At 39.3% G+C, this 72089-nt stretch overlaps 1 long non-coding RNA gene across 2 annotated transcripts; it reads left to right on the forward strand.

Annotated features, from left to right (window-relative positions):
- Positions 1-5230: 5230 nt before the first annotated feature.
- Positions 5231-42786, forward strand: LOC116546455. Of its 2 annotated transcripts, XR_004266723.1 has the most exons (3): positions 5231-6612; positions 38667-38790; positions 41266-42786. It is a non-coding gene; the product is annotated as an uncharacterized LOC116546455 (long non-coding RNA). The 2 variants fall into 2 exon arrangements; XR_004266720.1 differs by having other exon boundaries at positions 38667-42786.
- Positions 42787-72089: the final 29303 nt, after the last annotated feature.

The raw sequence follows: 72089 nt of genomic DNA on the forward strand, positions 1-72089 counted from the left end.
TCGGATGTTCCTGGAAGTCTCAAGAACTCAACATTCTGTTTTTATTTCTAAAATGTACATAATTTTCTTTTACCCATTCCTCCCATAAGAATTCCATTTCTTCTTGAAGTGGAATAAGCAGTTTCCTTTTCTTTGTCCTTGCCACAGCCTGTTCAAACCTCTACGTCCTTTTTTCTCTCTCTCTGCTTTGAATGTTTGTGCTTGGAATGCAGAGACGTTCTTCTCTTGATGAAGGCTTCCTCCACCTCCTGCATTTCCCACTCTCCTAGAAGAACCTATAAGGACCTTCATGAGAAACTCTTGAGCAGATGCTCTTCCCCACCTACAAACAACTATATTCTTCAGGACTGGAACCTCAATCACCAGGACCTAAAATGATTTCTTGCACATAGTGGGTGTTTACTTGAAGTAGTCAATGGGGTATGTCTTTGTATAATTGTCAAATTCTTTTATGACTGCAAAGTGACTGGGTCTTGTTGAAACAGCTTTAGACTCAGGGACTCAGGTTTCAGTTTCAGATCTGTTGTCCACTGGCCAAGTGGTGGTGGATGCTTTCCTTAAATGTTCTGAGCCTTACTTTGCTCACTTAAAAAGTGAGGTCAATAACACCTGCCTCACAGTTGTTTTGTTTGTTTTGTGTTTTTTTGCATTAGATTTTTTTTTTCCTTAACAAAAACATGTTCAGAGGAAATAAGGAGCACATTTTGGAAGATACTCCTAGAAACTGTATTTATTTGTGTAAGTTCTAAGACTGGCCCCGGTCTTTAGTTCGTTTGAAGTTTCAAAGAAGAGACTTCAGAGTGGTTGAGTGTTATTCCCAGAGGCTGGGCAGCAGTTAGCAAAATGACCTCGCGGTGTTGGTCTTGCACCGGGCAGAATCAGATCCTGGTTTGTCTGCATGCTGAGTGAGGTCAGTGAAGGGTACATGAGATTTCAGTTCTTTTGTAGCAGGTGTAAAGGTCTCTAAATTCTCATGATGCTTATGTCACCAACCATTTTTGATCTTTAAATTATTAGAATTGACTACAGCTTCTCCCTCTGGTTGCTTTTTCTTATCCAGTTCCCTGTTCAGACTCTTATGGTTCTTTAAAGAAGGATAGCTTTGTAACCCTATGCCAAGTTTGGCCACATGTGTCCTGGACTTTGGCTCCTAAGCCTCTGGCTCTCAGAGGGCCATTCTCCAAAATCTCACTCCTCTAAAGGCACCATGCTGGCACAGGGACTGCCCTTTTCTTTCACTGGGTCACAAGAGATCCTCTAGAAACCCAACCGCATATATTCCCTCACTTCTGGCTTAACAAAGAAAATTCTGGAACAGCAACACACACACACACACACACACACACACACACACACTACATGCTTCACGTTTCTCCCACGTTAGCACCAGATAGTTATTACGAAGGGCCTAGAAGTTGGTAACCTAAAAGCCCTTATCTTGTTCTCTCTTTTCATTCTGGAGGGTTTTGCCCATTTTTTATGGAGTTGTTTTTGTTTCTCATAAATTTGTTTAAGTTCCTTACAGATACAGCACTGTTCACAATAACAAAGACATGGATGGAATTAAGCTAAATGTCCGTCAATGACATACTGAATAAAGAAAAGGTGGTACGTAGACACCATGGAATACTATGTATGCATAAAAAATGAGATCATGTCTTTTTCAGGGACATGGATGGTGCTAGAGGCCTTGATCCTTAGCAAACTAACAGAGGAACAGAAAACCAAATACCACATGTTCTCACTTATAAGTGAGAGCTAAATGATGAGAATATGTAGCTGTTCTGTGTTCACATAGAACACAATGATGGACACATAGGGGGGAACAACATACACTGGGGCCTATTGAAGGGTGGGGAGGTGGGAGGAGAGAGAGGATCTGGAAAAATAACTAATGGATACTAGGCTTAATACCTGGGTAATGAAATAATCTGTACAACTAAGTCCCATGACACAAGTTTACTTTACCTATGTAACAAATCTGTACTTGTATTCCTGAACTTAAAACAAAAGTTTTAAAAAAAGACCTAGACACTTTTCCCTCCCAGTTCCATGAAGTCCCTCAAGGAAGCCTCTTGCTGCAGTACTAAAGACACACACATACAGGAAAGCTCAAGTTAATAGTCATTCGTGCTATGTATCGGTGAACAGCAAGACATGCAATTGACACAGGGAGACAGAAAGTTCAGGTTCATATTTCTAGTTCTTTTTTTTTCCTAGCCAAATTATAATCAGAACCTTGCCTGGTGGGAATAAAATCAGAGCAATGGCTGTTTATTGGATTTGGGAGTATAGTGACATCATGGGACAGTCTGATGTCTCCATCTTCCATTTGGGATGCTTTTGCCAAATGAGAATTAAACAGTGTTATTGCTTTCCTTCCTTAAAGATCTATGATTTCATAAACCTCAATTGGTAAGATCAAAGTCTCAGAATAGAAAGGGTCAGGGGAAAAACAACTTAAAAATTTTACCAAATACGCTTAAAAGACAGAATAGATAAGTATTCTAAAAGTATTCACTTGCTTTACAAGCCAGATTCATGGCTATGAAACCCTGCTCCAATAAATAAGCTTCTCCTGGATGGCTTTCTTCCTTGTTCAGGAAATATTACTGCAGCATTGCAATCTGCCGAGACCAAATATTTCACCAGCTTTATGTTGTGCAGAGTGTACCTCTCTTTCAGCTTTTTAAACCAGCTTTTTCTGGCATGGTATTTGTTGGCTTTTGCGTGCGTGTGTGTGTGTGTGTGTGTGTGTGTGTGTGTGTGTGTGATTTTTTTCATAGATCTCAGAAAAATGTCCAGCTGTTTCACAAGGTGCAAACACATTGCCTGGCTCTGACTCTCTGTTGGATGGATTTTAGATAAGGTGGTTAGGGAAGACTGAATTAAATTTAAACAACGAAATAAGGGAAGGAGTCATTCAAAATTTGGGAAAAGAGAATCCCAGGCCAAGAGACTAGTCATTGTAAAAATGGAAAGGAGGCCAGGACTAGAGTGGAATTGCATGAGTTGGAGAGAGGTGGGCGATAAAACTGTTGGGGCTTAATCACATACGGTTTCATGGGTCATGTGAGGAGTGGTGGCGGGGAGTTGTCATCAAGGTGATAGGCAGCTTGTACAGATTCCAGAGTATTTGATCATTTGCATGACCTTGGAGAGGGCTTGGATCACACCGTACCCAGCAGTTGTGTGGTTCTCTTTTTTATATTTTCATGCTGGTCAGCTTCCTTCGGGCCAAGGTTTTTTTTTTTTTCTAGATACCTTAATGTCTTCATTGAGGTTAGCCTTCATCCTGCTGGCCTGGGGCCCCCTCTTTTTCTGGGAGGTGACTTTGCATATCTCATTCTAACTATACTAATTTTCTAGTTTAACTCTTTGTGGTACAATTTCTTACTTCTTGGAGTGAATATCACTATCACCTTCCTACCCGTGTACCAAAAACATTATTTCATACACACAGTTGCTTTAGGAATCCAGGCCAACAACAGGTTTTTTAAAAATGCTGTTTGGAGTCCAGGTGTGTTGGGAGCTCTAAAAGCAAAAGCCAGACTGAAAACACTCAGCATTCTGAGAGAGAGAGTTAGAAATAAACACTTACGTCATCCCTTTATTCCCCGCATTGATGCAGTCCAGACGGATGATGGCCTAGCATTTTGGATTTGTCTGCTTTCCTCATTAATTCTCCTCTCAATTCTGCTTTTATTATCTACAATGACAATGACACACTATCCCTAGGCTGCTTCTAAAGTCATCTAACTGTCACCAGAGCAGTAAAGACTTGCATCTTTTTGCACAGTAAATAAATTAAAGTGCTTCTGGTATCTGAACGTCTTGATTAAAGCATCATTGTCATTCTTATGATTACTACTATTCTTTGCAAACCTACTGTGTGCAAAGCATAGCTTGTGGCTTTACATAAAATATTTCACTTACTTGTTGCAACAGTGCTTTAAAGCGGAGGGTTATTCGTCTAACACACAGAAGAGGAAAGCAGTCTGAGCATGCTAAAACACATGTCCATAATCAAAGTCTGTTTCTCACCCAGACCTGTACATGCATCCCAAGCTTCACCCACCTGATTCTGTGTGTCTCTTCATTTCCAGACTGTTTTCAACTACTTCCCTTTCAAAGGCTTTTTCTTCTCCCCGAGATTTCTGTCTACCTTTGCTTTCTCTACTCAGAGCATGTCTTCAAAATTTTTCAAGGAAACCATCACTCTTTGTTTTTTGTCTTTCTAATCTCTAAAGTCACAGACCCTCTTTGCTGCAGGAGGCCTTGGAGATTATTTTCTCTGGATGTTTCCAATCTTGAGTCCCCAAATAGTCGACTTCCAGCTGTTTTCAATATTCAGAAATATCTAGTTAAATCACAGCACTGTTTGGTTTGTACAACTCAAATATAAAGTTAAACAATTATTATTTGATGAGTATAATTTGTCTAGTAGAGAGAAATCTTCACAAGATTTGGCTCATGGTGGGGTAAGTGTAGAAGAAAAAAGAATGACAAAGAAAAGTTTTTAGTGAAAACTCTCAGAAATAACACCAATTTGGGCTTGTGTGCTCTTTTATTGACGACTCAACTAATGTCCACTGGGAGGAAAAGTGAACATCGATTAAGGTTTACCGTGAATACAAATTAAGTTTAAGCTGTCCAACTATTCTTTCTAGAGAGTGGCAGAACAGTTATTCATGGAAAATTCATTGTTGCTTCCAATTGAATAGCACTGGCTATTATAAGTTTCTGTTTTTTTTGTAGTTTTTACCCTTTTGTTCAAGTTCTCTGGAGCTTCACACAATGGTTCTCATTGCTATTACAAGTGATGCCTTTCAGGGATGGGGATCTGAGAGTGATGGGCTCACTGTCAGGTATGCTAGCATCGGGAAAGAGGTTATGACTGTCTTCACACAGACAATAGCTGATAAGTCCATTGTTTTCCTTAACAAGGCCTATGAGGCATGTGCAGTGGCTCATGCCTCCCTGCTCTTTGGGAGGTTGAGATGGGAGGATTGCTTGAGCGCAGAAGTAGACCCCATCTCTAAAAAAGAAAAATTTAGTCAGGTGCGATGGTGTGTGCTAGTGGTCCCAGCTGCTTTGGAGGATGAGGCTGGGGGGAATTCCTCGAGCTCAGAAGGTTGAGGCTGTTGTAAGCCGTGTTTGTGCCTCTGCACTCCAGCCTGAATGATAGAGTGAGATCCTGTCTCAGAAAACTGAAAACAAACACACATACACACACAAACAACTCTCATGAGTTTCTCTGTCATTTGACGCTGTTTGCTGCTTCTGCCACATGTCTTAGAGCTTTGAATTACAGATATACTTAACTACTTGAACTTCTGCCTGTGTCCCGGGTTCCTCCTTTCTAGAATGTTCTCTGTCCTACTCTCTTCCCCAGATTCACTTCCTTTTGGAAGCTTTCTACCACATAAAATGACTGGATAAATTCCTCTAATACCTGCTTCCATTATACCTTGAGTATTTTCTGGTATATAATATTCAGTTATTATTAACCATTTATTTCTCTCTCTTCTTACTAGCACTATGTGTTCCTAGTGACCAGGGATGATATTTTACTCTCTTAGCTTCAAAGTCTAGTGCTTGACTGAGATACATGATGAGTTTCTAGTGAAATGAATGACTGGATAAATGAATGAATACATTTGCAATAACAAAATTTTAACCTCCTTGTCTTTTCCTTCATTCACATGGAGCTCTGCGTCACATTGCAAAAGCCCTTCCAGTGTCTTGTCCAAGCCCATGCATCAACTCGACTTGTATTCCTTCATTATCATGGCAATAAAAAGTAGGGAGTTTAGAAGGAAGAGAAATGGGATGAGGGAGGGAGGAACAGAGAGGAAGCAGCCAGGAAGAGATAGTCACATCAGAATAAAAAGGTTTATTTCATTGATGAGGAAACTGAGACTGAGAAAGGAATGTGACTTGTGTAAGTCACACAGGAGAGACCAGAACCTGGTTTTATGGCTGCCAACCCTGCGCCTTTCCACTGTGTCATGAATATTTCAGCAAAAGCATCTGCCACACGCAGATGAAAACATACTGGTTCATTTCCAAAGACAACAACCTCATTGTCAGGGTCATGGGTTGAAATATAAAGAATTATTCCTGATTTAAACACAGCCTCTCACTTGGAGCAATGACTTAGGCTAATTTTGCAGGCGGCATGTTTTCCTTTGAGATTTCTCACCGGATCTGTTCCCCATCTCCTAGATTGCATAAGGGTAATGATGAATTCCGTGACTAGATCCCAACTTCCTGAGACTCAAAATAATCACTGTTCTGTTTTCCACGGGAGATGAAGATATATATTAGGATTTTAACATGCTTTGAATATCCACTTTCAGAACAGGAGACATCCGCAGCAGGTGGGGCTTGCAAATGATATTTCTAATCAGATGTTCATCCAGAAAGTAATTAACTTTAGGAAAGTAAAGGCCCTAGAGGCTTCTGAAAAGATTTCCTTACTCTCAACTCTCCCTGAGCATTTCTTGATCTTTGCCTCCCCCCCCTGAGCTGCAGAGCCCAGAGGGAAGATGAGAAGCAAGTCCTGCTGATAAGGATGCAGATCACATTTGGGTGACTCAGAGCTGTGCGGTAAGAAGCCTTCCTTCCACCTGTCCTCTCACCACCCCAACCCCAGAGCCCTCAAGGTTGTATTTTCTCATGTTTGTGAATTGCTCAGAGCTCTGCCAGGCTTTTCAGTTTTATCTGGCCTTCTGCCTTGGCTGCCTTGCCTCTCCTTTTAGGAAATTCAAGGGAGGAGAAATGAATAATCTGTTTCTGAAGTCAGAGAGACAGGAGTCTCAGCCCTGGGTCGCCCCTTCCTACCTGGGTAGCTGTGGATGAGCTGCAGCCTCTTTCCGAGTCTCCATTTCTTACGGATGACCTGGGTTATGAGAGGACCATGGAGACGCCCCACCGAAAAAGTCCGAAGAAAGCACTCAGCTTGCTGCCTGCTTCCTAGAGGTTTCTCAGCAGAGTGTTCATATTATGCTCTAGCTCTATCCTGTCTCTTTGTGATGAAACCAAGTCTGGATAGAGTTTGGCTAGTGTGTTAGTTTCCTGGGGCAGCTGTAACAAAGTACTATAAAGTGGGCATCTTAAGACAACAAAAATGAAATGTCTCACAGTGCTCAAGACCAGAGGTCCTAAATCAAGGCATTGGCAGGGCCACGCTCCCTCTGAAACTTGTAGAAGAGCTTTTCCTTACCTCTTTTTAGCTTCTGGTGGTTTGCCAGCAATCTTTGGCATTCCTGGGCTTGCAGCTGCTTAACTCCAATCTCTGCTCTCGCTGTCACATGGAGATCTCCCCGTGTGTCTCTGTCTTCACATGGCCATCTTCTTATAAGGGCACTAGGCATGACCTTATCTTAACTTATTGTATCTGCAACAGCCCAATTTCCAAAAATGATTGCATCTGAGGTACTGGGGATTAGGACCGCATATTTTTATTGTGGGTGATGGGTACAGACACAATTTAACTTATACGAGGTAGATACTAAACTATATGCTAATATATTTCAGTCTATTTAGTCAGTGTAAAATACAAACTTCTATCTTGATTAGATGTCAGTTGGGAAATGTATAATTCATTTTACTTCATTCTTCTTTAGTCTACTTTTTAAGTCTTTCTCCTCCATTCCAAGCCTCCCAGCCATTATTTTCATTATCTAATCCACTATTTGCCCAGCAGTCAGTGTTCTCTCCCTAACATCTTCTCCTTTCTAGAACGATTGTCTGTCTAGAGCAGTCGTCTTTTTCTTCCTAGAGTGAAGGTCAAACTTACCTTCACACAAATTATCTTTCAGGACCTACCCCTCATTCACCTGTGGGGTGACTAACTGTCCCAGTTTGTCCTGGAATGCCCTGGTATTAGCATTAAAATGTTTGCACCCTGAGAAATCCTTCCGTCCTGGACAAGCTGGTTTTCACCCTGTTACTTTTCTACATGTTTTAGCTAAAGATACTCTCTGGCTACTACAGATTTAGCTTTGTTTTGCCACATGTGTGTTGTATTGGCATTAGCTGTTCGCTCATTGTGCTCTGCTGCTCAATTACATGTTTCTTAAGGGATTTAAATCCAGACAAATCTGGGTTTGAATTTCAACTCTTGTGGCCTTAATCAACGTATACATTATTGATGTCCATCAAAGTCAAAAGATGCAAAAGGGACATAAAACTATATATCCTTTGGTTGTAGTGAGGTTAAATTAGATATGATGAATAAACCACCTGGCAGAGTGCCTGACAGATACTAAGGTATTGCAGAAATGGTAGATGGTTTTTCACTGGTGAGTATGTGTGTATACTCTAGCACACCTGTGTTCAGTAAGTGCTTTTGAATGAAACTCAAAGCTCCAGAGCTCAAATCTCTTGAGCAATGATCTTTCTATCCTGTCATTTTCTTTCTCTGACTTAAAAATAAATCTATTCTTTCAGAGGCTAGTTTTACTAAAAATTTGGTTCAAAGCCTTGCCAAATAACGTAGGATATGACAGATGTATTTCCTATAGATATTTTACTACTGGAATTTTCCATGTGTCAATAATTTCCTACCCTCCAGTAGATTTTGATCTTGCCAGATTCCTTGCCTGGTCCATGAAGGGAAAACAGAAAATGGAAAGACCTTGAACTCCTTCTTGTACTCCAGCTCTCATGCACTCAAAATACAAACTCATTTAAAGTGAGCGTGGCATCGTCAGCTAAAAGTTGAGAGTAATTTAAAGGCTTTTCTTCTCTATCAGCTCCCCGAGCCCCTCCAAACAGAAACATTTTAAACTGATGCCTCTTGAGAGTTCTGTGTATGGGGTGTAGAGAATGAATGAGATTTCCTTCCACCCCAGAGGGGAACAGGAAAAATTCTGATTGTGGTCAACTGTCTTCAGCCTCTGGTTTTCCCTAAGATCCTCATTGTGGGGCCACTTGTTCTTTGTATCTAGTGGGTATTTGATGTCATGGTGAGATTAATAATTCACAGAGTCTGGGCAGTATTTTTCCACTGAGGGCTATGTGCAGACAAAAGCTGAGTGCTGGCAAAAGCCCGAGGGCTCCTGACAAGGTCGGATGCCTTGTGCTTCGGCAAGTGCTCAGGATGCCCAGTAACCCCTTCCTTGCTGAAAATGACACACAGAAAGGCAGGAATTTTTGAAGGACTTTTAGCTTTATTGGCTGGGATTAAAATAAGTTCAATTAAATAGACCTCTAGAGATGGCAAATGAACAACAACAACAGAGATAAAATGTAAATAAAATTTTAATTATCAGTTCCAAATAATAATTTAAGAGGGGTTATCAAATCATGCATCATTAATTGTTATAGATGATGAGAAGGTTAGTTAGGGGAATAGGAGGTGTGATCTATGACTCTTATTATTACTAGTGCTTATTTTGATTATTTCTAGCTACCACTTCTTTGAGTTCCAGGAATTCTGCATTGCATCTGATATCACCTCTGATTTTTACACTAATTCTTTGAAACAGACAACCTTATTCCCATCTAGAAAATACAAAAAACTGGCTGATACAGTCAACAAGGCATTTCAAAGGCCACAAAGGTGGCAAGAGGTGGAGCCAGTGTTTGATCCTAGAGTGATATAATCTTTGGATATATATCCCCACTTTCTATATGTGCTATATCACCTTCCAGTAATAATTAAAAATTAATGGTCATGAAAAAGGTTCTTAGCATTTTGCAGGGATATAAGAGTTTTGAAGCCACCTATATCCCTTTCTGCTTGCTTCTCATAGCAGCCCTGGGAGGAACAGGTTGGGGATGACTGCCTCCAACTGGCAAATGCAGAACTTGGAAGGAAGTTAAGTGATTCCCAACCCCACTAATTAGTGAGCAAGGTGCTCCTCGAACTCAAGACTTCTGACTCCACCACTAGAGCGTTGTATTTTGTGTTTCAGAGAACAGAAGCGCTTACATCAATGGTAGCTGCCATTTTTGGTTCCAAACTGAGCCAAAGGAGATGAGGCTGGAGACAGGTCTGAACTCAGTATTCTGTCTTTGCTGATCTCTAAATCTACTTTGCTAAGCCCATGTGGTTTCCTGGGCAAAAGGGCTCTTATCAAACTTCTAATGGCCATGATGAGGTCTGCCATCTTTTGTTCCTGTCCATTTTCAAACTCTGGTTATCCAGCCTCCTAGTGATACTATGATCTCAAAAACCTTTTTATAAATTCATTTTCTACTTTAATCCCCCAGAATCAGGTTCTGCTCTTCGTAGCTGAGAATTCTGACTGACACAACATTTCACCAGCACTGTATGCAAAGCAGCCACAGTGCTGCTGTGTAGACTGTCTTCAAGTAACCCTGGCTCCTACCCATTCCCTTTTCTTAAAACCATAGATTATGTGCACCGTACGTTCATACTTTTGCTAACCCATCATCTCCACTATGTTTTATTGAACAATTTCATGCAATTGCCTGATACATGATTCTTAGAACTCTTAAGGGGCTGGTTTTAGGTTCACTCCAGGAAGGAGAGGAAAGCCTAATGAATATGGAGAAGGAGAATGACAGTTGTAAAAGAACTTCAGCTGGTTGGGATTTCCCTAGCCAGTACACTGACTTTTTCTCCTTCCTTTTCTCTTGCTATTTTCCCCACCATCTACTGTCTCCTTCTTTTCTTTTTATTATCATTTTCTTTTTAACTTTCTCCAGTAGAAGAAAAATGAGGAATATTTGGATCTCCTGGAGTCCAAACATCAATTTGAGCCTCTTTTGCTATGAATGTGTTCTACATTATTTACCATGCTAATGCAAAATTACCTTGTTTAATCTTTGCAAGCCTTTAGAGGGCAAGATTATTATGTTCTTGTTACTGAGCAAGGAGAGGGAGTCTAAACTGAAGTTTGAGGCATAATGGGACTTGTTCTTAGCAGGGTGGCTCCTAAGCAACCCTCCCTTCTTTTCCATGAGGTTGCCAGCTTCAGTTAAGGGGCAGCACAACACAGGCATTAGGACAACAGACAAGGAAATACAAAGCTTTTGGGGTACTTGCTCTGCTACTTACCTACCAACCGTGTATCCTGAACAAGTTGCTCAAACTCTTCACATCATAGGCAACACCATGTGAGTGCAGGAATGGGAGTGTGGGAGTGTGCATGTTGGATACTCAGTGGAGGATAAATAGAATTAAGGCATTTTGTTTGAAATGTTTCTTTTGCCTTACATTCAGTTTGCTTCCCTACATCGTGCCTCTTGACATATCTCTGGAAGGCATGTGATCTAGCTTTCTTTACCAGCAAGCAAATGTCTGAGTCTGTGAGGGCTACTGCCACCAGATATATTCTCCTGGTCTCTTCACTTGGGAAAGATGTGCTGCCAGAGCACAGAGTCTTGTCTTTTTTTTTTTTTTTAAAGCTCAGTAAACTGATCACATTTACTACTTACTTATAATAAAATCAGATGGGGACTGGAGTAGAGCACATGTAATAGTAATTCTTAATTTTGCCTATAATTGATGAGGTCTGGGAAGTTAAGAGTCACATTTCTGCCCCAGGAAAATGATTGACTACATTGTCGGGCTTTCAAATAGATTGCTTGTGGCTCTAATGCATTGGGCACAGTCGGGATAAATTCTTGGTTCGGCTACTTACTTCTAGGCCAGATTATTTAATCATTCTACGTCTCAGCTTCTTCTTCCAATTTGAGGATAATAATTCTAGAACCTTATTCTTGGAAATGGAATGGTTGTAAAGATTAAACAAGAAGATCTCTGTTAAGCAGTTAGCTCTGTGTCCGACTCAGAGAAAACCTTCAGTTAATGTTCACCATTATTATGTTCAGTACCTAAGACACAGTAGTTGATGATAAATAGCAGTCATATGTCCCACTGTTTGGTTGTAAGGTGGCATAAGTCATATAGGTACAGTGACCTAGTACTTTTTCATTAGAGAAAAATTGGCAAATCTGCTCCTTGGAGTCAGGCTTCTATTTTAAGGGACTCAACTGGCAAAAATAAGAGTTTTATATGCTACCTTCGCTGAAAAATATAAAATCTACCTTTGTGTTCTCAACCTAAAAAATATTGAGAAGTAGACAAAGCTTTTTTTTTTCTTTTTACTTTTTCAAAATGACTTGGCTAGTGCTATAGAAGTGGAAGAGAGTGGATAAAGGACAGGAGGAGGTGAGCTGCTTGAAAAGCATTTTATAGTGTACCAAGAGATGAGTTCTGCTATTCTTTTTTTTTTTTTTAAACAGAGTCTCACTCTGTGTCCCAGCCTGGAATGCAGTGGTGTGATCTCAGCTCACTGCAACTTCCACCTCCCAGGTTCAAGTGATTCTCGTGCCTCAGCCTCCCGAGTAGCTGCAATTACAGATGCCCAGCACTACACCCAGATAATTTTTGTATTTTTGGTAGAGACGGGGTTTCACCATGTTGGCCAGTCTGGTCTCGAACTCCTCACCTTAAATGAGTCTCCCGCCTCGACCTCTCAAAGTGCTAGAATTACAGGTGTGAGCCACCACACCTGGCTTTCTAATCATTTCAAAACTCAACACCTTTGTGTGTGTAAGATTCCTTGGCTAAATTGCATACTGTATAGAGGTACAAATTGTGATTAGAATTTTCTTTGTTTTTCACATGCATATTGTTCCTATGTAGTAAGTAAAGTGTCTTTTTACCTATCCATACTGTGTTTTTTGTTGTTGTTTTGAGACTTGCCATTTTGCCACACTGACCTTGAATTCCTGGGCTCAAGTGACCCTCTCACCTCGGCCTCCCAAAGTGCTGAGATTACATGTGTGAGCTGCCACCTCCAGCTCATACTGTTTTATTTTCAGTTTCTCCCATTTTATGCCTCTGTACTTTTGTCCATGCTGTTTTATCTGCCAGGAAAACATCTGGCTGTTTAAGTCATCTCTCAACACTATGCTGAAATGTCACATCCTCTGGAAGGGGGCTGCTGGCACCCAAGGAAGGCTGGTTGATCCCTTGAGATTTCTCAGACTGGAAGCAAGACTACCCCTGGCACACCAGCTAGAGATTAGCAAGTACTCAGATAATCGGGCATAGCCAGGACAAACAACAGGATCGGTACTCTCAGAAAAAAGTCCTTCGGATAGTTTAAGGTGTTCACTTGGCCAAATTGTCTTGATCCTATCTATAAGAATATTAAACTCTTGTTGTTTCGGGCGTCGTATTACAAGGAACAGATGTGTGCTGTTTTCAGAAAGAACAGCCAGGGCTTGGCTTTTGTTTTGCACCACCTGTTAGTCGAAATAAAACTAAATTTCACTTTCTCATTTCCTCTTTTTTGAGACAGTGTCTTGCTCTGCTGCCCAGGCTGGAGTGCAATGGTGCCATCTCAGCTCACTGCAACCTCCGCCTCCCAGGCTCAAGTGATTCTCCTGCCTCAGCCTCCCAAGTAACTGGGATTACAGCACCCACCATCACACCCAGCTAATTTTTGTATTTTTAGTAGAGACAATGTTTCAGCAGGTTGGCCAGGCTGGTCTTGAACTCCCGACCTCAGATGATCCACCTGCCTCAGCCTCCTAAAGTGCTGGGATTACAGGCATGAGCCACTGTGCCCAATCAACTTTCAAATTTTTAAAAATAGATATAATGATAACTATTTGAAGGTCTGACATGAGATCAACTATGATAATGTATTTCAAGTATCAAGCATGCCTCTGGGATCCAGTAGACACTCACTAAACAGTAGTTATCATAAAGTACTCTGTCCTTACAGGACATTCTGGGGTGCCTTTCTAAGAAATGGCAGTTCACTTCCCATTAAACAGACATGAAAACCTCTTTGTACAAAGTGGTCCTTGAGGTATCTCATCATAGAAACAGCCTAACTGCATGAGTTACTCCATCTTTTTGGAAATGATAACTCTGCCAACTACAAGGATCATATTCATGAGAAATATCATTGGTAATTATTGTTGCTAGTGAAATCAAGATATAATAAAATAAGTGGGTTTATGGATAGACAATTAAAATGACATTACAGGTATTTTTAAAAAGCAAATAAATCTTATAAAGGACACTTAATTTCAAAACACAGCTGATTCATCAAGATTAAAATCTTGCTTTTTTTTCACTATAGAAAGTGCTGTTATCACAATTATACTGATGAGGAACCAGGCTTAGAGAGGTAAAGTGTAAACTGCATTTCTTATTTCATTTCCCTTCATGACATTTTATTTCATTTATTTATTATCTTTAGAGAGACATAGTCTTGTTCTGTTGCCCAGGCTGGAGTACAGTAGCATGGTCATAACTCATGGATACCTCGAACTTACGGGCGTAAGCTCCCTATCTGCCTCAGCCTCCTGAGTAGCTGGGAATACAGGCTAATCCCTGGCTAATTTTTTATGTGTCATCATCCCTGGCTAATTTTTTAGTTTTGTAGAGATGGAGCCTCACTATGTTGCATGGCATTTATTAATAGTAGTTTGCGTGAAAAATTTGAATGATTCTTTTGACATTCTTTACTGTTTATTTTTGTTATGAATTCTCCAAGAAATCAGGCTTGCTTTTGGTTGTTATTTTATTAGTACCGTGACCAGGTACATCATACTTCTGGAAAACACAGGCAAGGTACAAGAGTGGGAGAGAAATCATAGTAGCACTTTCTTTCTTTCTTTCTTTCTTTTTTTTTTTTTTAAATGACTGTTCTATTTTAAACTAATTTAGGACTTAGAGAAAAATTATAAAAAGAGTATAAACTGTTATTTTATATCCCACGTCCCATTTCCTCTAAAGTCAACAATATTAATATCTTACTGACTATAGTGCAGTTATCAAAACCAGGAAATTTACATTGGTACATACTATTAACTAAATTATAGCTTTTTCAAAATTCACCCGTTCTTCTCATTAACCTCCTCCTCCTCGTCCTCCTCCTTCTCCTTCTTCTTCCTTTTCCTCTTCAAGACAAGCTCTTGTTCTGTTGAATAGGCTGTAGTGTAGTGGCATGATTATAGCTCACTTTAGTTTCAAACTCCTGGGCTCAGTCAATCTTCTTGCTTCAGCCACTGGAGTAACTGGGATTAGAGGTACGAGCCACTGCTCCTAGTAATTTTTTTTTTTTTTTTTTTTACTATTCCAATTCAAGATCCTACATTGCATTTCATTGTTATTTCTCCCTAGTCACCTTCAGTCTATAACAGTTCCTCAATCTTTCTTTGTCTTTCATGACTTTGACACTTCTAAAGAGTAATGATCAGTTATTTTGTAGAATGCCCCAAGATTTCGGTTTGGGTAATATTTTCTTATTTTTGAAATAAGGCTATGTATTTTTTTTTCCAAGAATGCCACAGAAATAACGTGGTTGCATCCTCCTCAGTGTATGATATCTAGGGCTTCATAATGTTGACATTTCTTATGTGATGCTTACCTCGGTCATTTGATTACGCTTGTGTCTTCCTAGTTTCTCCATTGTAAACTTAGTGTCTTTTCCTTTGATGTTGATAAATATCTTAGGTGAGATACTTAGAGATTATGCAAATATCATTTCTTTTCTAACTCCCATACTTTAATTTATGGATCATGTCTGTATCATTTGTGGCATTTGCCTACTGAGATTCTAGATTCCTTCTTTTCCTTCTGTATCTATTAATTGGAGTTCTACGGCCTCTTCTTCTTGATTTGCATATTTATTTTATTTCATTTAATCATATCTGTAGAGTGTATTTGTGAAATTGTATGGGTTAAAATCCAACACACTACCATTATTTATTATGTACAAGTAGCATTCACACTCCACAGTGGCCTTGGCTGGATTTGAAATTGCGCTGGGAAAGAGGAGTGGAGATGCAGATTAAGCTCAAGGCCTCAGCCTTCCCCTCCAACATGAATTGAAATAATTATATTTATATCAGCATGTTGAGTTCTCATGTGGATATGGAGGTAGAGCATAAAAATGTAAGAGAGAGAAAGAGAAGGAGAGAGAGAGAGAAAGAAAAAAAGGGCTGCATGAAACCAGGTAGGAGAGAGAACAGAGTAGCTCTTTCTAGAACTGCTTCCTGAGTAGACGCAGGCACCAGCAACCTGTTATGCTATTCTTGAGTAAGCAGAACGAGAAGTTACCTATTTATCTTGAGAAAAAGTACCTATACTTTTAGGAAACTTGGTTACATTTTAAAAAATGCAATAATCAAGCATTCTTCTGTAATGAAATTTATCTCTGACCAAATAGAACTCTTAGATATTTTGTCTTATTTCAAAATATCTAATTACATTTTAACATAGGGCTAGTCAGCAACATTGACTGAATCTTTTGTGAGACTTCAAGGGAGGGATTGAAAGAAGTAGGAGACATGCAATGTTCTGGAAAGACTTCTGTGTTATCTGGAATAATGAGCAGGGAAAGCTCTCCAAATAACTCAAATGCTGAATTAGAAACCAGAAATTCAAATTCTAGTCTTGAGTTATTATCCTGGGGGCTTAATATCCATATCTGAAAAATGAGGCTGTTGTATTTGATGGTCTCTGAAATCCCTCTCTTTCAGTACTCATATTCTGCGCTGTTCTCTGTAATATGTTTGTTTAATGTTGGTTTAGTGGGTATGTTGTATTTATTTATAAGGAATGCCTAGAGAGTTTAAAGCATTTTAGCCTCAGGGTCTATGAACTAGAAGTGCCCGAAAGAGGACGAATGCAAGCTGCCAGGATTTGCAAAGCTTTGAAAGGCTCTGGGAATTCCTGAAGACAAATACACCAAGCCCTTCTGCACTTGATGTTTCAGTGTAATTGTTCGAATTCAGTTCTGCTGGGCACATATGTTAGAGAGTTTGGTTTTAAGCCTAGCATATGGTGGCTTTGGAATAAAGTTTGAATTCTTTTTAAAATCCTTGGCTTGTGCATCTTCCTAGTTCTAGCAAATGACAGAAAAGAGAGTGAGAAGACCAGTCTAGTTAGAGGTATTATGTAAGTGAAGGCTGCTTTTCTCCACTGAGGAAGCTGACATTTAGCATTTGGAAGCTCGAGTCGTGTTTTGTTTGTTTGTTTGTTTTGTTTTGTTGTTTTCTTTCTTTGTGTTTGTCTTTGTGTCTGTCTATCTTGGTTTGAATCTGTTCTCCTACCTTCTCTCTCTTCCTCCTTCCCTTCCTCTCTCTCTCCCCTTCTTCCCTCCCTCCTTTCCTTTTTTGCTAATGAGTTCCGTGGGGGGTAATTTATGACCCCTAAGATGAATAGAGATTTTTCTATGAGACAAATGTCTATTTATTGCAAAGCTATGTAAAGAAGAGAGGCCGCAGGCAACATGGTTTCTCTATGTAACCAGGCCAGAGCCTGCTCTCAGCTGAGGGATAGCCCCTCCTGGGATGCCGTCCAGGTAAAGAGGAGAACTAATTCATTTTTCTCAGCAGATCCTAAGTCCTCTGAGTTCTGCATTTGTGATTTTTTTTTCATGTGGAAATTAGAGTCAGAAGGAAGCTTGCAGTCCCTTTTGGTCAGTGTGCTCCAAGGTGAGTTGAAGTTTTGGAGGTACCACAAGGTTGTTAAGGTTAAGTGAGGGAGTCTCTGAGTCCTCCAGTCAGTCCTACTTTAGGTGATATTATAGGCAGTTCAGAGCATGGAGAGTAGAGCTAGGCTCACTGCTATAAGCTGATTATTAGCTGTCAGAGCCAGGTCATGTTACTTAAACTGCCTGTGTCCAAGGTCCTCATTTATATAATGGGAATAATAATTACGCTACTTACCTCACAAGGATGTGAGAGAATTAAATGAGTTAGTACATTTAAATTACTTAGAACAATTAAAGGCATATAGTAAGTGCCATATACATTTTTTTCTGCTATGACTAATAGTATGTATAGCATCATCACTAAAATTTCATACATCAGTTCACTTGATGAGAGGGTTTTGCTGTTAAGAGCCTACTTAAACAATCTCTCTCACACACACTGGTATTTTTCTAATTTTATCCAGAACAAAAAAACCAAAAAACCTTTTTATATAGTCAGCTAAGCTCTGCTTGAACGTGCCTGGTGATAAAGGGCTATTTCGCCAACTTATGTGGCTGCCTGCTTTGTTGACAATAAGCTCATTCTAATGAGCTAAAATCGGTTTACTTGTAGGTTTCATCCATCCAACCTTAGTTTTTCTTTCTGGAATCATATAATATTAGCCACTTTTACTTTCATACAACAGCTAGTCTTCCACCCAGCCAAAAGATTAAACATCATTGATGAGATCAAGTCTCTTTGCTTACTTCCAATGAGTGTGAGCTCACTACTGCTTGAGGCTGCTTCCCTGTTTGTTGGTGAATCTGATAATTAGATATTCTTCCTTCAACCTGAGTAGTTTCCTTGTAACATGCACCCACTGTCTTCCCTACAATTGCTTAACACTTCAACTCTCCTAATCCAAATGGGCTTTGAGATGATAAAAGAGAGTCCCCTTTTGTCTTTTCCAGGACAATGGTTCTTTCAACTGCTCCTTATGTGTAGAATTTCTCTAGGATTCATCATTCTGTCTGGATCTATATAAATGAAGCTGAAGTTCTGATCATGACCATTCCCTGGATCACTCCTACCCCTGCATTCTTGGAGCCTCAGAGTTTTGAACTCCTGAGCTCTTCCTTTCTCATTCACCTGCTGGAGTTCATTCTTTTTGATACCCACTATAGGGAAAGCACCTCATCCTGCTACAGTGGGGTATAGAACTCTGATGTCTTCATACAAACTGCTGCCTCTTCTGAGCTGTGGGCATTGGGAACAGCCAGCAGCTACTTTAGGGCAGGAGAGCTCCCTAAACTCCACCTGAAGGCCTCACCTTCCCACACTATCTCCACTGAGCACCTAAGTGATGATGTTGTGTCCCTAAGTCTCAGGGGTAAACTGAGGCAGTCTGTTTCTTTTCAGGACTGACACAAGTCTATGGGGCTGGAGGATGAATGACAGCAAAGGACAGGCCCTCTTGCAGGAGGACAGTACTTCCTGCCCCTGCCCTCAAATGCATATGCAAAAATAATTTCCTGTTCTGTGCATGAGGTTACTTTCTGTGGTCCCATTGATATGATTTGGCTATGGCCCCACCCAAATCTCATCTTGAATTGTAATAATCCCCATACATCAAGATTGGGGCCAGGTGGAGATCATGGAATCATAGGGGGTGGCTTCCCCTATACTGTTCTCATGATAGTGAAAAAGTCTCATGAAATCTGATGGTTTTGTAAGTGGAAGTTTCCCTGCACAAGCTCTCTTGCCTGTTTAATATATGACTTTGCTCCTCATTCACCTTCCACCATGATTGTGAGCCCTCTTCAGCCATGTGGAACTGTGAGCCAATTAAACCTCTTTCTTTTATAAATTACCCAGTCTTGGGTATGTCTTTATTAGCAGTGCGAGAACAGACTCATACAGTAATTGGTACCACTAGAGTGGGAATCTGCTGTAAAGATACCTAAAAATGTGGAAGCAATTATGGAACTGGGTAACAGGCAGAAGTTGGAACAGTTTGGAGGACTCAGAAAACAGGAAAATTTGGGAAAGTTTGGAACTTTTTACAGACTTGGAGGGCTCAGGAGACAGGAAAATATGGGTAAGTTTGGAATTTCCTAGACACTTGTTGAATGGTTTTGACCAAAATGCTGATAGTGATATGGAAAATCAAGTACAGATTAAAGTGGTCTCAGATAGAAATGAGGAACTTGGGAACTGGAGGAAAGGTGACTCTTGTCATGCTTTAACAAAAAGACTGGCAGCATTATACTCCTGCCCTAGAGATCTGTGGAACTTTGAACTTGAGAGACATGATTTAGGGCATCTAGTGGAAGAAATTTCTAAAGAGCAAAGCATTCAAAAGGTGACTTGGTGCTGTTAAAAGCATTCAGTTTTATGTATTCACAAAGATATGATTTAGAATTGGAACTTATATTCGATAGGGAAGCAGAGCATAAAACTTTAGAAAATTTGCAGCCTGACAATGCAATAGAAAAGGAAAACCCATTATCTGAGGAAAAATTTAAGCCTGCTGCAGAAATTTGCATAAGTAATGAGGAGCCAAACGTTAATCATCAAGAGAATGCAGAAAATGTCTTCAAGGTATGCCAGAGAGATTTGCAGCAGCCCCTCCCATCATAGGCCTGGAGGTCTAGGAGGAAGAAATGGTTTCACGGGCTGGGCCCATGGCCTCCCTGCTCTGTACAGCCTAGGGTCTTGGTGCTCTGTATCCCAGCCACTCTAGCTCTGGCTAAAAGAGAGCAAAGTACAGACCAGGTTTCAGAGGGTGGAAGCCCCAAGCCTTGGCACCTTCCATGTGGTGTTGAGCCTGAGGGTGGACAAAAGTCAAGAATTGAGGTTTCAAAACTGCTGCTTAGATCTCACAAGATGTGTGGAAATACCTGGATGCTCAGGTATAAGTTTGCTATAGGGGTGGGGTCCTTATGGAGAACCTCTGCTAGGGCAGTGTGAAAGGGCAATGTGGGGTGGGATCCCACACACAGTCCCTACTTGGGCACTACCTAGTGGGGCTGTGAGAAGTGGCCCACCATCCCCCAGAGTCCAGGGGATGGGTAGACCCACCAATAGCTTGCACTGTCCACCTGGAAAAGTGGCAGATACTCAATGCCAACCCATGAAAACAGTCAGGAGGGAGGCTGTACCCTGCAAAGCCACAGGAACGTAGCTCCTCAAGACCTTGGGAACCCACCTTTTGCATCAGTGTGACCTGGATGTGAGACATGGAGTCAAAGAAGATCATTCTGGAGATTTAAGATTTGACAGTCCCCTCCCACATACGGGATTTTGAACTTTCATGGGGCCTGTAGCTCCTTTGTTTTGGCCAGTTTTTTCCATTTGGAACAGGTGTATTTACCCAATGCCTGTCTCTTCATTGTATCTAGGAAGTAACTGTCTTTCTTTTGATTTTACAGGCTGGTAGGTGAAAGGAACTTGCCTTGTCTCAGATGAGACTTTGGACTTGGACTTTTGGGTTAATGCTGGAATGAGTTAAGACTTTGGGGGACTGTTGGGAAGGCATGATTGTGTTTTGAAGTGGGAAAGTGACACGAGATTTGGGAGGGGACAGGGGCAGAATGATGTGGTTCGGTGTTTCCTGACCCAGATCTCATCTTGAATTGTAATAATCCCCACATGTTAAGGACAGGGCCAGGTGAAAATAATTGAATCATGGGAATGGCTTCCCTTATACTGTTCTTATGGTAGTAACTAAGTCTCAAGAGATTTGATAGTTTTATAAATGGGAGTTCCCCTGCACAAACTTTCTTTCCTGTCACGTTATTGATGACTTTGCTCTTCATTCACCTTCCACCATGGTTGTGAGGCCTCCCTAACCATGTGGAACTATGAGTAGATTAAACCTCTTTTCTTTATAAATTACCCAGTCTTGTATGTGTGTTTATTCACAGTATGAGAACAGACGAATACACTCAACCACCTGCTCAAACATGTCTTACCCGTCTGAACTCAAGGTGGGACCCCCAGTACACAGGAAAAGCTTTGTAGGCCTTGTCATCTTCACATTATCTCACCTTGACTCTGAATCAGGAATGAATTACCATGAAATAAATGATGATGCAAATGTACATGTTGGGGTGAATCTGTAGTAGTGACAGGAAGTGTTCTTCAAGAACACTTATGTAGGCGTGAACAAAAGGGTGCTTCCATAAGAAGATAGTTTTTGACAGGCACAGTGGCTCACGCCTGTAATCCCAGCACATTGGGAGGTCAAAGCAAGTGGATCCTTTGACCTCAGGAGTTTGACATCAGCCTGGGAAACATGGCAAAATTCCTTCTCTACCAAAGATCCCAGCAACTAGGGAGGCTATTGTGGGAGGATCGCTTGAGCCTGGGAAGAGGAGATTGCAGGGAGCTGTGATCAAACCACTGCACTCCAGCCTGGGTGACAAAGTAAAAGCCTGTCTCAAAAAAAAGATTTAAAAAGATGGGATTTGACCTGAGTAGGGTTCAAACAAATAAAGAGTGATGAGCTGCAAATTTTAACTGGGATTCTAGTGCAATATGTGTATATGTAAGCTCAGTATAATTTCCTGGGATATATGAAGAGAATAAAATGGGATCGCTTTGGGGAATAATTAAAATAATTAGGTTTTAAATTAGAACCATTGACTTGGAAGGCTATTTTCTAATGGTGATTTACTCTAATGCAAACAAACAAACAAAAAATCAATACTATTTGTGTGGTGCAATCTCATTCAAATTGCTATATTTAGTTAGCATTTACACCTTACCAAGGCTGACAGTAATTGTTTATTTGTCTATAATGGTCAAGTTGCAACCAGACAATCTAAAAAGAAAATTAAAGTCCTTGTTTTATCATTTATTATTTGTCAATTGCATTCATTATTCTTTAGGTAGATTAGGTGCAACTTCTAGGCCTTAGCTCTTTTAAAACAACTTTGAAATTGCTTAATTTATGACTTCAAGTTTTCACCCCCAAACAAAACTATTAGGAATGTGGAATATTTTTTCAAACCCACTTATTCGTTTATGAATTTATGAAAAAGATATTTATTAAACCTATAAAATGTGTAAGGCAATATGCTAATCAAAATGGGGAATTCAAAAATGAATGATATTACCTTTGCTCTCAAATAATGGAAGAGAAGAATCTTTTGCATTTTGTCAGGATGAGGGAGAAGCGTCCCTTGCATTTTAATCCGAGATAGAGTAAAATTATTGTTTGCATGGTGTCAAAAGCCAAGTGCAATGGAATTAAGTAGGAGGGAGCTACAACAATTTAACTGTGGAGTCGGGAGGACTTCAAATAGGAGATTTTCTTAGGGAAAAATTTCAGGTAAGAGTCTTCAGGGAATAAAGCAAGGTATGAACCAAGACCTGGAAGCTGGAAGTCTAGAACATATTCAGAGAATAGCAGGTATTTTGATGCTGATGAGGAATATCGTATTTTGAAAGAACTAGGGCTAACAGTGCAGCTTTTCTAGATTGTTCAAGACTCTAGCAGACAGGCTTTAAGGAGTATGTCCTCTGCCTTTACCCAGTGGGAAGACTGAGGAGATTGGAGCAGAGGAATAGCATGACTTGGCTTCTGCAGTTCCCCTTGTCCCCTTTTGTAGGGGGAGGCGTTGTTTTTCTAATCAAATCCATCCCAAAGACCTATGTTACAGGTCTTATTAGAACTCTCACTTTGCAGATGAACAAACTGGCACAGAGGGATAGGGTAGTGAAACTAAGCCTTTTTCCTAATAACAAATGCTTTGGAAAAAATATGGCACTCTCTCTTTAGCACATGCATCTAAGTCTCTGCTTTGGTTGTCTCAAATCTCTTAAGGCAGGGAAAAGAAAAGAAAAGAAGCAAATATTGGCAGGTCTTTTTCATGTGAAGAAAATTTTACATATATATATATATATATATATATATTCATATCTGATACTCACGTAACATTAATACAAATGGAGTTTTCTTGGTTGTGAGGCCAAGAGGGTCCCAGACTTGCGTTGATGAGGGGAAGAAGTTGGAGAAGAGAGGAAAACAAGGAGGTAACAACAAAGTCTCTTTTGAGATGAACTTTGTGCTAAGACCTTTGGCACATATTTTCTCTGAAATTTTCACAGCCCTAGGACGTTGACGTAATGACCACTTTATAGATGAAGAAATTAAGGCTGAATATTGTTATATAACTTAGCACGCACAAAATTCACAATTATTGAATACTTAGTAAACGTCAGGCATTATTCTAAGCATTTTTTGGGTCTAAACCACTCAATTCTCACAGGCAAAGAAGGGGTACAGAAAAGGATAAGAAACTTGCCTAATGTGAAATAAGCAGTAAATGTATGAGCTGGGAATTAGACCTAAATAATTGGGCTTTAGAGTACACTTGTTTAATCACTATATTTGGCATTAATTTAACAGTTGGCATAGATGAACCATGGAATATTCTAAATCCAAAGATCATGACTTTTCCACTATTCCATGAGGTTCAAAATGTTTTCAAGCAATCAGTTCAATTCAAGTCAATTCAAAAAATTTATTGACTGCTTGGTGTATGCTGGACTTTGTGATAGGTGTTGGAGATTGACCAAAAGAAACACCTCTGTCCCCCACCTCACCCCCACACATACTCACATTTACTGCTAAATCTGAGCCATCACTGAGCTGGTGAAAAAAATATCTCTTAAGGTTTATAGTGCCCATTAAATATCTAGTAATTTATGTCATAGCTCAGAAGCACAGTGTTTAAAATATGTATGCACTTGAACAATGCAAGTGTTAGTGGTACCAATTGCCTGTGTAGTTGAAAATTTGCCATGTAACTATCGACTGTCCCCAAATTTAACTAACAGCCTCCTGTTGACCAGAAGCCTTGTGAATAACATAAGCAGTCAATTAAAATATGTTTTGTATATTATATGCATTATATACTGTATTTTTATAATATAGTAAGCTAGAGAAAATACAATGTTATTAAGAAAATTATAAAAAAGGAAAACTATATTTGTTATTTTAAGTGGAAATGGTTTATCATAAAGGTCTTCATCCTTCTCATCTTCATGTTGAGTATGCTGAGGAGAAGGAGGAAGAGGAGGGGATGGGCTTGCTGTCTCAGGGGTGGCAGAGGGAAAGAGGTAGAGGAGTTGGAAGGGGAGGCAGGAAATACAGGTATACTTTAAATGCAGGTACACTTCTTCCCTTTATCAACATAAGCCTGGGAGCCTCTTGGCTTCACAACCAAGGAAAGTCCATTCATATTAATGTTGTGTGAGTATCAGATAAGAATATATATACACATGTGAAATGCGCTTTACATGAAAAAGGCCTGCCAAAATTTGTTTCTCTTGTTTTTCTTTTCCCTGCCCCAGGAGGTTTGAGACAACCAAAGCCGAGACTTAGATGCACGTGCTGAAGAGACAGTGGCATATTCTGTCCAAGGCATTTGTTGTTAGGGAAAAGCCTTAGTTTCACTACCCTGTCCCTCTGTGCTGCAGCCTGTTCATCTGCAAGGTGAGAGTTCTAATAAGACTATGTTGTATTCTCATTGTTCAACACCTGCCTAAAAAAAAAAAAAAAAAAAAAGACTATGATGTAAGCCTTTTAGATAAATTTGGTTGGAAAAACATCAGCAAAAACAAACAAATAAAGAACAACAAAAAGATGTAAAAGGGGAACGGGGAATGCAGAAGCCAAGTTCTGATCATGTCATTCCTCTGTTCCAATCTCCTCAGCCTCACCACTGGGTAAAGGCAGGGGACAAATTCATTAAAACTGTCTGCTAGAGCCTTGAACAATCTAGAAGAGCTGCATTGTTAGCCCTAGTGCTTTCAAAATACTTGATGTAGTTTTTATTGAAATAACGTCTGCATATAAGTGAATTCGCATACTTGTGTTGTCCCAGGGTCAAAGGTATTTAAATATTGATTTTATCTATTTAAAGTATCTATTTGCTAGCATCTGCCGCTATTAAAAACAAGCATATTATTTATCTACTGCTTCATAAAAAGCCATTCCAAAACTTAGTGGTTTCTATATTAAAACAAGGACTATTTTTATTTGCTCTCAATCTCATGGGTTTGCACTCTTACAAGTCATTGTTTTGTTGGCCTCACCTGAGGTCATGCAAGAAAGAACAAACACTGGAAGGTTTAAGATGACCTTAACTATGTGGTAATCAATGCTGACTGTCAGTTGGGCCAGAAACTGTATCTGACCACAAAGAGTTTCACTTAATGTTATTCCAAATCTCTTACAGGTACAACTTTTGGCCAGTTCTAATCTAGTACTGCACAGGAAAGATAATTTAAAGAAACATAGCATTAAAAAGCAAATAATAATAATAATAATAATAATAAAATAAAGACACATAGCTTCCAGCTTGGTTGATGGACCGAAATGTAGCACAGTCTACCTCTTGTCACCTTTGCATTTACACAACTCTATTGTATGTTTTCAATATTGAACTTGGAACTTAAGTAATAGTAAAATCATGTTTCAACTCTGCATAATACAGTTATCTCAATAGAATGCACAAGATCTCATATGTCACTTTATCCTTTTGATGATGCCCATCTTTCTAGCTCAATCACAGTCTCCCTTTGGTATCTGGTAATTTAAATATTATGAAGCTAACAACTCTCAAAACTTTTCGTATTAAATAGGGTAGTAGGATAGGGAAAATACTACATATGCAAGTAAATATATTTATATAAAAGCAAAGATGAAACTGCACAGTCTTCAGACTGTGATCACATGGCTGTAGCTGGTATTTAAAGTTTCTTCTATTACCCTATTTGATATTACTTGTGCCCTCAGTAAGTACCTCAGGTGATCATGTTTTCTGCCTATATGTTCAAACCCTTTTTCCCGAGGGCCTTATACTATTTGCCATTCTGTCTATATTTGATTATTGCAGTTTTCTATTAACTTTTATCACAGGACATGGGAGTACTAGAGAGAAGTTTTTGTATTCTAGGCCCACTCCTTCCGACCCTTGGGTTGTTGTTAGCTAACATTCTTTGATAGAATCCATCACTCTCATCTGTTCAGCAGCCCCATTTTTTGCCTATGGTTTCGGTGGTGTGAGGAATTCAATGGGGTCGGGTGCTGGGCTCAGCTTGCTGTTTAGTGGTGTTATAGTTGTGATCTTTTGTGGAGACATTATCCCTTGAGAACTGAGAGTTCTAAACCAGCTGAGCTCAAAGTGGTGGTACAGAAAGACACAATTTTTACTGGTTCATTATGAGTTAAAGCGAGATAAGCTACTTTCATTTTCACCCATTGAAGACCACAGAGCCAAGAGTTGAAAAGAACAGTAGACTAGGGAATCACTTTTGGATTGCAAAACTCAGTCCCAATCAAGGAAAATTTCCTGATTCAAAAACAAAGAACCTGACATGTGCTCAGCTGGATTTTAGAATTGCTATGGACCAGTGAATGCTATGCACCTCTATTCCTCTCCTTTTGAATATGTCTATTTTAATTATTTTGTACCCATCTCACCATTGCATGTTGGGTGTTTGGGAAACAGATAACTTGTCTTATTAATTTGTAGTTCTTTGGTTCAAGAAGGCCCTCATGCAAAGGAGTGTACTAAAATAACCTCATTTACACCTGGACTTGATATAGATTATGAACCACGGATTTCAAGCCAGATGACCTGACTGGCAGGATTTGGGGTCAGGCTGGAAAAAAGATAAGTGTAGTTTGTACATCAATAAGTGTGAATTACTGGGGCAAAAGGGTAGATTCTGCTTTTCTCTGTACATCTCTCTGCTTTAAGAGGCTGAGCTCTACAGATTGCAGCACCAGGGCTCCTTAGTCCTCTGGCTTTCTTTAAGTTTGTCCGAAGGGCAGTTCCGGTAGGAGATTACAGGGTGGGAAGAGAGCAAGTCTGAGACTTTATTTATTTATTTATTTTGCTCCCTTACTGCTTCAGAGTGGTTTTGGCAGAAGTTGTGTGGCTACCTTTGGTGGACCTTCTGTTTTACCACCCCCACCTTCCAACCCTCTCTCTTTCAGAACTGGGGACTACTATTAAGTTGGTGCAAAAGTTATTGTGATTTTTGCCAGCAAAGGTAGTAGCAAAAACTGCAATTACTTTTGCACCAATTTCTGGATTGCTATTGGTCTCTGGATACCTCGACATTTCTTTCTGGTTTCTTTAACTTGACTGACACTTCTGTAAATAGTTACAGTTTAAAAAAAATCTCCTCTAAAATCCCAGCTGAAGTTTCAGTTTTCTGCTGGGACCTTGACTGATAAGTTTAAAATGATGCTTTTTGTCATTTACTAAGTATGCAACCAAGGAAAAATCATATAACTATTCTGAATTTAATATCTTCACCTATAAAATAGAATTATAGGAAACTATTTAGTGAGCATCTATCATGCTAGGCACTTCTTTTAGATTAACGCATTTAGTCTTTATATTAATTTGTGTGAATATATCTTTTTCGTCATTGTCTTCCCAAACTATACAGGACCTGGAACATGACAGATGCTCAGTAAGTGTCTCTTAAGTGAATGATGCAGACACAAATTGGCATTATTACTACCTTAATTATAAAGAAATTGATGAGGTGGCTGCGGGCCGTGGCTCATGCCTATAATCCTAGCACTTAAGGAGGCTGAGGCAGGAGGATTGATTGTCTGATCCCAGGAGTTTGAGACCAGCCTGGGCAACATAGAGAGACTTCATCTCTATTCTTTAAAAATATAAAAGAGAAGGTCCTAAGATGGCTGAATACGAGGCAGCTCTGGAATGCAGCTCCCAGCGAGAGAGATGCAGAAGCCAAGTGGTCTCCACAATTCCAAACGAGGTACCAGGTTCATTTTGTGGGTATGGTTGGACAGTGGATATAAACCAAATAGGGCAAGCTGAGGCAAGGTGGGGCATTGCCCCACCCAGGTGGTACATGCAACTGACTGGAGGACTGGGGATCTCCCCCTCTGGGACTTTGGTTCAGATATAACACTCTACCCAAGCCCTCTACTACCCACAGAACAGGAGATCTTCACCAGGCTGAAAAGCCGTAGTGAGCTGCCTGAACAGGGCAGAACAGCAACTTCAGCTGGCACTGGGTCTGTCAGCATAGATCTAGGTGGAAGCACTGGCTGATGCCAAGAAAGCCAAAAAGCCAGCAGGATGGAGATACCTGCCCCCCAGAAACAAGGGGAACTGAATGCAGGGAAACAGGCTATAAGGCAGGACGAGTCTCCTCCCACAAAGCCTAGCAGGCTAAAAAACTCTCATTTCAGAGTTTTGCACCCAGAACATTAGTTAGAGAGTGACCAGGAATGAATGTGCTCGACACAGAGGAAGGGCAGCCACCATTGCAGAAGCTGACCTAATATTCCTGAGCAAATATAAGATGGAGGAAAAATATGCAAAAGCTCCACTGAATCCGTGGCAGCCCAGCAGCACCTCTGAAGGCAGACAAAGGAAAGGTCACCTCCCCAAGCAGCTACCTGAGATCAATCCTATATAAATTCAACAAGTTGGGAAGAGACCAGCCCAAGAAGGATGAAATCATCAAAAACTAGAATGCCTCTCCTCCACCACAAGATCACAAATCCTCACCAGCAAGGGAATGAAGCAGGATGGAGAACAAATTTGATGAACTGAAAGAAGCAGGCTTCAGAAGGTGGGTAATAACAAACTTCTCTGAGTTAAAGGAACATGTGCTAATCTGATGCAAAGACACTAAGAACCTTGAAAAAAGGTTTGATGAAATGCTAATGAGAATAAACAGCTTAGAGAAGAACAAAAATGACTTGATGGAGCTGAAAAACACAGTGCAAGAACTTCCTGAAGCATACACAAATTTTAATAGCTGAATAGATCAAGCAGAAGAAAGTATATCAGAGATTGAAGATAAATTCAATGAAATTAAATGAGAAGGGAAGCAAAGACAAAAAAGAGTGAAAAGAAATGAAGAAAGCCTCCAAGAAATATGGGATTATGTGAAAAGACCTAATCTATACTTGATCAGTGTACTGGAAGAAGATGGGGAGAATGAATCCAAACTGGAAAACACTATTCAGGATATTATCCAGGAGAACTTCCCCAGCCTAGCAAGGCAGGCCAACATTCAAATACAGGAAATACAGAGAACACCACAATGATACTCCTAGAAGAGCAACCCCAAGACACATAATTGTCAGATTCACCAGGGTTGAAATGAAGGAAAAAATGCTAAGGGCAGCCAGAGATAGAGGCCAGGTCATCCACAAAGGGAGGCCCATCAGACTCACAATGGATCTCCTGGCAGAAACCCTACAGGCCAGAAGAGAGTGGGGACCAATATTCAATATCCTTAAAGAAAAGGACTTTCAACCCAGAATTTCATATCCAGCAAAACTAAGCTTCATAAGTGAAGGAGAAATGAAATCCTTTATGGACAAGCAATTGCTGAGAGATTTCATCAATACCAGACCTGCCCTACAGGAGATGCTGAAGCACTAAACACAGAAAGGAAAAACCAGTACCATCCACTGCAAAAAAGAAGCAAATGGTAAATACCAACAACGCAATAAAAACATTATGCCAAACAAAGGGCAAAACAACCAACCAGTAACAAAATGACATGATCAAATTCACACATAACAATATTAACATTAACTCTAAATGGCCTAAATGCCCCAATCAAAAGACACAGACCAGCAAATTGGATAAAAAGCCAAGAAGTATCAGAGTGCTGTATTCAGGAGACCCATCTCACAGGCAAAGACACACATAGACTCCAGAAAATAAAGGAATGGAAGAAGATTTACCAAGCAAATGGAGAGCAAAAAAAGCCGGGGTGGCAATCCTAGCCTCTGATAAAACAGAATTTAATCCAACAAAAATCAAAAGAGACAAAGAAGGGCATTCCATAATGGTAAAAGGATCAACACAACAAGAAGAGCTAACTATTCCAAATATATACGCTCCCAATACAGGAGCACCCACATACATAAAGCAAGTCCTTAATGACCTACAAAGAGACTTAGGCTCCCGCACATTAATAGTGAGAGACTTTAACACTCTGCTGTCAATATTAGACAGATCAATCAGTCAGAAAACAAACAAGGAAATCCAGGACTTGAATGCAGATCTGGACCAAGCGAACTTAACAGACATTTACAGAACTCTGAACCCCAAATCCACAGAATATACATTCTTCTTAGTACTACATAACACCTACTCTAAAACTGACCACATAATTGGAAGTAAATCACTCCTCAGCAAATGCAAAAGAATGGAAATCATAACAAACAAGTCTCTCACACCACAGCACAATCAAATTAGAACACAGGATTAAGAAACTAACTCAGAACCACACAACATCATGGAAACTGAACAAATGGCTCCTGAATGTTGACTGGAAAAACAATGAAATGAAGGCAGAAATTAAGATGTTCTTTGAAATCAATGATAATGAAGACATAATGTACCAGAATCTCTGGGACACATTTAAAGCAGTGTCTAGATGGAAATTCATTGCAATAAATGCCCACATGAGGAGCAAGGAAGGTCTAAAATCAACACCCTATCATCAATATTGAAAGAGTTAGAGGAGCAAGATCAAAGAAACTCAAAAGCTAGCAGAAGACAAGAAGTAACTAACATCAGAGCAGAACTGAAGGAGATAGACACACAAAAAATCAACAAATCCAGGAGCTGGTTCTATAAAAAGATCAAGAAAATAGATAGACCACAGGTCAGGCTAATAAAAAAGAAAAGAGAGAAGAATCAAAATCGATGCAATAAAAAATGATAAAGGGGACATCACCACCAATTCCACAGAAATACAAACCACCATCAGAGATTACTACAAACAACTTTATGCACACAAACCAGTAAATCTGGAAGAAATGGACAAATTCCTGGGCACTTGTACTCTCCCAAGACTAAATCAGGAAGAAGTTGAAATCCCGAATAGACTAATAACAAGGCCTGAAGTCGAGGCACCAGTTAATAGCCTACTGACCAAAGCAAGTCTAAGTCCAGATGGGTTTAGAGCTGAATTCTACCAGACATACAAAGAGGAGCCAGTACCATACCTTTTGAAACTACTCCAAACAATACAAAGAGAGGGAATCCTCCCCAATTCATTTTATGAGACCAACATCATCCTGATACAAAACTGGTCAGAGACTCAACTAAAAAATAAAACTTCAGGCCAATATCCATTATGAACATAAATGCAAAAATCTTCAATACTGGCAAACTGAATGCAACAGCAAATCAAAAACCTTATTCATCATAATCAAGTAAGCTTCATCCTGGGGATGCAAGGCTGAATCAACATATGCAAGTCTATGAATGTAATCCATCACATAAATAGAACCAAAGACAAAAACCACATGATTATCTCAATTGATGCAGAGAAGGCCTTCGACAAAATTCAACAGCACTTTATGCTAAAAACTCTCAATAAACTAGGTATTGATGGAACATATCACAAAATAATAAAAGCTATTTACGACAAACTCACAGCCAATATCATGCTGAATGGGCAAAAACTGGAAGCATTCCCTTTGAAATCTGGCACTAGACAAGGATGCCCTCCCTCACCACTCCTATTCAATATAGTATTGGAAGTTCTAGCCAGAGCAATCAGGCAAGAAAAAGAAATAAAGGATAATAAATTAGGAAAAGAGGAAGTCAAATTGTCTCTATTTGCAGATGACGTGATTGTATACTTAGCATATCCCATCATCTTAGCCCCAAATCTCCTGATACTGATAAGCGACTTCAGCAAAGTCTCAGGAATACAAAATCAATGTGCAGAAATCACAAGCATTCCTATATACTGATAACAGACAAACAGAGAGCCAAATCAAAAGTGAACTCCCATTCACAATTGCTACAAAGAGAATAAAATATCTAGAAATACAACTAACAAAGGATGTAAAGGACTTCTTCAAGGGGAGCTGCTCCTTGAAGCTCAAGGAAATAAGAGAGGACACAAACAGATAGAAAAACATTTCATGCTCATGGTTGGGAAGAATCAATATAGTGAAAATGGCCATATTGCCCAAGGTAATTTATAGATTCAATGCTATCCCCATCAAGCTACCAATGACCTTCTTCACAGAACTAGAAAAAAACATTTCAAACTTCATATGGAACCAAAAGAGAGCCCACATAGCCAAAACAATCTTAAGCAAAAAGAACAAAGCTGGAGGCATCATGCTGCCTGATTTCAAACTATACTATAAGACCACAGTAATCAAAACAGTATGGCACTGGTACCAAAACAGAGACATAGACCAATAGAAAAGAACAGAGGCCTCAGAAGCAACACCACACATCTAAAATCACCTGATCTTTGACAAACCTGACAAAAACAAGCAATGGGGAAAGGATTCCCTGTTCAATAAATGGCGTTGAGAAAACTGGCTAGCCATGTCCAAAAACAGAAACTGGGCCCCTTTCTGACACCTTACACTAAAATTAACTTCAGATGGATTAAAGACTTAAACATAAAACCTAATACCATAAAAACCCTGGAAGAAAACCTAGACAAAACCATTCAGGACATAGGCATTGGCAAGGACTTCATGGCTGAAACACCAAAAGCAATGGCAACAAAAGCCAAAATAGACAAATGGGATCTAATTAAATTCCAGAGCTTCTGTACAGCAAAAGAAACAATTACTAGAGCGAACTGGCAACCCACAGAATGGGCAAAATTTTTTGCTATCTACCCATCTGATAAAGGGCTAATATCCAGAATCTACAAAGAACTAAAACAGATTTACAAGAAAGAAAAACAAACCGATTCAAAAGTGGGTGAAGGACATGAATAGACACTTTTCAAAAGAAGACATATATGAGGCCAACAAACATATGAAAACATGCTCATCATCATTGGTCATTAGAGAAATGCAAATCAAAATCCCATTGAGATACCATCTCATGCCAGTTAGAATGGTGATCATTAAAAAATCTGGAGACAGCAGATGCTGGAGAGGATGTGGAGAAATAGGAACACTTTTACACTGTTGGTGGGACTGTAAATTAGTGCAGTCATTGTGGAAGACAGTGTGATGATTCCTCAAAGACCTAGAAATAGAAATACCATTTGACCCAGCAATCTCATACTGAGTATATACCCAAAGAATTATAAATTGTTCTGTTATAAAGACACATGCACATGTATGTTCATTGTGGCACTGTTTACAATAGCACAGACTTGGAACTAACCCAAATGTCCATCAACGATAGACTGGATAAAGAAAATGTGGCACATATACACCATGGAATACTATGCAGCCATAAAAAATGATGAGTTCATGTCCTTCACAGGGACATGGATGAATCTGGAAGCCATTATTCTCAGCAAACTGACACAGGAACAGAAAACCAAACAAACACCATATGTTATCACTTATAGGAAGGTGTTGAACAATGAGAACACATGGACACAGGGAGGGGAGCATCACACAGTGTGGTCAGTTGTGGGGGTTAGGGGAGGGACAGCAGGGGGTAGGGAAGGTGAGGAGGGATAATGTGGGCAGAAAAACCAGATATAGGCAATGGGGGGATGAATGTGGTAAAACACCTTTCCATGTATGTACCTATGTAACAGTCCTGCAAGATGTGCACATGTACCCCAGAACCTAAAGTACAAATAAATAAATAAATAAACTGTCGTTTACAGATTTAAAAAAAAGAAATTGATGCTGGCATGCGTCATGACACTAGGTAAAGATTACAGAGTTAATAAATGGCACTGTTCGAATTGGATGCTAGGCTGCCTAATTTTAAAACCTTTGCTCTTTTTAGTCAATGATCTTGCTTGCCCACCCAGCTAACTCTTATAGAACCGTTGTGAGAGTTAAAGGACGTGAAAATGTGAAAGCATGCTATGAATTCTGAAGCCTACTTATGTATACTGTATCATCATTATTTTTATGAATGTAGTTTAGAACCTCTTTCCCACTCTCCTGCCCTACAATATCATACAGTCATAAAGTACAAATTCATGCTCATGTGTTAGCCAAACATAAATATGTACGTTGCTTGCTAGGAAATAAAATTTATTTGAGGATTTCTGTCATTTTATGTTGTTTTCTCAGCTATATTCTTCTAATAACATAACTAATTGGAAACAACTTTTCAAGTTTCAAAGCATGACATTTAAAAGAAAAATTTATTTTAAGAAAAGCATTTGGGCTTTGGATCTAGGTGTCAGAGAAACATTCTAAAAGTATAAGTTTAGAAAGAGCTCGAACTTGTTTCTCTGATTCCCAAGTCACAAGTAAATGGAAGTCATGGGAGTCACAAGAAATTGTTCCTGGGAACTTGGGTAGAGATTGAGGTTCTGAACCTGGGACACATTATTGACTGTTTCCATGATGAAACGTAGGTCTCCCAGGGAGTCTGCAAGATTGGCTAGACCCAAAAAGAAATGGACTCTTTGATGAAAAAATGTTTGAAAGACCTTTATAGAAGTTATATATAGAATGGTATTCAAACCACTTTTCTGCCTCTATGTTACTTATACATCACTTTAGAAAGTTCGAAGTGTTACAACACAAAAATAGTGATGAGATACATTTATCCTTTAGGGCAATGTCCTTGACCATGGAATTTTTTTATTTCGCTTATTGGGATCCACCTTTCCTGACCTCTGGTTCTGTAATTTTGAAGACCTAGGATTCTATTTACTAGTTTTATGGTAATTGAAACAAAACAAACTCACAGAGAAGAAGGTGTGAATCTAAATAGTGAAACTGGTTTTAGCAAACACAAGCCTCTAAATCAGTGTAGTTCTTCCAATTGATTGTTTGAGAAACTGAGGCCTTATGTCAGTGATGACAACATTGATAAACTGCATTAATTCTGAAAGACATGACATAATAACCAATCTAATCCTAAAGGTATTTGGAATACTTCCCTACAATGATAAAATGAAGCATTTTAGAAACTCAGCCTGAGTAACATTTCATGTATTCTTTCATTCAGAGGATCAACAGATATTAGGTTGGTGCAAAAGTAATTGTGGTTTTTGTCATTAATATTTATTCAGCGCTTACTAAGGCATCAGACATTATTTTTTGACACTGGTTTGATGCGGTCTTATAGTCCGGGCCCTTGAATAACTCACAGATGCTCAAGTAAACAGATGGGGCAGAGAGTCTGATGGGACAGACAAGTAAACGTCAATAATTGAGGATGGAAAAGATGAGCAGAGGGCTAAGTCCAAGGTGCTCTGGAAGGGATGCATCAGCATTCTGGAGGACCAGAGAAGTGTACTAGAAAAGAAAACTCTCAGGCTGAGTTTTGAAGGGCACTCAGGAGTAATCCAGGAAGAAAGATTGAAAAATCAAGGGCAGTTTCAGCAAAGGAAATGCAATGAGGGAAGATGGTTTACTCATCAAGCAGTTGTTCATTATGGCTGGAGCAGAAGTCAGGTACTCAAATGCCTGGAGAAGAAGTGATAACTGTAGGTTAAGGGCATCACCATACAAGGGACACGTGTAGTCCAACCTTCCTTAGATTTGGATTCCTCAGACAAGAATTAGCGTCTACAAAGGAATAATCACCACTTCTCCTTTTCTACTTGGCTATAAACACGTTTAGAAAAGGTCTTTCACTGTCCCAGGTTTTAATGGGACATTGAATGGGACTATCATGGGAATTCAAGAAAATTCCCTGTCCTAACTCTTGTGCTTCTTGAAATCTAATTTTTTTTACCTGCATCACCCCTTAAAAAATGAGTTTAAATAATGAGTATTCATTGTTGAGTAGTGAGTAACATCTTACTGACTGATCCATCACTTTCCATGTTGAGAGCCACAGTTGCTAAAAGTAGTCTTCCTTCACCGCAGACTTCACTTTCAGATAATTCCCCTAAGGTACAGACACTGGTTTAGATGGGACTGGAGGTTGCTTTGCCTCTCTAGGACTTGATGCTTTTGGTGACTGACTTTTCTGTCACCCAAGCACTCTCGTACTGGACTTCAGCTCATTCCCCTTTATTGCCCAGACACATCAGGTCATATGGCTTAGGACTCCAAGAATAGTCTTAACTACTCAGTAAAGTGGAGATCATCTGAATTTAGGGCTAAAGGGCCAATATCAGATGGTAGTGTGGACTCTCCTATCAATTTTAATGGTTGACAAGCCTCTACTGAATGCCCTTGAGACCTATGATAACTGGGAACAACAAAGTTTGCATAGCCTGTATTGGGTAACAGATACACTTCTTTCAAAAGGAAGAAGAGTGGAAGAAGATCCTTTCCTCTTATGATCATGCGTATCTTTCTCCAAAAGTAACCCTCTGCCAAACAACCATTAGAACTGTATAGCCATTTGACTGCCTGCTCAAATTCTTGTAGGGCCACAGTGCTTCCATCCTTCTTTTGAATCCAGTGATTGCCTGTGCTCTAGGGGTTTTCTCACTTGTGAAATCCAGCAGTGTTGAGAACAGAGTAACCTTCTGTAGGATGTGCAGTCTCAGGTGCCTCCTCAAGAGGTCCTTTAACATCACACTGACTGAGTTTGCCATACATTAAGAATTTTACTTCTGTCAAAAATCTTCCCGTCATTACAACAGGGTTACTGATCTTGCTGACAGTTATCAAGTGGTTCCTGACTTTTACCAGGGAAGCAGAGAGAACTTCATTGAAATGTTGGAGCTAACAGCCATGCTACATAGTCATGCTGTCGTATGTTCTGCTGGCCTGTGAGCTCCTCCAGGGCGACTGGCCATGCTTTTGTCATATATGTATACACACACACACACACACACATATATGTGTATATATATGTATATATGTGTATATATATATATATACACACACACACATATATATGTATATATGTGTGTGTGTGTGTGTGTGTGTGTGTGTATATATATATATATACACACATATATATACCTGCTTTATGCATTCATGGAATGCTGGTCCCACTCAAAAGCACTCCCATAGCATCCTCATTCTTCCAACTTGTTATAACCCATATTTATGCTCACTTGTTCTCTGTGTGGCTACAGTGGTCTAGCCTCAGACCTACTCGTGTTTATACTTGTTCATTTGTTTATGCAAAGTTTTAGAAACTGCTGTTAAGCTTTGGGGTACAAAAGGGCAAAAGAATCCCTGGGTACTCAATGTGTTATTTCAGGAAATTGATCTTGACTTCCTTCTGCCTGGATCCTAGTTTCTATGGCATACCTGTTTATCATTCCTCTTGGCATTAACCTTGGATCTTTATGACATTTCTGTTCCTATTCTTTCTTCATTTAGCCATTGATTGCTTTCCCTGATTTTTGTCAAGTTGTGAGCCTTGGTCTCATACTGTTTTATTCTTGCCCTCATGATTTGTCTTATTCTGCCCCTGTCTGCCAAGTCTGATGCTCTAGCCTGCCACAGCCACATATGGTCTGGTCTCACCACATGATGTGTTAAGGAAGCATCTACCCTAGACCTTCTACATGGAGTGTGTGCACAGGTCTGGATGTGTGTTGCTCACCTGAACTCCTACATGTCTTGCTTCTTACTGACTTGACTCATCTCTCCCTGGACTTCTTAGCCTAGATCTGAGATCTCTACATCTTAGAATCTGAATATCTGAGGCTCCTTTGCTCTGATATCGTCTGGAATTTCGAATAATGACACTGTCTTCTGTAGCCTCAGTACTGAGGGAGTGGCACTAGCCAGTCAGGTTTTCCTAGCAGCCCCTTAACCCTTGTTTGCCACCTCACACCCAATATTGCTTTTACAGAACAAGGGACTTGTCTGATGACGGTGGGAGGCTTGGGTATCAGTACTAAAAGAGACTACCTTTTCCACATTTACTTCTCTATTATTCCACTTTGTCCATTTCTATGAGATATTAAAACTCATTAATTTGATAATGAAGCCTGAAATTTACCACTGTACAAGAAGAATCACTGGTGAGGATTCTTTAGAGATGGTTTAAGTGGACAAAATGTTGGAGTAACTGCAATGTTCTATTTAAAATCAGAGGTCTGGGAAAAGGTTGATACAGCCTTAATCTGCTCATTGTTCCTCCCAAATGCATAATTTCCAATGCTCTGGCTGCTTAAATGAACTGTTTGTGCACCGCTGCTCTGAAGTTGATCTGTGTCATACTGAAAACAAGATTTAAAAACACTACAATGTAGGGAATGTTCCAAGTTTGCTTCTTCAAGGGCATTTTCTTACAAAGGTAAGAAAAATGATTGCTATGAATATTCAATTCACACCATGCCTAATTTTAACCCTATTTTAATATCTCTTTTTTTAGGGTTGCAGAAAGAGTAGCTACCCAAAGCACATGGGTGAAGGGACAGTGAATCCCCTGAAGACCACTAAAGCCTAAAATACAAGATGAGGATCACAGTCAGGATACTAGAGATCCATGGTTTCACGTAAATATGAAGCATTGAAATGTTTTTATGCTCTCTGGTTTCAAAAATGTGAATTTTAGAAAAAAATTACTAACAGTATTTTTGTGAAGCCAATAATAAATATACGACAGTCATGAAAACACAGTTGAAAAAAATTTTATTTTCTAGGTTTCAAGGTGGTAGAAGGGAACAAAAGAAGGTCTGTAAGATACCTTGAAAATTTATTTTTTTAAAAATTTTTATGGGAATGTTCTTTCTTGATGTCCACATTTGTTGACAGTCTTTCAGTCAGTCACCGAATAAGCCCCAAGGATCCAGAAATAAAAGACACAATCTTTACCCTGTGTGATAGTCTGCGATAATTGTCGTCAAATATTTCCAGTTATCCACCTACAAGGCTCTTCCTGGCTGCTTGTGGTTGGATATATTTAGCTTTGGTCAATGAGTTTTGAGCTAAAGTATCTGGTGTCACTTCTAGGCCAGAGAATTTAATTGTCAGTATGAAACTCTTCTTCCTCTGCCAGCATGCCTGATTGTGCTGTGGATAGAGCCTATTCTTTTTGTATGTGATTAGAAACTGTGCATATGATTGGATATTACTCCTGTGGTTGGGTTATTAATCAGTCAGCTTTGAGTCAATCAAATGGGAATTAGCTTGGGTGGGCCTGACCCAATCAGGTGAGCCCTTTAAAAGAAGATGAGGTGTCAAAGAGATATGCTCCTGCTTTCCTAGAAGAAAGCAAACAGACAGCAACATAATGGGACGTCAATTACATCATTACAAGAAATTGATTTCAGTCCAAAAACACAAATGGGCTTGGAAGAGAACCATAAGTCTTAGATGAGGTTGCAGCCCTGGCTAGCACCTTGATTTCAGCCTGGTGAATCCCTGAGCAGAGGACACAGCTAGCCCATACCCATATGAAACTCTGAGATAGTTCATCTGTCTTGTTTTAAATTTGCGGTAGTTTGTTGCATGGCTATAGAACTTTAATACTATCATGAGGGGCTTCTCAGGACTCAAAGATTTTTACTATTAGGATGAGTTTTAAAAGAATGAGAATAATCCAGATAAAGAGCGATGGCACAGAGGAAATATCAAGATGAAAGAAGAGCAGATGCTAAAATTTGAAAACCTGAGTGAATAGGGTGTGTCTTAATTAAAAGCAATTCAGTTTATATAAGGAGGACTGATAGTAAAAACATTTAGCAACTCATAAAATCTGCACTGTTGCAGGCCAGGCCCTCTGAAAGCAGATGCTGGGGCAGAATTAGCTCTCCCAAAGGTTTATTAGGTGTTGACTTGTGGCAGGAAGAGGGAGGAAGATTGGGCAGGGGCTTATGTTTCACTAAGATCCAGTCGCAACAAAGCTTTGGCCAATCAAAGGCAGTTCTGAGAAATTCCTGCTTATTGGGGGATTCCCCACTGAGATGAAAATGGCCAGGCACTTAGCTCTCATCCTGCTCCTTTATTTGATATGATTGTTCCAAGAAGAGCATGGCCCCAGGTCTCTACAACCAAACTCAATATTGGATAGTGTCTGATGACTGGATTCCTGGCAATGAAATGATAAGTGCTTCCTTGAAGGAGGATCTGGGCTGACTATCTCTGTCTGCCGCAAACTCTAACCGACAAGAACAGGACATGCCTGGTAGGGCCAGGCATCACTAGTTAATGAGTCTTGGGAAATGCTCAGGAGTTTTAAGGAAAGTACCAGTTAAGTGAACCCTAAGCCTTAGATGAGGTTGAGTGGTGGGGGAGTACTCTAGGAACACAGGCTGTGACTAGCAACCAGTGAAAAGCATTTCAGCTGGAATGGCTGAGTCAGTAGACAAGGTCTGAGGAGCAAACAAGGACCAGATAAAGAAGGGTTCATTTTGTGACCTGAAGCATCACATTTCACATCCTATCAACAAGGATTTAGAACCACCATTGAATCCACTTTTCCACCATAATTAAAATTGTTGCTGAGCAAAGATTGTACCCTGACCCCAGCATGGTCACATCCTTCGAATGAACAAACTCAAACCCAAGACACTGAGGACAGGTAACATGGCTGCCAAGAACTATTCAATATGAAAGCAGTAAAAAAGACTTACATATGCCATGCTTCTGAGCTTCTGGATAATTTATTTACACAACTGCATTTCCATCTGTCACTGCATTGTCCTTTAAACTGCCTGCCAATCCCATGATTTCACCAGGCTGTGGCTGGAAGCATCCCTCAGGTCCACAACATCAAAGCCCCTCTGTTCCTCTCATGCTGTCATTTACAAAGCTCATGCCAAGGTGGATCCATTTTTTGTGATGCGATTTGCCATTAATAGATTCATATTGCTCATTGCTCTAGGGTCCAGTGTCTAAGAGCTATTGAAGTGCCCTTAAGCTCCCCAGGTTGCTGAATCAGAACTTGCTCATCAGTCACTGTTGGCACCATTTAGCAGGCTGCTTGCTTGCCAGGAAGAGTCTGATGCCTTCATCTCCTCTCCTCCCAGATGGAATGTGGACCCTCCGCAGTTCTGGGAAACCTCACATCTTTTATGGAGTCATATGAAAGGCAAAAGAGAAGGTGACATTGAGGAAGGTGGGCAGGAGCACAGAGGTGCCATCGATGGTTCTTCTGGTTCCTAGTGAGAGAAGAATATGCCAATGTGTTATATAGGATCTAAGAGATCACTTGGCCCCAAATTCCCATTTTATAGATGAGGATGAGAGATGCAAAAAGGTTCATGCTTATTCTAGATCATCATTATGGGCAAATTGTGACCTCCCCCAAATTCATATGTGGAATCCTTAATCCCCAGAGTGACTGACTGTATTTTGACAGAGCGTCTATAAAGAGATAATAAAGGTTAAGTGAGATAATAATAAGAATGAGATCCTATTTGATCAGAGTGGTGTCTTTATAAAAGCGGAAGAGACATCAGAGCCTCCTCTCTCTCTCTCTCTCTCTTTCTCTTTGTATCTCTCAGCACACAAAGAAAAGGCCATGTGAAGACACAGAGAGAAGGGAGAAGGAGGCTGTTTGCAAGTCAGCAAGAGAGGCCTCACCAGAAACCAAACCTGCTGGCACCTTGATCTTGAACTTTCAGCCTGGAGAATTGTGAGAAAATAAATTTCTGCTGTTTAAGCCACTCGACCTGTGGTATTTTGCTATGGCAGGCCAAGCTGATTAATATAATCACCCAGCACACTTGTGACCTAAGTAGTTCTACTCACTTAGCAATCTGGGGGGTTGTGAGCCGTGGAAGATGACTGGCTGTTTACAGAATGCAAAAGGGAAGGAATGAAAAACCAAGGAGCAAGCATAGAGAGAAAAAAATAAGAAAAGGTAGAGAAAGAGGAGGATGGAGAACAAGAGAGGGACAGAAAAGCAGAAAGTAGGAGGAGTTAACTTCTAATTTAGATCTGCAAGAAGTTTTTAAACAATCAATACATTTTATTTATCCTTCGACTATGAAGTCTGTAAAGATGAATAGAGATAAATGTTTTTATTGAATCAGGATTTCAGAGTGGTAAGGACACTAAAGGAAAAGAAACAAACCTCAAATTGGATAAAGAAATTGGCGAGGTTCATACGGTAAGTTCAGCATGGCAGCCTTATTGTGCATGGTGGTGGGCTTGTCACAGATCTGGCTCGCAGGAGATAGCCCACCCTACCTGTCCTCTGCCCCACTTCATGCACATATGTGGCCAGGCAGTTGAGAGCACAGACTTGGAAACAAAAGGAGCCTGGGGCAGATCCCAGTCTTGTGTTTTTCCACCTTCGTGTTTTCTGATAAAATGCCTCTGCTCCTCCGATTTCAGATTGCTTTTGTCTCTAGATTCAGGACTCTCGGTTCTAGAGATGTGCTGATATTTAAATGTACGAGTTCAAATTTAATGAAAATGTAGGGAGAAGTACTGAGACTTTATTAAAAAATAAGATGAAAAGTACTTATGTTTCCATAGCAATTAGATTGGAACTTCCCCCATCTTCCTTGCAATCATATCCAAACAATGGATGTAAACTCCTACATGGTAATGTTATTTTTTCTTGATTGGGATTTTATACACAACTTTTTTTTTTAAACACAAACCCAGAGATGGCATGCAAACAAAACCAATGCCATTAATCTGTGACAATTAGAATTAGCTGGCCTCAGCTCTTGCCTGTGGGTGTGCCTGGTCTTGTAATCTATGACCAGGGATGTGGGCTTTATCTTAGAGCTATTGTTCCTGTGGAGGATCCAACAAGGGGCATGAAATGCTCAGATCTAAGCCTTCTGCAAAGACACTGGTGCAGCATGGAGAACAGGTTTAAGAAGATTGGGGACTGGGATGGGGGCTGATTGGAGGTTTCTCTGCAGATGGAGGTTTCTCTGATTTAATAATCAGGAATTGTGTGGAGGCTCTGCCCCTCCAACTTCTCCAAAACAGAATGGGGATTTGCCAGAGATGTGCAGGCTTGAACACATATCCAGGAGTTCTCTGCAATTCTCCTCTCATTTCTACCTTGATAAATGCTGCTTCCTGCAGTTTTGCTTCTATACAGCCATGGGTACCCTGATCAGCATCTCTCATAGGTGGAGAGGGAAACCTAAGCCACTTTTTTGACACTCATATTAATTTTAAAAAGTGAAGAAATATGACAACAGGCTTAAAGAAATCATATTTTATTTTAAATGTTTATGTTGAAACATTTAAGCCTTTCTTTTTCAATTAAGCTTTTTGCTGGTGCAAAAATACAAAAAAAGACAATAACTTACTAAATTACTAAAACAGGGTATTATAGGGAATATAAGATAGAAGTGTAAAATGAAATGATGAATGTCTTCCTTCTACCCTAGACCTTCACTGTAACTTTGTGAGTCACCTGAATAACTTCCTCTCGGGTGGACAAAGACCTTGGCAAAGTTGAAGCCTAGGCTTAGACTGAGGGATGCATCTTGCCTCCCAGGCCCTCCTCTTCCACCCCCCTCACCCTCATTGTGAGTGATGGACAGTGATCCTGGTAACTGGAAGGGACTGGCTCCAACCAGCTAACTTGCTTCCAGTTGAGGCTTGGCCTGCAGGGCAGCAGGTTGACTGGGAAATTAGCTTACAAGATGAGTTCTTTCTTTAAAAGTGTCCTATCTGCTAAATGTCACCCTAATGCTGAATGAGAGTAGCCCAGAACTTACCACCTGACTGACTCTGGGCAGGACATTTCCTCCCTTTGCTGCCGATAACAATTCTCTAATGAGTCATCTATAAAATAGGCATAATTAATGTCTTATCTATCTGAGAGCAGGAACACAGACCAAATGACCTCTTGGAATCTTTTCCAGCTCTAAGGCCTAAGAGTTGGAGGAAAAGGTAGTGTGTTGTAGAGCAGTGATTTTCAATGTGTGGCCCCCTGACAAGCTGTATCAGCATTACCTGGGAACTTGTTGAAAGGGCACATTCAGGCCTTACTCAGAGACTTATTGAATCACAAACTCTGGGTGGGGCCTGACAATCTGTTTCAACAAGCCGGGGTAGAATCACTTAGACTCTCTGAGCCTCAGTTTCTCAATCCACTGAAATTATATAACTCCACCTCTTTCAAAGGATTGTCATGAGTTTCAAATGATATAAAAGCACCTAAGACACAGTAGGTACTCAATAAATGTCAGCTAAAGATGAAGGACAAGAAAGGTTTAAAAGGAAAATGAATAAAAAAAGAATGAGAACTCGGTCGTCATTTTTTCCTTAAATAACATCTTCAACGTTACATAATTTGCAATTTGAATGCAAAACAGCCCACCCCAGGGCATCATAGAAGCTTTGAAAAATCCAATATTATACAGACCGCCAGAGATTCTGGCTGCTAAACCAGGCTTAAAAACTAATTTTCCCTCTTTAAGGAAGTGACATTTGCGCATTCAACACAGCAGCCATAAATTTAGGCTTTCTTACCACCCCCTGCTGTACATGAGGTTATTATTTTTATCAATAACAAAGCTATTTCTTTTTGAGTATGTGGAGCTGTTTTTGAATCTCCCCTTTCAGCCACACTGTAGTTAACAGCAGAGTAAATAGCTCATTAAAAGACAAAAACCAACAAAATCGAAAACCATTTTTAATGGTAGGAATGTGATTAGGGCATTTAATTAGACTCCAAAAAATACACTTTCTATTAATAATTGAGGATACATTCTATGTCAATTAAAAAAGGATTACCAGCAAAGGTTTGGAAAGTTGAACTTAAACGGAGCCTGAATTTCAAAGCTGTTTTTATTTGCAGGATATTTCAGGGGAAGTGCTCAGAGTAAACAAAAGCAGTGCTGCTGCTCCTTAGGAATTTTGAATACGAAGTAAGCTTTTTCATTCTCACGGATGGGGCATTGCTGGTCTCCTTTGATATTGTAAGGGATTGACCCCTGAACCCCAGGCATGAGGTCAAAAGTACTGGAAGGGACTATTTAAGTGGGATGGAGATTGGTCTAGTGGCTTCAACTGTATCACTTCCTTTTTGTGCTAGGGCTGTAACACCTGCTTCTCCCACCTCTCCGAGACTTCAGGCCAGAGTATTGCCTTTTAAATCTCTGGGGCCAATTCTTCCTCTCTCATGAACTGTTGCACAGATTTTTTTTTTTTTTGGCCATTCCATTGATTTGATATAAAAATGTGAGTCTGAATTAAGGAAAATATTATGGTCTAAATCCTCCAAAGGATTTGAATTCTGGAGACAGTGATATTCATGCAATCAGAGGTGAAGTACCTCCAATATCCAATGGAGCAAGGTAGGTCATGAGAAAGATGGTGACTCTTCGGTCTTCTACGTCAACGACATGAGTCTGGCCTGAAAATGAAGACAAAGCTGAACAACAAGAAGTGAGGTATTAGAATGCAGAAAAGTAAATAAGAGGTAGTTCAGAAAGGGGAGCAAGATTATTTCTCTATTCAATAAAGATTAAGTTCCTACTATGCGGCCAGACACTTCCCCAGGGAGCTTAAAATGAACACATTTTTATTGATCTCTAAGTTAATGCCAGTATAAATAACCTTATATAAGGCTGGAGGGTTAAGTTCTTGCCATTTACCAAAACCTTTCCAACTTTTAGCTCCTTTGACCACCATGAGAGGTAAGCAAGGTAGATTTTGCTGCCCATATTTTATAAATAATGAAATTGAGATCTCTCAAGTAACAAATGTGTAGACTTGAGAATTCTGACTCAGATCTCCAGATTCCTATTCCAGTGGTCATTCCACTTTACCCTGGGGGTTCTCAGGTTGATTCAAACCTTCTTTGGGTAAGCTCAGAAAGTAAAAAGCGGAGTTTATGCCTTCCCATTTGTAGAAAGCACTGAAGCCCTGTATGTAAACCATACACAGTAGTCATATATTCTTGTAAGGAAGAGTGATAAATAGATGTAGAAATTCATTATTTTATCAAAATACTTGTGGAGCACCTACTAAGTGGCAAGCACCACACAAGGTGCTTTTAAAACAGAAATGCAGTGAGTACAAGGTAGCATGAAAGGTAGACTGCAACGTCACTGAGGGAGGAATGAGATGGCACATGCAGAGCAGTATAGCCCGTGTTCCTGGAGCCACATGTCTGAAATTCAACAAGTGAAGGGTGGTTTGGAAAAGACAGGCATGAAACAGAAATGAGAATGGATGCCTGAATGACTGAGGGGAAAAGAGATTTTGGGAAAGGATATGGTATAAAAAAGCAAACAAAGAAAAGCATGGCAATGTGTGGACTGATATGGATGCTGAGCCACAACTTGAGGCAATTGACTGAAGGTGCCATTCAAATCGTGAGAGCCTGACGTCCAGAAAAGCTGAGATGAATAAATAAATCCCTCTGTTCTCAAGGAGCTCACAGGCTCCCTGAAGGAAATCCAAGAATCAACAAATATCTGCAGTGTGTGGAGTCTTCACCAGACTTCGTATCACATTTTAAGCAAGTGCTTTCTTAGGAGCTCAGCTGGGGGTGGGATTGCTTCTGGGCCAGGCGTGGATTTGTTTGGTGCTGGCCCTGCTGGGCCTATTAAACTGAAGTTGCAAACTCATGAAGTTGAAGTGTGAGCATCCTCCCACTCTGGGTTGGGCTATGGTTTCAGGAGGACGGCTGGCAGCCCCTGCTATTCTTGGCTGCGGGGACTCTCTCCTACACGAAATCTCCAGAGGAGCATCATGTTCTAGCACATTGTAAATGAAGGCAAGAGAGCATTTAATGACACCCAGGATTCAAATAACTTTGTCTTTCGTGCATAAGCAGAGCATTAGAGGAGGAGAGAGACAGTAGGGGCCCAAGGTTCCCTCCCCATCCATGCTACCTGGGAGGGGAACAATCTGGTAATGGTGATTGTTTGAAAAAATGATAAAAATACCTCTTTTTGTCCTTTTCCACCCTGGAAATCTCTGTGTCTGTGTCTTGTCATCAGCCCCCAAGACCTTTTCTCCTTTTGTTTGTCTCTATCTCTGAATTTCTTTGCCTGTGTCTATTTCTGATTCTTTCTGTGGCTATGTTTTGCTTCTGTTTTATTTTAGCTCTCTTTTTCTGTCTCTCCTTTTCCTTTTCCTTGCCTCTGTTTCTGTGCATGTTTCTCCTTTGTTTATGTCTCCCGGACTCTCTGTGATTCTGTGTTCATGTTTCATTCTCTGACTCTCTCCTCCGTTTCTTTCTATGTCCCTCTCTGACTCCCTATGACCCTCTGTTCCTGTCTCTCTCTGACCTTCTCTGTGTTTATTGCCTCATTTGCTTCCCCTCCCTCTCTTATTCATCCTTTCCCTCCTACCTTGTTTTCTTCTTTTAGTTGCTACAGCATTCTTGGAAAAGGTTGAACAGCTGTCACCCAGATCCTGAGAAACAGAGAAGAAGCAATATTGCTCCAGTGAGAAATTATGGTTCAGGTCCAAGGATAAATCAGGAGATTTCTTTCCTTGCCTGCTATACCATCCCTTTAAATGTTTCAGTAGCATTACATCTATGCATCTGAGTTCCAGCATCCTAGAATGGCAGAGCTGAAAGGATCTTCAGAACACATGGACAAAGCTACCCTTTATCTTTCACATGGAAAAATCAAGGACTCAGGAAGAGGAAATGACCTATTCAAGAGCACACAGCTAATTTATCCCAGAGTCAAGACTGGAATAAAAAGGTTTGAAGGGCAGGTCGAAGAAATATTTGATTCACTAAGCTTTCTGTCAATCATTCATCAAATATTCAACAAAATTTACTATTTGCAATGTCTTTTACTAAGTTTTAGGACAAATGGTGTGTTCTTTCAGAGGTCTCCAACCTGTGCGAAACCCTATGTGTTAGAGTGTTAGGGATCCTAGAAATGACATCCTCTCTTTCCACTCCTGGATTTAAAAGTAGGTGAGAAAATAAAACATGAGAAAGATAGAGATCAAATTATCACTTTTACTGCTGGGAAACGATTGGCGAATGGCTTTAGAGCTACAGCCAAATAAGCATGTTAATATCCTCTTCCTTGAGTACACATTTAAAGCCATTCCAGTCGGACTGAAGTTTAGGTCCATTTGGCAGACACAAGTGAGCGGAATTATCACCTCGTGACAGATCTGGGAAGAAACAAAATGGGAGACTGAATCCCCAAGGCTTGCAAATTCTTAGTGGATTAGCTACACCAAGAAAGAAATGTGGACCGGTGGCTAAGCACCAGCTTTGATCTGTGGGGAGATAAAGCAGGGAAATGCCCACATGGAGCTGTGAAACTGGGGGTCAGTGGAAGAAGGTGAATGCCGGTTCTCCTCCTGACAATTTCCTGATGTTTCAGTTCTCTTAACTATTAACTTAAACCCTGAGCCTGTGGTCAACCAAGAGTGAATCTGTCTCCTTTGTGAGAGGAGATCCACAGCACATAGGGAGAGCCTGGCTACCATATTCCTGGACCAACTCCCAAATATATGCAATCTGGATAGTGGCAAAATCACCCCTAAAAGTGACTCTTGGGGGATGAGAGTAAAAATTATCTTAAGCATTATCATAGTTTTTAGTGTTCCAAAGCTCAATTCTACCTGACAACATAAACAGATATATATTATGTCTGTAGTATTAAAATTTAATGGATCAGATGAAACAAAAACGAAGTCTATAAAGCTCCTATGGGATGTCGGCTAGATGGTTGTGATGACGACAAAAAAAAAAGATTAAAAGAAACTGCCCTCGTACTAATCCTGACTCCGATGTATATCCTCCTGGGACCACAAGTGGGTATTTCACCTTTTCCCCCAGAAAGCTCTGAAGTCCGAAACCAAAAGACAGAAAGACACTTCTATCCAGTGGCACCCCTGATAGCTTAAGAGAAGAAAGGGAACTTTGCTTAAGAAGTAGATTAAACTGCTGAAAGCTTAGGCGAACATTTTGGTGAGGAGGAAAGATGCTGTATAAGGAAAATGGTGTATCAGCAGCTTCCCTCAAAGCAGTAAGGAATGCTGCAGTAAGAGATATGACTCTAGGGCTGAACATTCAAAACCTGGAGGAATACCAGGCTGGGACTAGGGTAAGATGCATGAGGCACCCAAAGTATAAAATGTAAGGAAGGGGCACCTACATAACCTGAGGGCATGTAGCTGTCTCCTTAATGTTCCGCTCAAGGCACTTCACTCGACTGACCCTAATCCTGGCCCTGAGAAATACAGAGCGTGAGTTGTCCATGCTAGAGCTCTTGGTCTTCATCAACCCCTCAAGGCTCAGCACTTGGCAGGTTTGTCAGATGATTTGACTCTGGAATGTACTAAGGCTGCATGTCCAGCTGAACAAATGTACAATCCAGAAGGAAGTCTTCCCTGGGGGCAGGTGTTCTAGCCTGAGCAGTTTCACAGTGAAAAGATATGGTCTCTTTCCTTACAACAGCTTTTAGGTGCTTCATTGAGAAAGTCGCCATTATTAAGGTAAGAGTAGTAGCAATGCTGAAATTGCTGCCCCTTTCCATGCTGTCGTTCCAACTGTATGGTGAGGGAATTTAGGATCAGGGTAAGCACAGCCTCTTTTGATATACCCAGGACTGGCATCCACATCTATCTAAATTACCTGCCATAAGGTAACAACAAATAGCTTCCTAGTAAAGAAGCTAACTAATACCATAAAATGGTGGTGGGTGTGAAATGAAAGAAAGTCTAGTTCTTTCCATGTAGAATCCATTATTGGTTTTTTTTTTTTTTTTTTTTTTTTTTTTTTTTTGCATTGATGCCCTTCTAATCTGAGTGGCTGTGAATATAGATTCTGGAGACTGTGTGTGTGTGTGTGTGTGTGTGTGTGTGTTTGTGCGCGCACATGTGCACATGCTTGGCATACGTGTGAGTGGGTGAAGGTGATTTGATTTAATTATATGCCTCATTCACTCAGACAGAGGAAAATAGAAATTAACTTCCATTATTTCACTAACTCTACCCCTTCATCGGAATTTTCACGATCACATCTTTGAATATGCATCCTTTATCTACACTAGCCCTAATTGCAGGGGCTGCGCCCTTGACAGTCCTGCTTAGAGCAGTATTCACAAAATGGTCCTTTTCCAATTACCATGTTTCAGAAAACAGCAATGATTCCCCAAACTACTGCCACCAAATTTCCTTTCCACAAATGTGGGTTCAGCCTCTTAAAAGTTGAATAAATAAGCATATACTTCCTTGGAAGTTAACTTCAAGTGGACCTGTCTTTTTCCTTATCTATTTTATTAATAGGTTTCTGTTTTCAGGGATTTTAAAAGTAAGATGAGTAGAAAATTATTTTTGGCGTGTGGAACATGGACCTCCTAAAGGAGCTTAACTGTAGAGTCTGGATCTTGTTACTGATGTTTCAGTCATTTAATACCTTTCTACTAAGCACTGACTGTGTGTTTTGTGACTTCCAGTTGTCATAGCCATGCTCACTGCCTTTCCCCAGGCAGCCCCGCCCTCCTCATTTCACGCTGGGTCTCTCAAACTCTGTGTTCCTTGCATGTTTAGAATTCCTTCCCTGGTGGGATTACTTGGTTGATTTTGTATGAGTTGCTTAGCTTCTCTGTGTCTCGATATTCTGATCTCTAAAATTGGGATAATAATGATGTCTACCTCTTTGGGTTGCCTGAAGAATAAAGGAGTTAATATGTTGTTTATTCACTCTGTTGATTGTTTCCTTGGCTGTGCAAAATATTTTTACTTTGACGCTATCACATTTGTCTATTTTTACTTTTGTTGCCTGTGCTTTTGGGATCATTACTCAGCCCATCATCAGGAAGCTTTCCCCTTATGTTTTCTTCTAGTGACTTTAGTTTCAGGTCTTATGTTTAAGTCTTTAATCTATTTTGAGTTGATTTTTGCACATGGTATGTGATAAGCTTCCAATCTTCTTCTGCATGTGGATATTCAGCTATCCCAACACTGTTTATTGAGTATATTGTCCTTTCCCTATTGTGTTCTTGGCATCTTTGTTGAAAATCAATTATCCATAAATGCATAGATTTATTTCTGGGCTCTCTATTTTGTCCTGTTGATCTATGTTTTTATCCCAGTACCATACATTTTGATTTGTAATATATTTTGAAGTCAGGAAACAGTGATCAGAATGAAGAAACAACCTACAAAATGAGAGAAAATATTTGTAAATCATAAATCTTATAAGGGGTTAATACTGAATATATATAAGCAACTCAAACAACTCAATAATGAGAAAGCTAGAAATTTGATTTAAAAATGAGAAAAGGCTCATGAATGTAATCCTAGCACTTTGGGAGGCCAAAGTGGGTAATGGCTTGAGCTCAGGAGTTTGAGATAAGCCTGGGTATCATAGTGAACCCTGTCTATACCAAAAATACAAAAATGTAGCTGGGCATGGTGGTGTATGCCTGTGGTCTCAGCTATTCAGGAGGCTGAGATAGGAGGATCACTTGATTCAGGGAGGCGAAGGTTGCAGTGAGAAAGATGACACCATTGCACTCCAGCCTGGGTGACACGGTAAGACCCCCATCTCAAAATAGATGAGTAAATAAGGCCAGGCATGGTAGCTCACACCTGTAATCCTAGCACCTTGGGCGGCTGAGGTGGGTTGATCACGAGGTCAGGAGCTCGAGACCAGCCTGGCCAACATGATGAAACTCTGTCTCTACTAAAAATACAAAAATTAGCCAGGCGTGGTGGTGGGTGCCTGTAATCCCAGCTACTCTGGAGGCTGAGGCACAGCCTCCTGAGTCTATATTCACAGTCACTCAGATTAGAAGGGCATCAACACAATTAATTAATTAATTAAAATAAAATAAAAATGAGCAAAGTACCTAAATCAAAATTTCTGAAAAGAAGACATACAAATGGCTAATAAGTATATAAAAATACTCAACATGAGAAATTCAAATGTTCATAATCAGAAAGATTCAAGTTAAAACCACAATTAGATAACACTTCACACCCTTCATAATGGCTGTTATCAACAAGATTAAAGGTAACAAGTGCTGACGAGGATGTGGAGAAAATGAAACACTCTTAACACTGTTGGTGGGAATATAAATTATTACAGCAATTATGGAAAACAGTATGGAGGTTCCCCATAAAGTTAAAAATAGACCTACCATATTGTTCAGCAATTTCGTACTGTGTATTTATCCAAAGCAAATAAAATCAGTATGTTGAAGAGACATCTGTACTCCCCTGTTTACTGCAACGCCATTCACGGTAGCCAAGATATGGAACTAACCTAAACGTCCATCAATGACTGAATGGAAAAAAATGTGTTAGACATACACAGTGGCCTATTATTCAGCCATATAAGAAGGAAATATTATTTGCAACAACGTGGGTGAATCTGGAGGCTATTGTGTTAAGTGAAGTAAGCCACACACAGAAAGAAAAATGCCACAAGATACCACTAACATATGGAATCTTAAAAAGATGAACTCATAGAAGCAAGAGTGATGTGGGAGGTGCGTCCTGGAGAGATGTTGGTCAAAGGGTACAAAATTTCAGTTAGAAGGAATAAGCTCAAAAGATCTATTGTACAACATAATGACTACAATTAGTAACAATATTTTACGTTCTTGAAAATTGCCGAAAGAGTGGAGTTTGTGTTCTCCCCCAAAATAAGATGTGAAGTCATACATACGTTAATTAGTTCAATTTTACAGTATATACATATTCCCAAACAATTTTTGTCGATAAAAAATAATAAACTTCAGTAGTAGTTAATAAAGAAAAGCATAATATGCACCAAACTTAATATCTGGCACACAGTGCTTTGTAACTGTAAGTAATTGTTGTTGTTGCATATAGGAGCTTATGGAAAGAAGAGAGAAGAGAATAGAGGAAATTTTCAAGACAGTTAGGAAGTTGGGGATCAGGTTTCATGGCATCTCAGTGTACTCCCAGGAGCACTTGTTGTTGGGGAGGGAAGGGGAGGGGAGGGGAGGGGAGGGGAGATGTTTCTGCTCTTCACTCCACCCCAACTGCCCCTCATTTTAGGATTAGCCTGTAGAAACTAAGAAAACACATCCAGTTATTGTATATATAATCCCCCTCTCCCCATGCCACTCAGAAGCTGCACCTGACGTTTGTGGGATGTAGGGCCTTTCAAAGCCTAGTCTTGCCTTTGCCCTCTTGCTTGTGGTGTCCTAGCTGTTAAACATAACAGCCCCTTGGGGCTTCTGACCCTTCTCCTCCCTGGGCAGGTTGGGTGAGTAGACTACCCCAGACACTCTTGATTAGTCTAGAAGGAAAAGGGAGCTTTGTTAGCATCTCATTCAGAGGCCTTAGGATTCATGATCATTTTTCTGAAAAACCTGGACAAGATGAAAATAAAGTTAGCATTGGGTGTCTGTGCAGCTATGAAGGAAGCAGCACATAACTTAATTTGCAGTTGGCCCATGTATGTGTGCAGCACCCTTGCTCAAGCTCTCCAAATTCCTACCTCTTAAATCAGATGACTTGCTGCTCCTCTAACTGTTAATGCATAGTTCTGGATGAACCCAGCAGACTCTAGTGACTAAAGCAAACTACTTGCAGGCCCCAGAAGGAGACACTCTGATTTCCTGTGGCTGGAGCAATTTGTCTTACCTCTCCTCCATCTGATGCTTGCCCATCCTTCAGTTTAAATATTGTCCCCTCTGGATTTTTTTACCCTAATCCTGCAAGTCTTGGTTCTGTAATTCCAACTTCTCAACACTGATCTCCCCTTTTTCCCAGCACCAAACATATATCAAAGGGAACTGTTTTTGCCTGTTTACTTCCTGAGCACTCTACTAAATCTTGAGCTCTTTGAATACTAGGACTCACAACTAGCACTGAATACAAAGCCTGGTACCTGCTAAGAGTTGGACAGTTCAATGAAGATTTGTAGACAAGAACTTCTAATTCACCCACGTTCTCTTTCTGGACCCTGAAAGATGAGGACTTGGTTCTGAGAAAATATGAAAGGTAGACATGTTTAAGGCCATGAAAGAGCAAGTGCAAGGCCCTGAGGTGGAATCATAAAGCATATTTGAGAAAGAAGAATGAGGACATAACAAACCCAAGAAAGGATGGGAAGACAGGCGTCCAGTGAGAGGGATGAGAAATACATTAGAGAGGGTACCATTAGCCACCATAATAAAAAGCCTGGATTATTTTACATGTGCAATGAGAAGCCTTTGGAAATTTTTTGCCAGGAGAGTGGGACATCTGATTTATGTTTTGCAAAGATCCCTCTGGCTGTTGAGTGGAATCAATTGGAGAAGGATAAGCTTGGAAGCTGGTAGGTTGTTGCTATTCTCAGTTTCTATTTGGAGTCTTGAAATTGGTGCATTTCTATTAACTTAAAAAAATAACAACAGAAAGAATGTTTAATATGAATTAGTTTATTTACAACAATCTGTCTATGAGGCATTTTTGGAAACTGGGAAACACTTTCGTTGTACTCTTTTAGACTTGAAATTATAATGTTTTATTACAAATTTATTTTCAGAGTAGGGTGTAATTTCCTTTTATTGCAAAACCAATGTCAAAGAAACAAAAAAGAAACAGATGAAAGAAAAAAAAATTCACCTCTCCATCTCAGAAAATCAAGGTTGTTTTTTCCCCCCAATTCTCTTATAGTCCTAGACTCTGAATATAAAGAATTGGTTAAAGTTATAATGATGATGGATATACAGTGTATTGAATTCTGTTTCTTTCAAATAATAGATACCACAGTACTTTCTATGATTCATGTAAGTGCTCAGCTCAGCGTTTGACATATAATTAGCAGTATATGTTCAAACACTGGCTTTCTTTTTAACTCTCCTCCTCCGTGTATCTCCATTGTTGTGTTAGAATAGTTGTTGTGTTTCAAAGGGGTTATAAAGTGAAAAATCCATTTTTAAAAATCATTACACTTCATTGGATATTTAGGCCATTTACATTTTTTCAATCTTATATAAGTTATTGCTTAATTAAACTTTGTTGTATTTATAATTCTTTATTCTTTAGATTCTTGCCTTTGAACACTTGTTTCTAAGAGAGTAACTTTTGGGTGGGAAGAAAAGTTCCTTTCCCCCCCAAAAAATGCTGCATAGATTTACAATGTATGTATAATGGGCAAAAGTTAAGTTTATTGGTCATCCACCTCTGAGTGGTAACCCCATAGTTCCTCAGGAAAGCTGGAAATTCCTGCTTTAGGATAAATAAGTATAGGGAGAGGAGTAGAATTTTGAGTGAAAGCCTAAAATTATTTCTTGAATTCTCTATGTGACTCTTGATCTGTGCATTTTTTTTAAAAGAATTGAATCCTTTTGTCCTGCTTTCAGAAAACTATAAGCAGACCAGATTACCAACTACACTGGGTAGTACCACTCTAATGAATTATGTTAATGAAGTGGGCATCAATGGCATCTCACTATCATTTTAACGTAGTTATCTGTATTAGCTAGGGTTCCCCAGAGAAACAGAACCAACAGAATATGTAGATATATAAGAGAAGATTTATTGTAAAAATTGGCTCACGAGATTAAGGAGTCTGAAAAGTCTCACAAGGTATCTGCAAATGGGAGGACCAGGAAGATAGCGATATAATTCAGTCTTACCCTGAAGGTCCAAGAACCAGGAGCTCCAATGTCCAAGGGAAGAATAAGAAGAAAGATGAATGTCCAGCTCTAAAAGATGGAGAGTTCATTCACCGTTCCTCTGCCTTTTTGTTCTGTTTGGGTCCCTCAGGGATTGGATTTGGCCACGTTGGCAAGAAGCAAACCTTCTTTTATCAGTTTACTGGTTCAAATGCTAGCTCTCCTGGAAACACTCTCATAGGCATACCGAAATAATGTTTTAGAGCTATCTGGACATTTAGTAGCCCCTCAAGTTGAAATCTAAAATTAACAGCCATAGTCTCTTCAAATACAAGGGAAGTTTATCATTTCAATGAAAACAAAAGACTGAAATTTATTGGGTATTTGCTATGACCAACTGTCTAGATTGTAGGAAATGCTCCATAAATCGTAGCTTTTTATTTTTCATGAAAATGAAACAGCTGGTCATGGGTTTGGTATGAATTCTCCTTTAATCCTTACCCTAACTCTGTTATGAATGTAGTATTATTGAATCTATTTTATGGATGGGAAACTGATGCTGAGAGAAATTGAGTAATTTTCGAAAGGTCAGAGAGTGAGGGGAGATGATGCCCACCCAGGAAGAGGGATTTGTTGGACCTCACTGCTGATCACCCATCCTCTTGCATGAATTGAGTATGCATTACCTATTTTTTTTTATAGTGAAGTTGATGTTTTTCTCACTAATTTGAATTTACTACTGCTAGGCAGAAGGTGTGTATTTACTTTCTTGGCATATTTAATGCAAATATTTTTCCCAAGGACTTTTAAAAGGTCCATTTAGCAGGAAATATTAAAGCTGAGGGAGTCATAAGTTGAGAAAAGTGCAGGTCTAATTTTATTAGCGTACTAGGTGTGTGATTGCAAGAAGCAGAAGGAGACATTTTTACAATGTTTACTTAAAAACGTTCCTTGGGTTTTCAAAAAAGGAACGAAATTGAGAAAAACCTAATAATAACTCCAAGAGTTGAGAGATCCCCTGTTGACTGCTTTAAGCCCTAATAAAACTCTCTGCAGCTCAAACATTCCTTGTGTCCTTTTACTCTTCCTTTCATGGTGGGTATAATAAATACAGTTTTTACAGATGAGGAAAATGAGGCAAAGATATAATGTAACTTTACCAACATCAGAGAGATTTTAAGTAGCAGGGAGAGATTAAACAGATGTCTGGAGAAGTCCAAAAACACATGCTATGTCTGCAATATATATCAGAAGGTGTCTACAGAGGTGCTTGTTTAGAGCAAATTGTAGGCTTGAGAAAGCTTCAGTGAAGTGGCACCAATAGGCTAGATGTAGATCACTTCAATAAGAAGAGACAGGCTGCGAAATTACATCTGTCCAGTGTGGTGGTACATAATGGCAGGGAAGGGAGATTTGAAACACAGGTTTATGCTTCATTTTTCTTCCCTTTTTCCTTTCTTTGTTTCTCTATCCTGCCCTCCATACCTCCTTACCTCATTCCCTTTCTTCTCCTTCCTTCCTCCCTTCTTTCTTCTTCCTTCATTCCTACCTCTTTCCATCAACTATTCAGCAAAAAATATATTGAATGTCTTATTCTAGTGTTGACAAAAAGAGTCAAACTCTGTGAAATATTTAAAAAGATTTATTCTGAGCCAAATATGAGTGACCAAGAGCTCATGAGACAGCCCCAGGAGATCCTGAGAATGTGTGCCCAAGGTGGCTGGGCTACAGCTTGGTTTTATACATTATAGGGAGACATAAGACATCAATCAATATATGTAAAATGTACACTGGTTCAGTCTGGAAGGGCACAACAACTGGAAGTGGAAGCTGCGGGTGTAGGAAGGGTGGCTTTCAGGTCATAGTTGGATTCAAAGATTTTCTGATCAGAAATTGGTTGAAAAGTTTTATCCTGCAGATGAAGCTTCCAGGTAGCCAGCTTCAGAGCTCTCATCAGACCTAAAAAACTGCCAGACTCTCATAGTTAATTCTCTCTCAAATCAGAGGAAAGACCCAGAAAAGAAAGGGGATTCTCTACAGAATGTAGATTTTCCCCACAAAAGACAGATTTGCAGGTCCATTTCAATATACGTCAAAGAAATATATTGTGGGGTAAAATACTTCAATTTCTTTCAGGGCCTGAGATCTGTCATGTGATAGTACACCAGAGTCAGGCTGAAATTTGGTGTCTTGTTGCGACAAAAAAAAAAAAATCTGTTTTGTCATTCTTAAGGTCTCTAGATCTCTGTTTTAATGTTAATGCTGGTTGATTGTGCCTGAATTCCGACCAGCATTAGAGAGGAGAGTATAATGAAGCATATCTGACCCCTACTCCCATCATGGCTGAACTAGATTTTCAGGTTTACTTTGGACTATCCTTGGCTGGGAGAGGGATCCATCAGTCAGTTAGGGGGCTTAGAATTTTATTTTTGGCCCACATTATGCACTGAGGAAGCTGAGGTGAATGGAACATAATTCCTGCCGTTAAGGAACATACATTAAAGTGAAAAAGGTAGATAAACACATGATTATAAAACAGTGTGTTACTATTTGATAGTTAACATCCACAGAGAGCCATGAGAATGCAGAACTTATTAGTCAGTGGGTGACTGCTCAGTATTTGTTGAGTGAATATGAAGCTCAGAGGTGGGGCATCAGAATCTAAATGGGATGGGAGTGGTCAAGAAAATTTCCTGCAGGAGGATGAAGTTGGAGCTGAGTGTCTTTTAGAAGGATTCACAGAAGTTAATTAGCTGAAAGGTTGAGCAGAGGGAGGTATTCCATCCCAAGCACATGCCAAGTACAAACCTTTAGAGGTGGAGACTTGAAGTCAATGTACAAGGATCTGAAAGGTTGCTGGAATTTCCTTCCTGGAGGTGAAAGCTGGGACTCTGGAGGTCTCATTTTTTTAAAGCTCACTTTCTATATTATTCCTGAGAATTTCTCCCATGGATGCCTGTTCTCTTCCAGACCGTGTCCTTGCTGCCTGAAACAACATCAAAGGTGGCCCCACATCAAGAAATCAGTAACTTATTACCATGTGCAGAGGGTAAACTGGTTTGGGAGTGAAAAACAAAGCCACCAGGCTCCTAAAGGAAAAGATGAACAGGGTTGGAATGGAAGCGGTAGATTTGTTGTTCTAAGCATGTTGGGGGTGTGAAAGTTCCACATCACACCTTTCTGAACTTCTGCAGCCCTCATTAGCTTCTTACCTGGGAATCCAAAGATCAGCTATTTTGAAAGGCCATTTTAGCATCCCTCATGCCACCTGTGGTCCTGATGTTGTCGACATGTGAGGCACAGCCAGATGGCTTGTCTGTTGTATATTGTGTGAGAAATATATAATAATCATAATGGCTATAATTTAGTGGTCATTTCCCATGTGCACACTTAATCTCCATAATAAACTTATAAGATACAAATTATTATTCTTGTTTTACTAATGAAGAACATAATTTTTTGAAAGATCAAGTGATTCATTCTAGAATACACAGTCACCACTCAAGGTAAGAGTACTTGGGTCTGTGCCACACCAGCCTTCTGCCTTCTTGGTATGCTGCTTAAACTGCCCTTCAGCAGTTCAGTCCTTAGCATTTGGCTGTTCCTTCTCCCTGGAGCAAAAATCTACCCCTCTTGGTAAAATCCTAGGTTCTGTGGATGTCACGCTCTTCCATAAAGACTTTCTTGACTCTCCTCATGTGCAAATCAGAATTACCCCTCCTTTTATATTTTTACTTTGTATAAACTTCTGTTACTGTCTATGTTCCATAGTGATTTTGGGATTCATCCATGGGGCTGTGAGCCCCTCAAAGGTATCTCTCTTTCTATCTCCTGTGCTGATCCAGAGCCTTACAAATATTTAATGAACAACTGAATTAAAAATTGTTTTGGAGATTTCAACTAGGAACATTACTTCATTTGTTCATGACAGTTCTCAACCCTAAAAATGTTAGCCTTTGATTTATTTATCCACTTTATAAGGCTGTAAAATTTAACAGGTATATCCGATTGACAATAAGAAAGTAATAAGACTGCTAGAGAGGGAAGCATGACTTTTCTTTAGCTCCTCTTCTTCTGAAATGTCACAGGCAGATCTGAAGGATGTCTTTCTTCATATTCTTTTGTCTTTTCTTCATCACTCCCTTCTCTTCTTTTTCCAACTCCAAAGCTATAAATGTCCATTCCAAAGATAAGATCAGGCTTAAGAAATTTGGGAAGAAAGATGAAGACAGTTTTAAATTTGCAATGTGTCTGCCAATATTTTATACTTTTTGGTTTTGTACATTTCTTTTTAAGAAGCCACTTAGTATGGGGGCCATGGTGAGTACTGATCTGAGATAGTGGTTGCCAATTTTTAGCTGTGTATTTGTGGACAAGTTACTCAACCTCTCTAAGCTTCAGTTTCACCATTCATAAAAGTGAGATTTTATAATAATAGTATGGAAATCAAAGGATTGTCACAAAGAGACCTTACATTCAACTGTGGAAAGTATCATTTAATACTTGTTTCCTCTAAATTGTTTTCAGTTAAAGTGATTGTTTACAACCTTACCTGGTCATTATATTCATGCACAGAGCTTTTTAAAAATCCTACTCCTCATGTTCCAATAAATAAAGCTTAGAGCTAGGTTTTTCTCCTTAATTTTGATTACAGACTTACTATTGGTTTATTCAGAAAGATTAGAGAACACACCATATCATAATTAAGTGGGAAAGTTGTTTTTTTAAATAGACAAAATGTGTTATTTTGAACTAGTAAATATACATTTGTATTATTTTTTATTGTTACAGGGTATTTCATGCCTTATTCATTTGATTTTGACTCAGATTCTCAGTATATCTATGGAGAGCTATATCCATCAGAAAGGAGACATCTGCATGTTTAGAAGATCTCACTGGAGCCTGGTTTTGGGGAGAGAACAATATGGCCTATCGACATGTCCTTTTGCAGATGGATACTAATTATATTAATCATTATTATTATAATGAGCAGTATACATTTATCACTAGTTTTTCTAAGACTTTAGCTGAGTGTTTTTATATATAGTATCTTAGTTTATTCTTACTGCATTTCTACTAGATACATTTATTATTATTAGATACTAGATATATTTAGTATTGCCACCAAAGGAAACTGGGATGACTTCCCTGCTTTGACATGCCTAGTGTGTGTCAGAATTGAAATTCCGGTGAGACCTTTTAAAATCCGGAGCCTGATAGGGCCCCGTAATCTGGTACCTTACTATTCTCAAATCTTATGAACAATTATTTTTGTTGGAAATCTATGCTTACTAAGCAATCTTTTGAGTATAATTTAGCTTCCCACATGGCAAGTCTACAGGGAGAGAAAGTGCTGATCAGCCTACCTGAGTTTGCTCTCCTTGAAGGTTACATTTCTCATTGAAAGATAACAAATGGGCATCAGGTTGATACATTGGCTTCACTAGGTTGGTTAATATGATCCCAGTTCTGGGAGCTGACAAATCAATAATTTGAGCTTGTGGATATGAAGGTCAGACTGTGGTGAATTAAGTAGGTACTGCCCCTGGTGTGGACTTGTCTGGAAAGCTGTCTGACCTTTTGCACTTGATACTTCTGCAGCTCTTTGCAGACTTTCTTGGAATTCAGTCCCATATTGAACAAAATAATGTTCACTGTACATTATTTATCTCATCAGGGGACTAGATATGTTTACTCATTTCCATACTGAGACTATGCTTCTTCTCCACCCAAGTCTCCCCTGATGATGCTCTTTACTCATTAGGTTAGCATTAGTTGAAGCAACAAACCAACTCCAAATCTTATAAAGAAGTTTATTTCTCACTCATATAAAGTCATCTCCCATTTTGTGTTTTTACAATCTTCAACATAGTGCCTTCAAGGGCATCAAGAAAGTGTATGGAGAATTGCATGAGGGAGATTTTTTATGCATCAGCTTTGGAGTGGTATCTGTCACTTCGAATCATATTCCATTGGCTAGAATTTAGTCACAAAGCCACATCTGAATGCAAAGGAGGCTTGGAAATGTAGTCTAGAGTGTGCCTAAGAAGAAAGAACAGGGTTTTTGAGTAGCAGTCCATTTCTTGCATGATCACAAATGATTATTTTTAGCTGTTATCCTTCCAGACCTCTAGCTTTGTATGCAAATCTTGTTTTTCTACATCTCTACTTGGATGTCTTACAGAATACTCAATTTTCAAAACTAAATTTATTTTCTTTTCCTGCCTCTTGCAACATCTTTGCCATCACGATAGTCTCTCACCTAATGAAACTATAATTCTCCAAGACATTTAACAAAGACACCTGGAATTTAACCAAGATTCCCTTTATTTTCCTCACTATCTTAGCCAGTCTCTAAGTTCTGTCTCATTTTCATCATCACTACTAGAACTTAACATGGGTTAGTGGTTCAGAGTATGGTTCCTGGAGTTAGGTTGCCTGGGCTGGAATTCCAGATCTACTATTTCTAGTCCCGTTACTTGAGCAAGCTAATCAATTTTTGGGTGCTTTGTTTTCTCATCTGTAAAATGGGAAAGACTATATGAACAGAATCTGCCTGATAGGATTATTTCAAGTTAAGTGAATCAATATACAAGAAAGCTTTACAGTGCCACATAGCATAGGCTCTCTTTTGTTCTGGTCCTAATTAAAGCCAAAACCTCCTGACTAGTCTCTGCTTCTAGTCTCACTCATTTACCTCTCTTCCTTTTCATTATTTTCATAAAGGCACAAACCCTGCAATGATACCTTCCTGTCATCTAAATAAATTCCAAATTTCTTTACATGGCAGTCAATGGTTGCTAAATCTCTGTACTCATGTTTCACTTTATTTTACATTCTCTCTAATTCAAACAATGATCTGAAGGCATATTAATTCTTAAATTATTCTTTCTTGAGATCTCTTAAAATGTCCAACTCTCTGATTTTTAGAAAGCCAAGGAGGAAGAAAAATGATTTTCTTCTAAAATGAAATGATTAGTAGTAAATGAAAAAATATTTTTTGTTTGCTACTAATTTGTATCAACTCTTTATCACCATCACCACCACTACCATCATGTATCTATATATTATCTATATCATTTTTATGAATATTATCTGTGTCTACCTCTCATGTATCTTCTTGACTGTGTGTGTGCATGTATGTGTGAGGGGATGTCATGATGTTTGACTGCTTCTGTTACTCCTTATCAATACATAGCATTTCTGAATTCTATGACAATTTCAGAAGACAGAAACCAGAAAAAAATCTGGAATTTCTAGTTAAACCCCCATGCATATGTCTGTGATCCAACTCTCTAAGGTATAAGCTACTGAAGCAAAGTGCATTTCTGATTAGAGATGCCAAATATTTAAACCTGTTTTTTTTAATCTCCCAGCCTCTACCATCACTACTCAACAAACATGGAGTCCATGAGAGTAAGACTATGAGAGGGAAAAGAAAACATAGAAGTTACTATGAATCTCAAGTTGGGGATGCCATTAGGCACTATTCTGACATGGTGACATGCTGAGGGCTTGCTCTAATGTAATGCTCAACGGACAACTTTCTAGGATGGCTTTGAAAAATTCCCGCCTCTTAGTACTTATGCATTTACATAGTCCCCTCCTTTTAAGTGTAGGCTGAATTGTGTGTTTCTAACAAAAAGTATATGGCAAAGACTGTGACTTCCAACTTACTAGAACTCTCTTGCCTTCTTGCTCTGAGAAAGCCTGTTGCCATGTTGTGAATTGCATGGCAAGGAACTAAAGTAGCCTATACCCAACAGCCAGTGGGGAATTGAGGTTCCTGGTCTCAGAACCCACGAGAAACTCCCTCCTGTGATTAGCCATGTGAGTAAGCTTGGAAGCAAACTCTCCCCCAGTTGATCCTTGGGGTGAGTGCTCCTCTGCCCGTCACCTTGATTAGAGCCTGGGAGAGACCTTGAGCCAGAGGACCCAACTAAGCCACAGCTGGGTTCCTGACTCCAGACCTGTGAGATAATAAATATTTTAAGTCTTTACAATTTTCAGGTAATTTATCAAGTATTTGTACCAATAAACTGACTATCAGAAATTCTCATCACTGTGTATAACACACATGCACAACCCTCCCTTTGTGCTTTAAAAGGCATAAACTCTGACAACAAAACATTCACTCAGAAATAAAGAATGCTTTTTCTGCTATCTGGTAGAGTTTGATTTATCATGTATTAGGTAAAGAAGAAACTCCTTCCTGTTTTTCATACACTACTCTTGAGTATTCACTCTCTCATGATCTCTCTAACTTTTTAGAAATTCATTGTCCAAAACTTAGATCCTTCCAAACCCCATCATGACCTTATATAATACTTGGTGTATGATTGGCGCTGAATTCATATTTATGCAAGGAAAGAAGAAGAAATGAAATGAAGGGCCAGACAGTCTAGTGTTAGAGATAGAGGTTTAGTAAACAGAAAATGATGTAAATATTCAGTCCACAGTTTTTACATCAATTGGTTGAGTTAGTTTCTATAAAGGACAGGGAAGACCAATGTAGCTAAGTCCATACAGACGCTCTATACTCCCTGTTGCTGGAATGTGTCTCTAATTTCTCTCTCACTATGTTCTCCTGACATGTATTTGGGGTTTCTTTATGCTAGATACTGTTCTGTGTGTGTTATATTTGACGGGTCATTGTATTCTTACAACATGCCTGTTGGAAGCCATTCATAATTAACTTAATGTCCTGTTACAGTGAAGACTCTGGAAGGAATAGAGCTTCTTTTCCAAGCCGTTGTCATTATTCTCTAACTCAGCTTCTCTTCGGTCAATCATAATTTCTGAGCTACGGCTACTCAGTCCTGTGCTGCTTCTAGTGATAATTCAGTGAGTTCCCTTTCACCATTCCCTGTGTGATTATGATCTCTGGATTTTTCTTCCTGGAAATGGGTAGAAAGCAAGCATAGAGATGGATCAGGAAGATGGCATGTTTGAGGACTGTAATATTTGATACACTGAATGAAAATAAGAGTTGATGGTGATGAGGTCAAAGGAAGCCAGGCAAGAAGATAAAGTCATGAAGGATAATGTTTATCCATTAAATAAGTAGATGTTTACAATGCAGTTTTGTGGACTTTTGGCTCTGGAGGACAGATGTAAGGAAAAGTTACAGATAAGGAAGTTTGTCTTCAAAGTAAAGGTTTTTAATAATTAGCACTACTTAATGCAGGACTGAGTGGTCTCCTGGTGAGGTGATCTTCCATTCATTACAAGTACTTAGCAGGAGCCAAAGAACTTCTTATGAGACAGGTAGGTAGGATTTGCGTGTTGGGTAAAATATTTGACTAGATAAACCCTAAGTAAGTATCATTTATAATTGCAACTCTCTGGAGGCTTTTGCCTCAATAGAGAGAGAGCGTCTTCCTTTTGATTATAAATAATGCCTTGAGAGAACCGTTACCACTTCTGGTACTGGATCTATCACTTCTCTTTGTTCTTCTATGAAAAGAAATGCCTTTTGTTTCCCATCAGTAAGTATGGCCTTTGAAACATCATATTGCAAATTCATGAATCTACTTTAGTTTGAGAGAAGTTAGTTGTAATTAGAGACAACATTGCCACAAGTTCCTTAGAATAATTTTTTTTTTTAATCACAAAAGTGATTGGAGAGACCCTACGGAATCCAGAGAAGGGAGAGGGCAAGTTGGAGAATCACCATCTGGAATGTTTCAGAAGGACAGTCTCAATATGAAAATTACAAAAGAGAAAGGCGAATATTTATCTTTGTAATAGTCCACCATCAGAACCTAACAAAAAAACAAAACTTTTAGCTCAGAGTAATAAGTAGGCAGGTATACATGTGATGGATTTATGATACTTTCTCTTTTCCAGCTCCCTTTATTTCAGCAAATGACATCATTATCCAGTTAGCAGCTTAAGCTAAAAACCTGGGAGAAATATTCAATTCATGTTTTTAAATCATCCATAAAAAACCTCCCCCAGTACAACACCAATCAGGCTGAGACAGTCTGGTTTGTCTAATTAGAAGCATCGGATCAGCTGTGGTGGCCCTCCAGCTGTGGAAGGATACATCTTGGGTAGAATTAACACAGCATAACACAGGCTTGGTCAGCCTCCACAGTGAAAAGACAAAGACACTTCTTATTTACCGTGTCTTACATCTTCAGCAACCTTTAGGTTTTTAAGATTCAATATTCATAATAAGCAATATTGTTGATCGCATCTGGATTTCAGGGTGGAATATTCAATATTCCTAATATGAATATCCAATATTCCTAATAAGCAATATTGTTGATCACATCTGGATTTCAGGATGGAATGATTGTTGGAGACCTCTCAATACCTTTGGCTTCCTCTATCTTGCTATGTGGGTCTGAAAAATAGCTGTGATTGTGAGAATTAGCCTCTTTACATTGAAACACAGCTATCTTAATTTTGTCACTTGTACTCTGCAGTGATGAATCATGTGTTTGGACCTTGACACAAACCTAAAGCTCATTCAAAGGTAGCAGTAAATTTCATGTATAAAAACTCTGTTTGATTTCTTCCAATTATGTCATTGCCATGTACTTTGTAATGGCTGACATCCATTTGTCCCCTCCCTGGAAAAACATAAAAATTCATTTCAGGCAATGAAATTCAATTTGTCTTGAAAGCAATTCTATAAAAAATAATAATCTGTGCAGCATTCTAATCTGCTTCTACAATGTTATGTTGAGCCTGGGCAGCTTTATTTGGCATTTTTTCTAGTATTATGAGAGGATAAATGGGAAATTAACGCTTCTAGTAAGGCATCTATTAATGATAATGGAAAGTAATTAAAAGCCCAAAGTAGAACCTGGAGGAAGTTTGGTCCAATCCAGAGCACATCAAAATGATTATTTTATTTGTTTAACTTGCTGTGATAGATAGTAATTAGTTCACTATTATCCATTCCTTTCTTGACCTTGACCTTGCTTTCAGTCTTTAGTCCTGTTGCCTCTATTTGCCCCACAACAGTAAAACCGGGCATGAAGATACCAGTGGATCTCCTAATATTTTTGTCTCTTATTCCTCTCTGTAGCAGCAATCCCACCTCCTTAGAATGTATAGAGTCCGTTACACCTGCCAAGATGGAAATTCCTTTCTTTGCCTGCTGTGTAAAGGCATGAAAAGCCCAAGGTGACAAGAGGCTTAAATTGGTGGTAGACTTCTTTTCTACCCTGTGAATATTGTTCCCTTCCTGAAAACCAGAAACTCTACACTTTTTAGCTAAGATTTGTAAGGACAAGAAGCATAAATTCTCCAACAGGGTCACTGAGAATGATGGCGAGACCACTTACATACTTAGGTTTCTGGACTTCTGTAGTTTACCTATTGGAGAAAACAAACCTATATACTGCTGATTTAAGCCATATGTGGAGTTTTATTCAGGGTATCATCTCAAGGTTGGCACGTTAGGTTGGTGTTTAAGGAAGCTATACTGTCATTTCATCAGGCTAGCATCTTCTATGGAAGGACCAGTGGAACATGTGCTCACTTCTGCATCCCATGTGAGTGGGTTCTTTTGTTCAAAGAGGTCACATTCCAGTTTACCAGATACTCTGTGACTCCCCAGATAATCATGCTGGATTTATGTAAAAAATTACATTGTTGCCATAATGTCTAACAGTATACAGCTAACAGAGCTAGCTTCTTAGCAGATTTTTGAATGATAACCAGGGTTAACCTGTCTCTCTTTTCTTGCTCCTTCTAGTAACAAAATAAGACCTCCTTTTCAAAGATGCCATACATGGCACTTACTAGGGAAATGAAATATTTGGATGTGAATGTTGGTAGGGACAGCTAATTTGTTGTGCTCTCCAGTGGATGCAGGACAAATACTTTCTGCTGTTTTACCTTTCAGACACTTGGGTTCAGCAGTCAGTAGGGTCAGCGTGTTCCTAAAATACCTGGGCTGTAGTGACTGAAGATCACTGCCAGAGTGTCTAGAGAGTAATTTGACTCCCTTTCCTTTCTGCAGTAGCCTTGCCATTACATGGTGGCGTAAATCATTAACACTATTTTATTTTTGATAATTTCTTTTTTTTCTGGAATAAGCTGTTTTTGACAATCATGAGTCAAAACACAAAAGTGCATGTTTAATAAAACATTTAGAATTAGTTTTTCATTCCTCTAGAAAACTGATGATAATTGTGGAATTTGCCTAAAATATTTGTTGTCATGTAAATATCCACCATGAGGGCCATAGTAATACAACTGATTGCAGCCTCTGCCAATACAGAACAAATTAACATTCCCAATTACAGAAAGTGTGCAACATGACTTTTTATTTGGATCAAATGAGTATTATTTTAAATTTACTTTCCTCATTTTTAATTCAATTTTTCTTGTGCATGTACCAAAAATGAATAAATTAAAATATAAAAGCATAGCCATGAATGCATTGGCTCCATGAGAAAAAAAGAAAGATCTTTACACACATCTGAGAATCTCTCATTTTTCAAATTAAAAGAAAAAAAACCAGAATAATTCCAATAATTGTTTAATTGTTGTTATCATTTGTTAAATACAATCAGGGGAAATCTTGGGGAGTTTGGTTCTGTCAAAGACACGCATCTGACATTAGTATTAATACCACTGTAAATACAATTAAAATTTATACGGTGAGGAAAATTTATGTTTGTGGTTATAATCCAAAGACAAATATTGATGGAACATCCGTAGCATGTTGGCATATGCCATGTTTTTGGGAAGTAAGAGATCTATGGATCAACTACAAATACAGCATTGTCTTTGGGCATGCATCATCGTAATTGCATCGAAATAAGCTTAAATGTTCTACCAGTAAAAACAGAAGCAATGACTGGCACAAGTTACAAAAATATTAAATATTACATTGAGAATAAATAGACTACAGCTTTATTTTGGGGACGAATCTGATGTTGATAAACTACTATGACAAGCATGATTCTAAGATTAGAATTATTTTGGTTAAACATGTCCCTTAAGTAAGCCAACTACTTCCTCTTGTGCTTGCTCAAGTTTGCTTGGAGCCATATGTGATTTTTACCTTATTCAGTGATTTTGATACAAAACCCCTATAAAAACAAAGCCTTATGTGATAAGTCAACAACTCTTTAAAGCTTTGTGCAGAGTGCACAAGTTTGACATTATGAGTGAAGGTTTATTAAATGTATGATCAATGTGAATATACAGACAAATTAGGTGTTTGTGTGAGTGCTTGCCTGTGTTTCTGAATGATAATCCTGAGAAAATAAAGCAGTTGCTGAAGATGGACAAGGGCAGTCATAGGATGTTTATACTGAGATCAAAAGCCAGACCACTCACCCAACAGGACATCCCAGGCTGTGGTGATAAATCAGGAACTGGGGCAATAAAAGCCACAAATGAGGCCCTTTGCCAGAAAAAATAATCCCAGCACTTTGGGAGGCCGAGGCGGGTGGATCACGAGGTCAAGAGATCGAGACCATCCTGGCCAACATGGTGAAACCCCGTCTCCACTAAAAATACAAAAAATTAGCTGGGCATGGTGGTGCATGCCTGTAATCCCAGCTACTCAGGAGGCTGAGGCAGGAGAATTGCCTGAACCCAGGAGGCAGAGGTTGTGGTGAGCCGAGATCGCGCCATTGCACTCCAGCCTCCAGCCTGGGTAACATGAGTGAAACTCTGTCTCAAAAAAAAAAAAAAAAAAAAAAGAAAGAGGTTGAGATGGGTTTGGGTTTGGTTCTTAGGATATATATTTCTATGGCAATTAAAAAAAATACTCTAAGAAAACTGAATGATTGTAGAAAGTAATGTGTAAAAGGAAACAGTGTGCATGGGCCTTACTATCCGATGAAGACCCGTGAGTCATTTAATAGCTGTGTGTATTATTTGGAAATGAAGTAAAAAGTGTCTACTCTTTCATGTGGTGCCAAGATCATAGATTTTGGTGTTGCGAGGCTTAGGTGGGTAGTTTAAATGTGGCTTGCCATTTACCTACGTCCCTCCCTGTATTTACAGTTTGCTGTAATAGTTCTTCAGTACACACACACACACACACACACACACACACACACACACACACGTTATACCATTAATATTTGTGCACTTTGCTTTAGTCATTTGACATTTAAGAAATATATTTGTATTATTTCTCCATCAGCCAATATGTAATAGATTTATCACCTCTGATGGCAGTACAGAATTCCTCACCTTTAATCAGTCCTCCACAGACAGGCATTAAAATAGATTCCAGCTTCTTGCTGGAGCAGACATTCTAGTCGGTACAGTTTTTCACACATTTACTTGTACATGTGTAGGATAAGTTTCTAGAAATAAAATTATTGGGTAAACAAAAAAGAATCCTTTTGGGAAAATATAGTGCAATTGCCCTTTAAATGTATACATCCAAGGGTCATGATTAGCTAGACACTTTTATACGCTGATGGGGGACTTGTAAATTCGGGAATTCTAGGTGTTCACTTTATATTGCTTGTAATCATATAATTCCATTTAATAAGTTGTTTTACGAGGTCATGCATCTCCCAAATCGTTTACCTTGGAGGATCCTTTAGTAAGTAGAATAGCCCTAATTTAGACACTTGGCAGGTGACTTACCAAAGTGTTTTTAAAAATAAGTTTGTTTTTATACTACATGAGTATCTATTTAGCCTTGTCTTTTTTTCCACAATCATATACAGAGGGATTTGGAAGCCTTAGTTAGTGAGTCATGTGCTTTTAATGAGCAGATTAAAAACAATCTTCTGAGTCAATCCCACCCCAGGAAAGTTCTTCCTAATCCCATGTCTGGGTGGAGATGGGCAGGCCAGCATCCAGACACTTGTTATAATCTGGCTTTTCAGTTCTCACAAAAGCTTATTTCCCCTGAGCTTGGCTAGCTGATTTCCCAGCACGCAGGTCTGCATGAAACAGAAATCACAAATGTGCCAAACTCTAGACATCTTACAGGGAGAGGCAAGGCCAAGCTCACCACTATTCCACATTTGCATGAAGATCAGATAAGGGGAATGGTATTTGGGGAGGATTGCTTGAGATATATCAGCCTGTCTCCTCTTCAGATAGCCTTGAATATACCCATGGATCACATAAAACAACAAGATAATTTTATTCAAGACTTTGCCTTGAAGGATATTTTTAAACCGAATTTCATTTTGTTGTAATATCTATTCAGCCTATTTTGATGTTGTAAGAAATACCCTTATAAAAACCTTTGTGAGGTTTATATAAAGGATGTTGTGTAGGTCATTGTATTCATCATATCACGAACTTTCTCTCTCTCTTTTATAACAACCATTGGGATACATTTCTATAGGATCTTAGTATCAAGGAAAGTTGTAATTCTTCTCAGCCATTGTCTTATTTTTATTTCACAGATATTTCAAATCTTTTAAGGTAAAAGTTGTCTGTTTTTATGTTGCTTGCTAGGAAGCTTAGAGCTAAATTTGTGATTAACTCACAGTACATTTTACTTATAGCATCAATTCATCCAGTCTAGTAGAAGGAGGCTCCCCCTTTTTCTATGCAACTGAGCTAACTCATTATAAAGAGGATGTTATATATGCTTCTATGAATAACCAATTCTTTAACTCCAAACAGTTCACACACCCATGTTAAGATATGCAGATTTGTTTCCAATCTCAAACCCCTCCTTTTAGATCCCTCTTTTGGCTTCATTTAGCTTTCTTTAGGATAATTTATGCGACCTCATCAGGTTCCACAAAACTGCCCATTTCAATTTTTTTAAATGTTCATATCTTTGTAAAATGAGAAGTGCTTTGGGGTCCTCAGCTGGTCCTAACTCAGCATTAACTGTAATAGAATTTAATTTTCTTCCAAGCGTGTGGAAGCCATGCTATACTTGCTAAAAGTTGTACAATCAGAAATTAATATTCTCTTACATCTGTTAGACACTGGTTTTTACATTTACTGCTTTTGCAGCAAGTCTGTTTGCCCTCAGATCATAAGACTATTCTAACTTGCACAATGAACATTTTATTGCTGGTTTTATCCCAGTGCTTCTGTAGGCCACTGTAAGACGTTTTCTCATGGTTTAGAGGACTGGTTCCTTGTCCATGCCCTTGTTTGCCGACATTATTTCTACATTTAATGTTTCCAATCATGTCAGCTCTTAAGATATATTATACGTTATCCCAAGACCCCTCTGGAAATTTGTGGGAATAAAGATAATCAAACAACTAATGTTTATTTGAACACAGGAGAGGTCACCCTGTGAAGAAATCATATTTTCCAGAAATATATCACCTTTATTGTAACAAATATTAAGTGTAAATTTCTTATACCAATCTTCTTTTTTTTTAATCATTATACTTAAATTCTGGGATATAAATGCAGAACATGCAGGTTTGTTACAT

This window comes from Sapajus apella, unplaced genomic scaffold, assembly GCF_009761245.1.
Source record: "Sapajus apella isolate SASKATOON/1434 unplaced genomic scaffold, GSC_monkey_1.0 scaffold5, whole genome shotgun sequence".
In the NCBI taxonomy this organism is placed as follows: Eukaryota; Metazoa; Chordata; class Mammalia; order Primates; family Cebidae; genus Sapajus; species Sapajus apella.